This window comes from Triturus cristatus, chromosome 1_2 (genome assembly GCF_964204655.1).
Source record: "Triturus cristatus chromosome 1_2, aTriCri1.1, whole genome shotgun sequence".
Classification (NCBI taxonomy): domain Eukaryota; kingdom Metazoa; phylum Chordata; class Amphibia; order Caudata; family Salamandridae; genus Triturus; species Triturus cristatus.
The window spans coordinates 251,086,075-251,158,163 of NC_140580.1; positions in this window are offsets into that span (position 1 = coordinate 251,086,075).

The window sequence follows — 72,089 nt, forward strand, 5'->3', positions numbered from 1 at the left end:
CTTCCCTCCGCCTCCTCCATCTCGCTCTTGAATGATTCGGTCAGATGCGCCCACTCCAGTGAGATAGGCCACTTACGCAGCCCCCGACTCTCCTCACGATACAGCGCCTCGCGTTCCGCTACCGCCCAACGTAACACTTCTTCTCCCCAGGTCTCAACACGTGGCGGGGTGCGGGATTTCCACCGTTGTGTGATCAGGCGCTTTGCCAGCATTAATGCCAGGTTAGCGAAGCGGCGTAGCAGCTTCGCCTTCAAGGGGAGCGGTTAAAGCCCCAGTAAGCAAGCTTCTGCCGTGTCCCAGGAGGGACGTTCAGCAACCGTGCTCAAGGCGTGCGCTATCCCACCCCAATACCCCCGCAACCTCTGGCAAACCCACAGCATGTGTACCAGGTCCGCATCCGGCGCCACGCAGCGGGGGCAGGTTGCATCTGCCGTATTGTACATCTTACCCAGCTTATGAGGAGTAAGGTAGGCCCTGTGAAGGACAAAGAGTTGTATAGTTTTTAACCGACAGTTACGGGATACTTTTTTAGGGTATTCCAAGACCTGCGCCCACTCTTTATCACTAAATGTCCGTGATAAATCCGTCTCCCACCGCGTCCGCAGAGCAGTCACAGAAACCTGAGTGTGCTCCCGGAGGCCCCGATAAAGCCATTTAACCAAAAATCGTCCGTGGCCCATCATGTGGAGGGAACGCAGAAGGTGAAATGTGGAGGGTTCCGCCGGCAGCGCCCGCCAGTGTGTTCGAATATATCGCGCGATCGCAGCGTGGAGCAGAAACTGGGCGTCGGGCACCCTATTAACTCTCACAAACTCGTCGTGAGGCATCAGGTTGCCCTCTTGGAAAAAAGCCCCTATAGTCTCCACCCCCTGCCGCGACCATGCCCGTATTTGCCCGGCACGCAACACCCCCCGTCTCGTGGGGAGGCCACACAGTGGCATGTTTGGGGAGTATAGATTTTGGATTTTAGCGTATTTACATGCCTTTGTCCAGTAATGGAGCGCTGTTTTTAGCAGAGCTGGCGGGTCCAATGGTTTAGGAGCGCCAGGGCATAACAACGAATGCAAGGCACCTCGTGCCAATTGGGTCGGGGTAAAGCCAATTTCAAACAGGTTTTTCCCAGCCAGCCAATAGGCCAACCACTGCAGCTGGCCAGCGATGCAGTATGCCCGAAAATCGGGTGCACCCATCCCGCCGGCCCCACTCGGCAACCGCAACTTCTCCAAGGCCAGCCGACGCCTCCCCATACCCCAGATCAGCGAGATCAGCAGCGTGTCTAGTTCCCGAAAGATCCAAGCGGGATACGCCACCGGGACATTGACGAAGTAATAGAGAAGACGAGGCAACATCACCATCTTGGATATCGTTACCCATCCTGCTACCGTGAGGGGCAGGGTGGTCCAGAATGTAATTTGGGAGCGTACGGAAGAGATGGTGCACACCAGATTGCCCGCAATGACATCCGGCACTGTACGATATATGTTAACCCCCAAGTACCTAAAGGTGACCGGCGCCACCCTGAAGGACAGGGGCCCAAAACGGAGCATCGGAGCCACGAGCTTGCCACTGAAAGAGTAGGCTACGGACTTAGAGGCATTGAGGCGTAACCCGGAGATCTCTCCGAAGCGGAGAAAGAGCTCCGCCACCTCTCCCATGTCGGCGCAGAGATCCCGGAAGTACAATAGCATATCGTCCGCGTAGAGCGAGACCAAGTGCAAGACACCCTTCAACAAGATGCCGTGGGGCCCCATGACCCGCCGGAGGGTCTGGGCAAGCGGTTCAAGCGCCAAGACAAACAATATGGGCGATAAGGGGCACCCCTGGCGTGTACCCCGGAAGACGGGGTAGGCAGCAGAGACCAACGAGCCAGTCTTCGCCCTGGCCGTGGGATCGGTGTAAAGCAGCTGGATCTAGGCACACAGTTCCGGGGGGGCACCCATCTTCTTCAAGACTTCCAACATATAAGACCAGCTGAGCGTATCAAAAGCCTGTGATATGTCCAGAGATAAACACCCTGCGTTCTCCGGCCGGGGGCCCGAGGCATGCAAGATAGCATGAAAACACCTGAGATTCAGTGACGTACTCCGGCGAGGGACGAAGCCACATTGATCCGTGTGGATCAGTCGCGAAAGGAGTGGGAGTAAGCGATTAGCAAGGAGTTTACTAAGAATTTTATATTCCGTGTTGAGGAGCGACAAGGGCCTATAGGATGCCATATCCAAGGGATCCTTCTCCGGCTTGAGGAGGGATGTGACAATCGCCTCACGAGTAGTAGGGGGCAACCGTCCCTCCGCGAGCGATGTCAGATAGAGCTGGTGTAATTTTGGGACCAATAGGGAAGAAAAAGTGGAGTAAAATTCGGCGGGCAACCCATCCGAGCCCGGGGTCTTGCCCAGGGCAAGCGATTTGAGAGCCACTCTAATCTCGGCCGGAGTGATCGGTGCTTTTAAGTCTCGGATCTCAGCCTCTGAGAACACTTGCAAGCCCGCCTGTGACAGAAACTCAGTTACCACCTCTGTATCTGCTGGTGGGTGCGCTCCATAGAGTGTCTCATAGTGAGTCCGGAACGCAGAGTTGATCCCCAATTGAGTGTAGACTTGCCCCTTATCTCCGGTATTGATGGTCAGGATGGGAGTCGGGCAGGTCGGGGGGCAATCAGTCGAGCCAACAATGAGCCAGCCCTATCAGCCTCCGAGTGTGTGCGCTGCGTGTACGCCCCGTAGTCTATTAATCGAAGCCGTTCTAAAGTTTCCGCGTATTTCACTCTGGCTTCCTGTAGGGATGCCTCAGCCTGCGCATCCCGTTGGGCCTCGGCCTCCTGCCCCTGGAAGGCCGCCTCCAATTGGGTCAGATCCCGGACCACTTCTCTGCGCGCCCCCACCAGGGATCCCAAGGACACCCCCTATATTGACACCTTAAACGCTTCCCATTCCAGGGAACGTGTTGACGCGGTACCTTCATTAATAGTAAAATATGAGGTGATTGCCGTTTGCAAGGCGTCACGGAAGACCTGGTCCTCCAACTGGAGGGGCTGCATCCTCCATGTCGGTATTGGCGCTGGGGAACGGACCCAGCCAAGGCACAACTCAATGGGATTGTGATCCGATAAGGTTTTGCCCAAATACGTGCAATGGGAAACTGCCGAGGTCAGTGTCGGCGATCCCAAAAAGTAATCCAGGCGTGTATGCAACTGGTGTGGGAAAGAGTAAAAGGAATACTCCTTAGCTGTGGGGTGTTGCAGACTCCAAAGATCTAGTAGGTCCCAACCACGCGCCCATTGACCCAAGGCCCCAGCGCGAGCACGTGCGGCTGTACCCGCCAAGGGAGGATGTGATCGATCCTGCTCAACATCAAATACAGCATTCAAATCACCACCAAGCAACCACGGGCAATCACTCCAGTCCGACAAGGCCATGGATACCCGGGAGAGGAATTCCGCATGTTCCACATTTGGGGCATACAAGGAGCCCAGCACTACAGGCATTCCATCCAACAGGCCACGCAGCAACACATACCGACCCTGATCGTCAACCCTGCTTTCTACCAAGGCAAAGGGGACCCCAGCACGGATCCACACCGCAGCGCCTCTTGAAAAGGCGGAGTAGGAAGTGGCGTAGAATTGGCCTCGCCACCGTTTTTGCAGTTTCAGGGATTCAGTATGTAACAGGTGAGTTTCCTGTAAACATACTATCTGAGCCTTACGGCGGTGCAGCTGGGCAACTATTCTGTGGCGTTTTTGAAGGGAGCCCATACCCCGCACATTCCAGGATATCAAAACATAGGACTTAGGAACCGTCATTGTGGTGGGAGACACCCCCCCCTCCCTCATTCACCCCCCAACCCCCTCCCGCCGCCCCACCCCCGCACCCCATTTCCCCTTTGTGTAGACCGTGTGGCAACCCCGTAACCAAAACCATACCAAACCAATACTGGGTCCGACGCCCCAACCATGTCCGACCAAACTGGAAACAAAACATGACCACAGATTCTAAACCAGTGCTATCGCCTAATGGGGGAATTGGTGAAGGACACACTGGGGTAACTGTAATATGTCTCACTGGTGGAAGCGCCCAAGATAGGGCGGGCCGGGGGAACTATCTATATTTGCCCGGAACACACTGTATGATGCAATACCCCACTAAGGTGGGCGAAGTGGGGAACAACCTTTACAACGCAACTTTTACAACGCACTACACTTACAACGCATTTTTTACAACGCACAATCCATTACAACGCATGACATTACAACGCATGACACTACAACGCATTTTTAAAAACTACCTTTACAACGCATTCCATTACAACGCATACTACCATTACAACGCATACCATTACAACACATAATATAGTAATTTTTACCCCTATACTATCCAACACTTACCCTACTGTTGCACCCCCTGGAGTTAGAATAGTAATTTTTACCCCTATACTATCCAACACTTACTCTACTGTTGCACCCCCTGGAGTTAGAATAGTAATTTTTACCCCTATACTATCCAACACTTACCCTACTGTTGCACCCCCTGGAGTTAGAATAGTAATTTTTACCCCTATACTATCCAACACTTACCCTACTGTTGCACCCCCTGGAGTTAGAATAGTAATTTTTACCCCTATACTATCCAACACTTACTCTACTGTTGCACCCCCTGGAGTTAGAATAGTAATTTTTACCCCTATACTATCCAACACTTACCCTACTGTTGCACCCCCTGGAGTTAGAATAGTAATTTTTACCCCTATACTATCCAACACTTTCCCTACTGTTGCACCCCCTGGAGTTAGAATAGTAATTTTTACCCCTATACTATCCAACATTTACCCTACTGTTGCACCCCCTGGAGTTAGAATAGTAATTTTTAACCCTATACTATCCAACACTTACCCTACTGTTGCACCCCCTGGAGTTAGAATAGTAATTTTTACCCCTATACTATCTAATACTTACCTTAAATGCAATTTAATATTATGCATTGTAATGGTATGCGTTGTAAAGGTAGTATGCGTTGTAATGGAAATGCGTTGTAAAGGTAGTTTTTAAAAATGCGTTGTAGTGTCCTGCGTTGTAATGTCATGCGTTGTAATGGATTGTGCGTTGTAAAAAATGCGTTGTAAGTGCATGCGTTGTAAAAGTGTGCGTTGTAACGACATACATCCGGGCGAAGTGTATGGGAGATATCCACCATGAGCAGTAACTGGGTGCACATTCCCAAGCGCACCTCCGGAAAGCAAACGCCGTCACAGTACACAAATGTCCAGATCAACAGCCTGGCAGCCCCTCCAGAGGATCTTTGCTGAGGTGAGTAGAATCCGAGGGGAACAACGCTACACTGCCATCCGTGTCAGAGTCTGTGGAGTTTCCCGGGAGGGGCTAGTGCTGATCGCAGGTCGGGTGGAGTGAAAGGAGGAGGCCGAGCACAACGCAGCGCGTTGACCCGCCCGAATTTGCTGCGGCGGCGGCGCCCTGGAGGACGTACTCTGTGTCAACATAGTCTTTTTCTGTCATCGCGGGGGCCTCTGCGATCTCGGCGCTGAAGAATCCAACCGCCGAGCCGGAAGGACCTCCGGGAAGTTTCTGTCCATCCAGTCCCATGCGCTGTCTGGTGTGTCAAAGAAGAGAGACCGCTGTTGGTGGACCACTTTCAGCTTGGCCGGAAAAAGCAGCGCAAAGGGGAGGCCCACCGCGCGCACTCTCGCCTTCACCTCCATGAATGAGAAGCGCTTCCGCTGCACTGCCTGTGTGTAGTCCGGGAAGATGAGGACGGTGGCGTTGTCTACACGCAGCGGACCCCTGTCCCGGGCCGCGCGCAGGAGGTGGTCGCGATCCCTGTAATTAAGGATCCGTGCTAGCAGAGGGCGGGGGTTGGCCCCCGGCAGAGGCCGTCCCGCCGGGACCCGATGCGCCCTTTCCACAGTAAAGTGGGGGGAGAGACCCGCAGGGGCCACTGCTGTTTTCAACCAGGTCTCAATGTGGATCGTGGGGTTCGTGCCCTCCCTACCCTCCGGGTAGCCCACTATCCGGAGGTTATTGCAGCGCGCGCGCCATTCCGCATCGTCTGCACGCGCCTGCAGTGCGTCGATCTCTTGGCGCATTCGGGTGAGCTGTTCGGTGTGTGCCGCCACTTGTGGCACCAGGGGCTCCACTGTCTGGTCTGTGCGACGCACCTTGTCAGCCAGCTTCCGGTGGTCGTCTTTTAGGAGATTCAGGTCAACGGATATCGCTCCCAATTGGCCCTCCAGCGATGAGCGAGTGTCCCTAATCTCTTTGAGGATCATATCCAGTTTGTCTGGTGGGGCAGCTGGTGGATTGCCACCCGAAGATCGGCCTGGGTAAACGTCAGAACTGATCGGGGGACAGGACATGGTGCCCCCGCTGGGCTGGCAGACAGGCGTCTTGACCCTGACCCTTCCCATGACTGTGCTCAGGCAGAGGGCAGGCAACAATCCGGAGTGTCTCGATCTCGTCCGCTCTGGTGCCCGTACCAGGATCTGTGCCCTGCGGGAAGCTGCAGGGAGGGCAACAAAACAGACCCCCAAAGGCCTTTCGCCGTCGCCTCCGGGTCCGCGGCCAGTCACCCCCAGGCAGGCAAGGCGGCACGCGGGGTCCGTCCCCTGGCAGGCAGGGCGTCGCTATGAAGCAGGTATGGAGCCAGATGTAAGGCTAACAGTGTCGCCCCATGTCGGCAAGGATGTGAGGATTATCTGCGGGGTCGCACTCCCCTCCTCTTGACTTACGGTCCCTTGCCCGGTCCAACACCTCCACCAGTCCAAGCACAATCTGCTGCTCAGGGCCCCTCCGCTGTGTCCCCACTCCTCACCTTCCGCAGCAACACCTCAGCCGCTGCTAGGCCAGGCAACATGTCCCGGTGGGCGGGCACGCACAGGTCCCGGGGCAGGCCCCGCCGCCACTGGGCAGTCCCCTCCGGATGGCGCCTCTCGGGCTCGGGCTCGCGTCACCGCCGCAGGGGAGACCCCCACAGCCTCCTCCAGCTTCAGAGCCCCAGCGTCCCTCGCAGGGAGCTCTTAGCCGGCGCTCCAGCCCTCCGGGCACACAGGAGCACGACGCTGGCACCCCCAGGCCTCCGGGACACCTCACTCCCGATCCAGCACCGAAATCTAGCAGCCCATGCCCCCCACATGGCTCAGGATGTCACTGCCAGTCTGCTCCAGGGCGTACCACACAATATGAGTACAGCGGGGCCTCCACCCTCGGCAGGCCCGTCGGGCCGATCACCACCGCCTCTTCTGTCAGGACCACAGCGCGTGCGTAGGCAGACCAGACCCCCCCCGCTAATGTTGAAGGGGGCCCCGTGTCCAACTCTCGAAATCCGGCGGGCGGGCACCCCGCGACTCCGGCACCATCCACAATGCAGCAGGCCTCAGTCCGGGGGGTCGCGTGCCGGCCCAGTCCGCACGCCAGCTCCGCCCCTACCAGGTCACCGCCGCCGCAGTCCGTCGTCACCACGCCAGGCCCGGAATCGCGTGTCACCAGCACCAGGGTCACAGCCGGCGGCGGCGAGCTATTTTTCCCCACGCACAGGAGCACCGGACAGTACCGCGGCATGATTCAGGAGCCGGGCGCCGCCATAGCCCCCAGAGAGGTAGGGAATGACAGGATTTTTCGGCCCCCGGCCCGGAGCTCGCCTTTCAGACGTCCGCCATCTCCGGCTGCAAGCCTTCTCTGTTTTGCTTCCTTACTGCCTTCCTACTATATAATGCAATTTCCTTCGGTTTTTACAGTGCGTATGTAAAGCGCCCTGATACCTACGGGTCTTGCTACTGCTATATAAAACTTTTAAAACAAATAAATAAAATAAATAAGAGATAGGTCGGAGGTTATTTGGGTCGTTGGGATCTGTGTTGGGGTTTTTGGGGATGGGTGTGATTTGACCCAGTTGGAGGGAAGCGGGAACACACCCCGTGGTCAGGGATGAGTTTATAATGGTGGTCCAGAGTGGGGCAATGATATGTTTTAGGTCTTGGACAAGGTTAGAGGGCATAGGGTCTTTGGTGTGAGAGGATGGTTTAAGCTTAGAGATGATGTTATAGACTTCGTGTTCAGTGACAGGGTGAAAATGATGCCAGGAGGCATTGTTTTTTTGTTGCTGGGGAAGAAAAGGGTTGGATTCAGGTGGGAAGGTAATTGACCAGAGATGGGAAGGGACTTGGGGGGGATTTGATGGGGATGGAGATTCAGGAGAAATGTCGTAAGAAAGTAGTGGGTTGGAGGAGAGGGGATTTAAGAGGAAGGATTGATCTATTTTGGTGATTTTATCAGAGAAGAAATGTGCCATTTCTTCGCATTTCTCGTTTGTGGCCGTCAGCTTTTGGGGGGCAGAGGATGTTTGGTTTTTGACGATGCTGAATAGTTCGCTAGGTCTATTTTTGACCCTATCAAGCTGTGTGTGGAAGAAGGAGGCCTTTTCAATGAGGATGTGTTTTTTGTAGTTGGATCTAGAAGATCGGAGGAGGGCTAGATGGGAGGGAGACGGGTGTTGCCTCCAGGTTCTTTCAGACTGTCAAGAGAGCGTCTTTCGTTGTTGGGATCAGAGTTGAACCAGGATTTGGAAGGTATGTTTCTTTGGGTTTTTAGTTTCGGAGGGGCCACTAGGTCTAAGACCTCGGTAACTGATTTATTATAGTGCTCGGTGAGGGCGCTAGCATTTTGGGAGAGGGGAGCGAGCAGGAATTGGCCTTTGAGTTTAATTTCTAGTTTGCCAGGGGAGATAAGATGAAGGTTTCTGGTCAATTTCTTGTGGTTGATGCTTTTGGTGTTGAGGGGGGGTTCATAGTGTTGATCGAGAAGAGGATGAGGTGATAGTCAGAGCAGTCGATGGGGATGATGTTGGAAAGGAAGGCCAAATCATTATTAGTGACCCTTTGGTGTGAGTTGGAGTGTGACATATTTATTTAAGGCCACAAATCTCCGGAAGATTTGTGACGAGATTAACTGCAGGGCCATTGATATCATTCCAGTGGAGGTTGAAGTCTCCAAGGAAGAGATTTATTTTTAGAGTTGGAAAGTGAGGATTGGGTGAGGAGGTCGGAAAGTTCCTCTGCGAAAGGAAGGGATTCGCCAGGTGTATGGTAGATATTATGTAGGCGAATAGGTGGGGCGCCCTGAATTTTAAGTTCTGCTCCAAGGTATTCAAAGGTGGTGGGGTCAGAGTTCTTAGCAAGCGAGAGTTGAAGTTTGTTTTTGAAGATGATGGCTAGACCACCTCCAATTCTATCTAGTCTATCTTTTCTGAGTATGGAATAACTGGGGGGTGGGGGGGAGAGTAGGTCAAGGATAGATGTAGAGTAGACATTGAGCCAAGTTTCCGTAAGGAAGGCAATGTCAATGTCTTCGCTGAGCATGGTTTCAGCTATTTCAGTCGCATGCCATACAGCTGAGTGGCAGCTGACCAGCATGCATGTGAGGGTTTCGGGTGGTTTACGGGGGGGAGGGCATGGTTGGATAGCGGTAAGTTGTGTTGGTCTAGGGGAGACGGGGGAGGAAGGGATTCTGCTCGTCCCCAGGATCACGGGAATGGTAGAGTGGGGGTGGGAGGGTTAATTGGATATTTAGGGAGGTAGGAGTTACAAAGGCCGAGGAGGTCTGAAGGGGAGAGATGGCTCGAGGCACGGGGGGGTCTGTGGGAACAGTTGCAGCGGGGGGAGGTTCTCCACTGTTGAAGGTTGGAGGTGTTTTGTGTGTCAGGTCTTGGGGTGATCGCGCGGTTTAGGCGGATTTCAGAGGAGAGGGAGTTAAAGTCTTTCCTGAGTTGAGAGAGTTCAGACACAAGGTAAGATCTTTCCTGAGCTGGAAGAGTTCAGACGACAAGGTACGGAGATAGCTTTCGATGTTAGATAGGGTCTGTGTTAACTGAGTGATAGGGACTGTGGAAGAGAGGGTTGAAGGGAGAAGAGTAGGATCCGAGTTTTTTCGGGGAGAGAGGTCTGTGGAGTGTGTGGGTTGGGAGGCTGGGGGGGGAGGAGAGGCATTCTCAGGTTGGTGGATGAAGGGAGGTCCGTGTAGTCAGAAAGGGAGTGCGTAGAGTCATAGTCGGTGTTCTGAGATGGTAAGGGGTCTTGAGGGGAGAGAGGGGAAATTATATCTTGGCTAATAACATCCTGGCTAAGGGGTGGGAAGGCAGTTAGGAGAGGGTGAAATTGGTACAGGCAGTCGAATAATAGGAATATCGGGAGGAGGGTGCTGAAAGGAGGAAGTGAGGGAGGGGGGTGCCTAGTGGTGGATGGGGAGAAGTCATTAGAGAGAAAGGGTTTGGGAGACTGGGCATGCTGTTGAGGTGTGCGGATGGGTTAGGGTTGCTAGCGACGGGAGTAATTGGAGGATTGGGTTTGAGAGTCATCATACGCTGTATGAGTGCCTTTAGGGTGCGGGGTTGGTGACAAGGAAGGGGAGGGTGAGAGGGCATCAATCTGTTGGGAGGGTGAAGTGTTAGGAGGTGGGATGGATAAGGTACTGAAGTATTGTTCAAAGATGGTGAGGTGATTTTCTGAAGCTTGGATTAGGATGTTGCCGGATTTGAAAATGGAGACGTCTCTTTCGTGGAGGAAAGCAAGGGAAGGGGTGGTGGACAATTTAAATCCATACAGGATTTTACATGATTTAGTGATTAGGAGGTGGTGGAGGAAAATGCTTTTTCATTTTGAGGGACGTTTGGAGTAAAATATGTAGTTGGTTTTTATCATGGAGGAGAGGCTAAGGTAGTTATCGACAAATAGGGTTTCATGGTGACCAATAAGTAGTTTGTGTTTAAAGTTTTTCCTAGCGTTTTTGGAAAGATTAGGTGGACCATGAATTCGGGCCATGTCTAGTGATGGGTGAGTATAAACATTTTGGAGTGAGTGCCTGCAATATACAACTTTGAACCGAACATAGTTGTAATTAGTGAAAACATTCATGGACCTGACAAGATCAACAATGGGGAAATTGTATTTATTTCTTTGACACATGACAAAGTATTTCAACAAGAAATGTTGGGCATAGTAACAGTATCACATGGTACATTAGGCCGTTAGTGGGCTGAACAAAGAGACGTCATGGCACCGAATGGAAGGTAATTGTTTTAAAAAAAACACGACAATACATAAATTTATCATATGTACAGAATTTCAGTGGTAGATTGTGTTCAGATAACACTACCATAGCTGCAAGTTTTCAGTTTGCTTATTTGTGACATGTTGAGCCCGATTCACAAAGGAAAACTTACACTTCTATGTAAGTTTACTACTTTTCGGTATTCACAAAGGTAAACTTAGACCAAGGGGCATATTCTCAAGGACTCATCACCGATTTAGCTGCACTTTTCCGCCACAAAAGTGCAGATAGATTAATTGCCCTATTCACAAGCCTGCACTAACAGCCGACATCATCAGTTTACGTGCGATAGCTGCCTCTAAACACATCACCAAGGCTGACAGCGACAACTAACGCTAATCATATGCAGAGTAGGCGTTCCCATCCCAAAACTCACAATAACACTACTTCGCGATATTCTCAACGACCAACCAGATCGGCGATGCGGTCCAAAAACAGGTGATAAGGCACGTTAGCTGCAGGGACTTAAGATCTGCTTTTTTCTGGTCTTAAGTAGGACGAAATCCTGCAGTATAAAGGAAGCCCAGCCCAGAGCCACATCTGAAGACCAACAGATGCCATGGAGCTACTAATCATGCAGCTTGGAGACCCAAGAGGACCACAACACCCACCACCACCACCTCCACCCCCAGGACCCCCCACTCTCCCCGGACTACCACAGAGGCAGCACAGAACAAGACAGCGGACCTTCCAAAAACGCACCAGCCTCAGAGACTTAATGCCAGAGGATGTCATTGCCCACTACAGGCTCCAAAGGACAACCATCCTCCGCATCCTGACCCACATTGCCCACAGGCTGACAGTACCAACACAATCCCTCCGCAGACAAAGCTGCTGGCTGTGCTGCATTTGTTGGCCTCTGGTACCTTCCAACCAACAGCTGCCAGAGTCAGAGGAGTCTCACAGCCAGCCCTATCAAAGTTCCTCACACCTGTCTTGGATGCCATCATCAGCTTGATACCCCAGCACCTTCACTTCCCCCACACTGCGCAGGAACAGCTGGAGACCAAGCAAGGCTTCTACGCCATAGCTGGCTTCCCGCACGTGTTGGGGGTAATTGACTGCACACATGTCCTACTTGTGCCACCTGCCGACACTGCACACAATTACCGCAACAGAAAGCACATGCATTCCATCAATGTGCAGGCAATAGTGGACCACCGGGGACTGTTCACCAATGTCGTCGCTAATTTCCCAGGCAGTGTGCATTAATTCCTACATCTTCTGAAAATCCATCATCAACCAGCGCTTTCAGCAGGACACCTAAGGAAATGAACTGCTCGTTGGTAAGTACCAACGGAACACACCACACACCTCAACGCCACAATCATACAACTCACAACTGTGGGAATGCACACGTAACAAAATCACATACAACATGCCAAACAAAATGCCCACCTACCAGACACGACAACACAAGTAACAAGGGCCAGATATGTAGACAAACCATCCACAAAGGCACAGCCCCTCTGCCACACAATTGCAGAATGGGGGGAGAGATGGGAACCAAGAATGTGCGAAGGAGGCAAGTGACCCATGAATAGGAATGTACACAATGCCAAGTGTGGCGGTGATGTGCTGGACAATCTTGAGTATGCAGGGCACAGACATGTCCATGTGGACATATACTGCGGGTGTTTGTAGTGTTGTGGACAGTGGATGCAACCATGTTACCTCAGGCAATGGGGAAGACCCTGAACATATAGCTATGTCGACCCCCTTGTAAGCGTAGTGGGCTGGGCTGGGCTGGGCTGAGCCGGCGTATGCCAGTCCAGCGTAGGAGTGTGAATAAATAGCCCGGGGCTCTGGGCGTGGTTCACTTCTGGGGTGGCCACCAAATTAACTACTGCGTGTGTCTCTGTGTCGGCCATATCCTGACCATAGGCCTACACACACATGGCCGACCATCTTCAATGGCCAAATTTACAGCAGCGGCGAGGTGGCTACGTCACACGCCACTCGGCGCACATCTCATCATCGCCTGCAGGGGTGTGTCTGCTAGGGCAGCACCCCCCACCCCCCACCAGTTTGGACAGGGTGAGTAATGTGGTTTAGAATTGGAGAAAGTCTAGTTGCTAATTTTAGCATAAATTTTACAATCCTGGTTAATAAGTTAAATGATGTAATATTTAGAGAGTAATGTAGGATCTTTCTCTGGTTTAGGAAGAACAATAATTTTTGCTTTTTTAAACGACCCTTCTATGGGAGGTTTAGGTGTGAATTCTTGAAACATTGCTATTAGGAGAGGAGATAGTTGGTTCAGAAGGTTTTAATACAATTTTACAGCAATGCCATCAGGACCTGGTGGTTTTTTTTGCTATGTAGAAATCTCTAAGAGGTACATTTCCAATAAGCAAAATAAAGAAACTGATTTCCCAAAATTAGCACCATCTTGTGTAGGAGCATAAATATTAAAGTAATGAATGGGGTATTTTTCACTTCACGTGTGAACATACACATATCAACCAACTTAATCATGTTTGCAATTCAATATCGTAACTTATAACTTCTGCAAGAAAAGTACAGACACACAGTTTTACATCCCTGCGCATGTGATAAGACTATAGTGCAAACCCGCGATTTTGTCATATATGCAAAAATAGTATTATCAATGTGAGTTTCTTGAAAAAAAAAATATATCTAGTTCAAATGTATGTAAATAGTCTAAAATTGTCCTTCTCTTTATTTGGTGACAAAGGCCTTTAACATTTAAAAAGGCAGTTTTTTAAAGTATAATTATTTGCCATAGAGAAAAGAAGAAGGTGGAAAGAAGAAAAATAAAGTAAAAGACTGGAACTGAAAAAGGAAATTAATATAAGATCTATCCCATATGTAATACTACACAAAACAAGCAAGACAAACACAACAGAAATATCCCTAAAGGAAGAAGACATTAATTGAAACATTGAAACATCGACGATACAGTTCAAGTAGTTATAGAGCGCATTGGTACCTGCTGAAGAAAGAAAAAATGATTACAAAAGCGATATGGCTGAATTTCATGTTTAAGGAGAGAAGCTTGAGAATCCATTGCAACTGGAGCATGAAGATCCAAGTAAGCAACCAGATCTGTAGGTGAAGTAAAAGACTTAAAAATGTTATTTTCTGTATTCTCAGCTTTGAAGTTTCATACAACCCATACTTAAAGCCTGCGTCACGAAGCAAAATACACGTCACAAAATTGTTTAAGTACTGCTACGCTTTTTAAAAAAAAAAAAGTCTTGACATATACATAAATATATTTTATTGCCATCAACCATTAATGTTGGAATTTTCCAGACCACTTAAGGTATCATGAAAAGGTGGTGATGACGCAACATATTAAATATGACTTGTCACGGTTTAGACTGTTTAGATTTACAATTTGAGGGTATGGGATGAGCTTTATCTATTTCAAACTTATCAGAATTTTTTTATTTCAATAAGGATGGCAATGAACTTTTCAGGAAGGCTCTGTAGTTCTGATCTTCAAGACTCTCCGGCAGGTTAAAGATGCACAAATATAATTGCATTTTTTTTCTGATACCAAAAGTAAGCGTTTCATAGACACAATGGGGTCCATTAGGATGTAGGGCGGTGGGACCACCGCGGCGCTGGCGGTGCGGAAAAATGAATTTTTCCGCCCGCCAGCAGCAGACATCACGCCCGCCATATTAGTATGGTCAAACATAGGCCAATTTCTGACCTCCGCAGTGTGACACGCACCGCCATCAAAGTGCACCCGCCACCGCGGCGGTGGGAGCCAATGGAGACCCTCTGCCGTGCGGAATGACGTCCGCCCCGCTCCACAAATTAGGATGACTGAAGCAAGCAGACGCACCGCAGCGGAGACACCGCCCAACCAGAGACGGCGGAAACTCGACAGCGGAGCACGAAAGCAGAGTCCCGGTCACGACCGCCATGGACCCAGCTCTACAGGTCTTTCCGGTGCTGTACCTGCTCCATCACCCGGAACTCATGGACCGCCGCGGACACCGCCGCAGGTACACAATAACACATCACACAACCCACGGCCTGACACAGGGTCCAAATCCACATCAGACACCAAGGGGGGACAGGGACACATCCACAAAGGCACCCACACATCACCCACCTGCCACAAAGTCACCCCGCTGCATCCTGGACACACAGCTACCGCCACCATGCAGAAATGTCCCGGTCACGTCACCGCAGCGGCGAACACAAGCAAATACATGCGCACAAAGCAGAAGGCAGGGCCAGTGCTAGGCATGGGCAGGGCACAAAGACCACTGGGACACTCCCACCACACACTAGCCCACCCCATTAAGGCACATGCCATGTGCCCCCCGTGCACCCCATGCACAACAACAAGCCAGGGCAATACATACCCTGCACCACACAACAAACAATCAAGGAGACACACAATGCAGGAGTGGCTGCACAGGAACACACAGCACAGTAGCACAGGGCCAGGGAAACACACACAACACCACACTCAGGGAAAAGCCAATGAGGACAAGCAACAAATGAACACACACAAGGAATCAACATCCAAAAGGACACACAGCCTGCACAGTCACACATAAATATCCCAGACTGACACACACACACATACACACCCCACATGCCAACAGCAATGGAGCACAACAAATAGGGAAACCAAAGTGGGCTGCACACAAATGGAAGGCCATGGAGACACACAACAAGCATTTGTACATCACATCAACACAAGGAACAGAGCACAACACCCTCACACCATCAAAGCACACATGGCTGGCACAGTCAGTGAAATCAAACCACAGACAGCTCAGTGCAACAACACAGGGAGACAGCAAGGCAAACCATGTATAGGCACAAGGATGAAAGGATGAAAGGAAGGCCCTGAAGTCAAACTGGGAACAGCCACACATCCATACAACTACTTCACAGGAGTACACCAGCAGCACTACACACAGGGACCATCTACACACCTCAGGACTGACAAACACCAGTAAGACTCTACACACATACCCCCCTCACACCAGCAGCACACAACACCAGTGCCAAACACACTGAAGGCTGGCAATACTTGACACAATACACACACAAACAACCACACACCCTGGGCCCAGCCACAAATATCACACACACACACACACACACACACAGTGTTGTAAATTAAAGCAGAATGTGATTAAGCATTTACTGAAAACATTAATGCTTCCCTTTTATCGTGTTTTCCTCATTATGTTGGCCGAAGTCCGGACTCCATTTTGTATTGACATGCTGCCATGTGTTCACCACGAGGAGAGTCCGACCTCTGTGTTAGTTGCTCTTGTAATCTGCCTAGCAACAGTTTATAAATAGCTCTCTCTTGTTCGTCTGGCGCATGCCCAGACTTGACCACATCTGTTATAATTAGCTTTGCTTGACCATGTGTTTTCGCGGGCCCAAGGAGTGTGTTAGCTCCGCCCATGTATTGATTCAGTATCGAGAATGACCCTAAATGGTAATGTTCTTCAACCTCATGTGGTATCCACCCACTTATGAGCCCCTCTGTTGTGTATAAAAGGGGACTGTGTACGAATGTTCTTTGTGCTACTCCTTGCAATACTGAAGAGTGTTGTGTGGATTGTAGGACCACCCTTAAGGGTTAATAAACGTTGTTTTTGTACTTTGCAGTTTCCGTGCCAACTTCCTTATAGATTTCGTTACAGAAGAGCGAACCCTTGTCTCTTGCGGGCCTAGCTGGGGCTTGTATTCATCAATTGGCGCCCGTCACGTGGGGCTCATCGGCGACTCGGATGCTCGAAGGACTGGTCGCGACGAAGGTGAGGAGTTTGGCCGGGGACGTGATCACTGCCAGCGGCGTCTTAGCCTTGGCATCCCGAGGTTTTTCTTCCTTCCCTTCCGAGCTGACCGTCTGGGTGGCGCCGGTCATCGACTGAGACCTCTTCTGTCGGTCCTGCCGTGAGAGCCGTTTGGGCGATTGTGGAGCTTGGCAGTTGGAACCTGGACTCTTGATTGGTAAGAACCGTTGTACGGTACTTGCTCCGAGTTTTGAAGCCTGGTCTGGCTATTTGAGTTTGATTGATGGTGACTAGTCATATTTTGAATTTGTCTTTGTGAAAATATATGCGTTGCAACACATATAGGCAGGTAATGTGGAGAAATTTCTCCGGAGCTGTGTAAACTTTGAACGGCGCAACGATTAAGTGCCATTTTTCTTGATAATACTGCATATTTTGCATTATTCCTAGCATGCCTGCTTTTAGCGCACTTCGTAAGTGGTGCTGCTGTTTTGGGAACCGGTTGAACCTCGAGGAATCTGCTCCAGCTCCCCCAGAGGGGACTCCTAATAGGGATATGTACGTGAAGCATGGTCTTTCTTCCATAATGTACAGCACGTTATGGAGGAAATATACGAGGAAGGATCCTGAGTTGCGATGGCCTTTGTATGGATCGTTTGATATACGTAAGATTGAGTATGTGGAGCAGTGTATGTGTAAGCGACGTGCTCGTCAGGATATGTTTGAGTGTGTGCGATTATGGGTGAAGGAAGTGCGTGAGCGAGAGAAACGTGAGAAAGCGCTGTTTGATAAGGAGCAGCGAAAGAATGATCATGTGCGAGCTCAGGAAGCGAAGCGTCGGGAGGACAAAGAGCAAACGGACAGACAAGAGAAAGAGCGTAGGCTACAAGTTTCGGGTCAATATGTTGTTCGTCAGCCACTTTATCCTGTCCTTAATAATCCTGATGACGATTTTCATTTACTAGATCGCTCTCCGCCCCCTTATGTTGGCGCATCTGCTCCGCGGCCGCAAGATTCTGGCCCGGCTCCGGGTAAGGTCGACACACGGTCCATGTTATCGACCGAGCATATGGCTGATCTTCGGAAACTTTCCCTCCGTGCACTTAAGGGCAAGATGTCTAAGGATGAGTTGTTCCATACTTGGGGGTCGTGGCAAGATAGAGAGAGGGTGTATTTTCTGTCTCATTTTTCAGAAGAAGTAATTGCTGCTTTCCGAAAATATTCTAGTGTCCTTGAGCCTGACGAAGTGTCTTCGGATGCCGGAGCATTACGTAATGGTGTTTTTTCTCCCCCTAAGGCTTCTGAGGCGGCTCGGCGGCTGTTCGCTTTGTGGGACGAGGTGCTGGCCCTTAGAGAGAAAGCACGTCAACAAACGGAGGAGGAGAAGCAGTCGGATTCGTCTGCAGCAGGGGGCCACCCATCCGCCTCCCAGTCAGATAAGGATGACATAGTGCATGTTAAACCAATGCGAGAGGCGGCGCCTTTGTATGTTCCTCCCAAGGGAGCAGGGACTAGCTCGGATATTAATTCTGTCGATGCTAGGGGATATTTTGTGTATAATTGGGTTTATACTCCATGGCATAGGGCCGATGTTATGGCATTAAAGAATGCGCTGCCTGACCCCCGCAAGAATCCAGCGGCCTTCTATGAAGAAGTCGAGGGGGCCTTGAATTCTTGCATTATGACCTTAGCGGATATAGACCTGTTCTTTGGCCTTATCCTACCGCCGGATACGTGGCGCTCTGTCCGAAAGGTAGATGATGCGGTTGCCTTCAAGGCCCGGTGGTCTGACCTTGAGGATGAGGATAGGGAACGGAAGCCCGCACAGAAACCACCCCAGAATATTTTAGATCTCCCTGCGGCTATTGTGGCTAAGTTGAAGACGATTATCCCCCCCAAAAAGATTGACTGGAATATGTTAGCTGCATGTAAACAGAAAGTTGACGAGTCAGTCGCGGACTTCTTTACGCGCTTTGAGGAGACGTTTCATGATTTTAGTGGCCAGTCGCTTACTGACGACACGGGCCGCCACCTTTTCGCGGACAAATATGTGGCTAATCTGCTGCCGGCAGTTGCGGCCCGGTTAAAAGCGAGTGAGAGTTCTTGGTCCTCCGCGACACCGACGGCCCTTCTGACCATCGCCCAGTATTATGAGCGTCAGGAGCACGAGGCGAAGGGCCAGGAGGAGAAGAAATCGAAAGATCTCAAAACCAAAGTGATGTTAGCACAAGTATATGGCCCGCCCCGCCGGGGTAATAATAATAGGGGAAGGGGCGGATCTTATGGTCCCCCTTCGGGCCGATCTGATTTGAATAGGAACCAGTGTGCGTATTGCAAGCAGTTGGGCCATTGGGCCAGGGATTGCCCAGCGTTGCGTGCTTCGCGTCAGGGGCACACTCCGGGTGGCCCGAGAGGTAGAGGGGGCTTCTCGAACTTTAGAGGGAATTCCAACGATAATGCCCGTTTCGATACTGCCGGACAGCACCGAGATAGCTCAAATGTTTTCGATCGCCAGCACCAGTATCATGTATCGGACATCGATCGATCGGGATATCATGATTCTCAGCATGCATAGGAATGCGTAGGATGGGGGTCTGAATCAGTTGAGGTGCCGGTCGATCAGACGGGTCCTTATGTATCGGCTGAGGTTTTAGGTTCTACTGATCAGTTCCTAGTGGATACAGGAGCGACACGTAGTGCATTGTCTAGGTACTTGGTTCCGGGGGCTCCCCCATCCGGCTCAATAGTTACATCGGTAGGGTTTGACGGTACACTCTCCCGAAGCCCTCTTTCACAGCCCCTTGCATTTAAAGTTGATTGTTTTTCTGCGCCCTGTCCGTTTCTGCTTGCTCCGTACACACCGGATAACATTATGGGCCTTGATATGTTAAAGTACTTTAGGGCTACAATCCGCTGTTCCCCTGAGGGTGTGAGGGTGATTTTAAATGACAACTACCCCCGGTCTGGGCGGATGTGTACGATATCAGAGGATGCGTTGTTGGCTACCCTCCCCCGAGCTTTATGGGCGACTTCGGACACAGATGTCGGACAAATGGTGATTCCTCCGGTCCACATTAGTGTCCAGGAGGGGGCGGTACTACCGCGCCTCCCACAGTATCGTATTTCCCAGGAGGGCGAGGAAGCTCTCATACAGATTGTGCAAGATTTGATCGCAGTAGGAGTAGTGGAAGAAGTTCCCTATAATATCTGTAACAGTCCGATTCTCCCTATTCTGAAAAAGGACACGGATGCAAAGGTCTATCGGTTCATAATTGATTTGAGGGAGGTAAACAAGATCGTGATACCTCAGTACCCGGTGGTTTCCGATATCACGACGTTGCTTACCTTGGTCCCGCCTACGGCGACCATGTTCTCAGTGATTGATTTGAAAAATGCCTTCTTTTCTATTCCCATTCACCCTGATAGCCGATTTCTTTTTGGGTTCACATTAAACAATAGATCTTATCGTTTTTGTAGAATTCCCCAAGGCTATACAGAAAGCCCTAGTATTTATAGTCAGGCTTTGAAGCGACAGTTGGATTCCTTTGTTTTACTCGAGGGGGTCGCCCTCATTCAATATGTCGATGACATCCTGTTGGCGGCTGACACCCTGGAATTGTGCGAGAAAAGCACGATAGCCTTACTTTCCTTTTTAGCATCCCACAATCACAAGGTCTCTAGGAAGAAATTGCAATTCTGTAGACCAAAGGTGACTTATTTGGGTCACCTTTTGTCTAAGGAGGGGCGTGCACTCACACCAGATCGTATCCAAGTAATTTTGGACACACCGAGGCCATCCACGCAGAAGGATGTGCGTGCATTTTTGGGTCTTGTTTCTTTTTGTAGACAGTGGATATTGGGGTTTTCACACATAGCTAAGCCATTACTAGCTCTCTTGACAAAAGACACGCCCATCCCGATTCCCTGGTCAGATGAGTGTGACGCTGCTTTTCAGCAATTGAGACAGGCCCTTTGTTCAGCACCAGTGTTAGGGACCCCTGATTATGCAAAACCCTTTTCGTTGTATGTGCATGAGAAAGATGGATGTGCATTATCAGTCTTAGTGCAGATGCACGGCGATAAGCAGCGCCCTTGTGCATACTTTTCGGCTGTACTTGATCCTGTCGCCCGAGCATTGCCAGGGTGTTTTCGCTCGGTTGCGGCGACAGCTGTGTCAATACGGCAGAGTGAAGGAATTGTGTTATCCCATAAACTGTTGGTGTTAGTTCCCCACGCTGTTGATGCCCTGCTTAATCAAACAAAGACGCAGCATTTGACCAGTGCCCGTTTAACGGGATATGAGTTGACGCTTTTAGCTCCTCACATTACGTTAAAAAGGTGCGTGACATTAAACCCGGCCACATTGTTGCCATATCCCGAGACCCAGCCTGAGGCACAGAAAGCGCATGATTGTATTCTTGTGACTGAGGAACAAACAAAGGGTTGTATTGATCTCCAGGATACGCCCTTTTCAGATGTAGATGGAGAGTTGTGGGTGGATGGATCATGCCTGAAGCTACCAGATGGTACGACTTCAGCAGCGTATGCAATTACCACGTTACAGACGATAGTGGAGACAGCACGCATACCACAGAAATCAGCTCAAGCCGCGGAACTGATAGCGTTAACACGAGCGTGTGAGCTCAGTACAGGATTGTGTGTGAATGTTTACACAGACAGTCGCTATGTCTTCGGAGTAGCGCACGATTTCGGCCTACTCTGGAAGGAGAGAGGGTTTCTAACGTCACATGGGGTACAGATAATGCATGGGGAGTTAGTCCACAATCTTTTAACTGCATTGACATACCCAAAGAAAATCGCCATTGTTAAGTGTAGCGCCCATAGGAAAGTAGTTGATAAGGTTGGAGAAGGGAATGCGTTAGCGGATCGAGTAGCACGGGAGACTGCGATGCAGCCCGGTACTACTGCCATGTATGTAGTGAAGTCACAGGTGGAGAGATGGCATGATGCGAAGGAGGAAGTGCGAGAAATACAAAAGACCGCTTCTGACAAAGAGCGGGAACAATGGGCTAGCGAAGGAGAACCGGATGACGAGGGTTGCTGGAGAAATAAGCAGATGGATAGATGGAAATTACCCACGGCTTTTGTACAACCTATGGTCCAGATGGCACATGGGCTAGCACATGTTGGAGCTTCCGCAATTGTGAAATTGCTTACCCAAGTCTGGGAGCATCCAGAGATTGCTAGCACGGCAAAGAGGGTGGTGCAGACCTGTATGATCTGTCTGAAGTATAACCCAGGGAAAGGCACGCGAACTCCAGCAGGAGGATTTGCGACACCCACTGCACCCTTTGAGGTTCTACAGATGGATTACATCCAGCTTGAGCGCTGTAACAATTTGAAGTATGTTCTAGTAGTGGTTTGCGCCTTCAGTAAATGGGTTGAGGCGTACCCTGCGAAAGACAATACTGCAATGACTACAGCGAAGCTATTGCTGAAAGAGTTTTTCCCCCGATACGGCGTCTGTAGACTTCTGTGGAGTGATAATGGCCCTCACTTTGTAGCGGATGTTATAAAGTATGTCTTGAAGGGCCTAGGCATCACCCAGAAGTTCCACGCCGTGTTCCACCCTCAGTCTGCAGGACTAGTCGAGAAATATAATGGTACACTGAAGCTTAAGATCGCCAAAATCCAAGCTTCAACATCTTTGACTTGGCCAGACGCCCTGCCACTGGCGTTATTGTCAATTAGGTCGGTGCCACACTCTCGAACCGGCCTTACACCCTATGAGATTGTATTTGGACGCCCAATGAATATTTGGGGTCCACCAAGGCCTAAGGCTGTGTATGATGTACCTTGTGTGATGATGAGTGATTATCTGGCACAGTTAACGGATAACTTGGTTTCTATTCATCAACAGGTCCGAGAGGCGCTCCCTGATCGGTCTACTGGCGAAGGACATGGTCTCCGGCTTGGAGATCATGTAATGATAAAGGTTTTCGACAGATCGAACAGTTTGGAGCCGAGATGGGTAGGACCTGAGCAAGTCCTTCTTGCAACGAGGACGGCAGTGCGAGTCTCGAACAGGAAGAATTGGATCCATTCCTTGCACTGTCGAAAGGTACCGCCCGGATTGGTGGAGTCTGCCGTGCTGACCGATCAACGAGACATCCTAGCAGCAGAGACAGGCCGTGCTGCAGAGCCAAACGACATTGAGGAGCTCTTTCCGGACCACGCGACTTCTGGAGGAAGGCGATATCATCTGCGACCAAGGAAGTGAGGTTTCCAGTGCCGGGACATACTGTCAGAACGGCCCTTGGGTTAGTGAAACGGAGAGCCGATGAGGCAAGGGGGGGGGATCAGCCCTGCATTAGTGTAGTGACACCCGTCTTGGCCCGCTGGTGAAGAAATCAACCGCTGCCCAAGGGGAAGAGTTCTGACAGACCTTTTTAGTTTCAGGAAGATATCAGGGTATTGTTTCCTTTGACATGGAGAAGAAGAAAATTCTTTGTGCGTTGGGGTTCATGCTAACAGTAGCTATCGTTGGTATAACCACATGGTTTGTGGAGGAGGCAACTCCTGCTCGAAAGACGCTTGTGTTGACGACTCCAGTGCCTGCGGAGCACTACTTTTATACATTGCCATATCAAGAGTTGAAGCATCGACAATCCTATTTGAATAACACTTTCATTCAGATGCTGCATCACACCCACGTTGCTACAAATGCTACGAACTGTTGGATATGTGGGATGATGCCAGCCCATCAGAAGAAAGGAGGTACGCCATTTATACCACTTCCTTTCTCTCACAATGGCTCTTGTAGAGCATGGTACACTTTGTTGTTTGCCACTCGGAAACCGACAGTGGGACGATTGCTTTTCAGACTTAATAAAGAATGCCATCAGGACAAGAATGGATATCCACAAGCGAATGGGACAATTTGGGAATGGGAAGAGTACCGACCGGACAATGAATCCATCCCCTATATCTTCACGAACACCAGAGACACTGTGGGGAAGGACAAATTCGTAATCCAAGTAGCACAAGCCCAAGCGGACCTGTGTGTCCAGAGTGTGGGTTTTATCCCTGTTGGTGTCAGTGATTGCATAACCGTGTTAAACATCGATGGGTTAAATAACAGTACCTTCCTAGCATCCCATAATACCTACTTTGTATGTGGAAATAAAGGTTATTACCGTTTGCCGGCTGGGTGGTCTGGGGTATGCTATGTATCATTCCTATTACCTCCTGTATTTTTAGCACCCGCGTCATATCATAAGGATCTAAAACTGTTGAATAATGTGACTGTAAATAGATATAAACGTACTCTATCAATTGATGAGGTGGATCAAACAGATACCAGCTTGCAACAGTATATTGATTTTAACTTAGGACTGTTCTTTTTTGTTGGAGCCGCTTTGAATAGTAGAAAGATCCGAAGATTAACGAGAGTGGTAGAAGCTGTGACTAATCAGACTGCTGCTGCTCTTGGGAATCTTACGGAAGAATTACAAATTACTAGGATTGTTGCATTGCAGAATCGTATGGTATTGGATGTAATGCTAGCTGATCGAGGAGGAGCCTGTAAAATTATTGGAAGTAGCTGCTGTGTGTTCATCCCTGATCATACACCGTCTGTTTATAGCGCCATCAACAAACTGCATAAAATAGCAGCCGAAATCCACACAGAAAACGGCACTTGGTCCTTTTCTGGATGGTTTTGGGCGTTGGTTACTGCCTGGGGTTGGAAGGTTCTAACTGGTCTCTGTATTATTGTAGCAATTCTGTTCCTTTTCTGTCTGTGTATTCAATGTGGACCATTGTGCTGTTCTGTATGCATTTCATTCTGCATTCCAGATAAGAAAGCTATTGCCGATGTTGCCCGCCAGAGGGGTCTAGCTAAAGAGGTTAAAGGAATGATGATAATTGACATATACGATGATTATTCTTGGAAACCAGATGTCTTCAGTAAATGCTGAAAGGGTCGTCTGTTGTAAATTAAAGCAGAATGTGATTAAGCATTTACTGAAAACATTAAAGCTTCCCTTTTATCGTGTTTTCCTCATTATGTTGGCCGAAGTCCGGACTCCATTTTGTATTGACATGCTGCCATGTGTTCACCACGAGGAGAGTCCGACCTCTGTGTTAGTTGCTCTTGTAATCTGCCTAGCAACAGTTTATAAATAGCTCTCTCTTGTTCGTCTGGCGCATGCCCAGACTTGACCACATCTGTTATAATTAGCTTTGCTTGACCATGTGTTTTCGCGGGCCCAAGGAGTGTGTTAGCTCCGCCCATGTATTGATTCAGTATCGAGAATGACCCTAAATGGTAATGTTCTTCAACCTCATGTGGTATCCACCCACTTATGAGCCCCTCTGTTGTGTATAAAAGGGGACTGTGTACGAATGTTCTTTGTGCTACTCCTTGCAATACTGAAGAGTGTTGTGTGGATTGTAGGACCACCCTTAAGGGTTAATAAACGTTGTTTTTGTACTTTGCAGTTTCCGTGCCAACTTCCTTATAGATTTCGTTACAGAAGAGCGAACCCTTGTCTCTTGCGGGCCTAGCTGGGGCTTGTATTCATCAACAGGTATGCCACCACAGATGTGGAAACAAATACAACAGACAAACACATAACCCAACAGAAACACACACAGAGCCACAACAACAACAGACATGCCCTGTGCAGCTAAACTGGGGAAAGGCAATGGGAGCACAGACACAACAGGAGTGCACAACCTCATCACTCAGGAAGAATGCACAGACAACATACCACAACACACACAGGAAGTGCACCATCACAGAACAACACAGCCACAGCAAACTAACAACAGATGCACAGGCAGAACAATCACATTGCAAACATAGCACGACATCAGGGGATGCACACCAGGCAATCACAAGGCAACATACACACACAGCACTGCATGCACAACAGGCTGTGTGTGCACACAAAGCATACCAGACACACACAGACATCAGTGACAGAATAGCAACCCACACAACACCATACAGCACAGCATAAAGACAACAGCACACCCAGGAGGTGAAGCAATAACACAAACAACACACATACATCCAGCACAACACCCAATAGATCCACAAGTCTGGGACACAAAGGTGGAAACAACTTGACCGGACAGCACACACAGCTGAACTGCATATCAGCAACCATGACTGACAAACAGCACCAGAACATCACACATGACCCATTAGGGAAATGCACTGAGTGACACATTGACCCTGGACAAAGAACTGCACCACAAAGCACAGTGGCACAAATGAAGTCATGGGGAGGCACACACACATACAAACCAAGGGGACAGCTCACACCAAAGTGAAGTGTACTGCATGTCAGTAGGGGACATGGCAGGAGTGTACCATACACAAAGAGAGGGTATGCAGAACCACAATGGGTAGGCAGCTGAAGCACAGATAGGGGATGGAATGACAACACACACAACATGCCACACTGGAGGCAAGAAGGCACCATGGGACAGCAAGGCATGAGAAAACACAACCACAGTGGCAGTGTGGAGCAGCAGGTCTGCACAGACCCCACAAACAGCCACCAGACTCATGGATGTGCAACAAAACACAACACTGAATTGCCAGTAACACCCTCTGCATACTCACAAGTGACAAAAACAACAAGTAGGAGTCAGACAGAACTGCAAGGACACACCAACACACTGCACAGTGCACAACATACAATTCACACATGGGCATACAACCACATCCACAGGGATGAACAATCAAAACAACAGGCACACAACTCCTGGGTGACACATGTGTGTAGTTGACATTGCAGAGGCATGCACACATCAACACTCCCCACAAACTCACCCCCTTCACACTGCACACTACCTGGCCATCCAAGAGCACAAATGGAAAGTAAGCCATGGGACTAGGATGACTGGCCATCACACACATGATGACCCTGGACAGCCTGCCTTCAATACTGTGTGCAGAAACCCACCCTGCGCTGGCAGTGCCCCCCAAACTGACATGTGTACAATAGAGCCAACATGAACTAATCAAGTAAATGACAACTGCTAACCATTTGAAATTGACACCATTGCCACCACAAGTATCTGGGCCATGAAGAACTAAAGACCCTGTTACCCCTGAAAAAAAGAGAGCCAGTGAGCCCAAACATTGACCATGTTGAAGTGCCACACAGACCATGTGGCACAGTAAACCATTTACACACAGCAAAATAACTTTATTCAGTAAGGACACTGACAAAATAGACAACTGGAGCAACTGTCTTTATTCACACATTGCACAGACAGGCACCATGAGAAGAGAAGAGTAAGGCACAAAATGCAGAGCATGTCCATGAGAAGCTGCACAGGCAAGGGCAAAACAGCAAGGCCAGTGGCCAGGGCAGAGTGCAGAGTATGTCCATGAGAAGCTGCACAGGCAAGGGCAAAACAGCAAGGCCAGGGGCCAGGGTAGAGTGCAGAGTATGTCCATGAGAAGCTGCACAGGCAAGGGCAAAACAGCAAGGCCAGTGGCCAGGGCAGAGTGCATAGTATGTCCATGAGAAGCTGCACAGGCAAGGGCAAAACAGCAGTGAACAACAAGGCCAGTGCAGAGTGCAGAGTATGTCCATGAGAAGCTGCACAGGCAAGGGCAAAACAGCAGTGAACAACAAGGCCAGTGGCCAGGGCAGAGTGCAGAGTATGTCCATGAGAAGCTGCACAGGCAAGGGTATAACAGCAAGGCCAGTGGCCAGGGCAGAGTGCAGAGCATGTCCATGAAAAGGTGCAGAGGGAATGTGTGCGACTGTACCTTTCCATGGTCAGCAACTCAGTCAGGGGCAGCAATGTGCAGTACAGGCCCACCTGTGTGAGACACAGGTGTGTGAGGGTGATTACCACACAGACTTGGCTGTCAGGCGGACTGGGAGCTGGCTGTGTCTCGAGCACTGTCGCGGCACTAGACGGGGGAGAGAGCGGAACAGCTGAGGTAGAGCTATCAGTGGCTTGGCAAGCTGGAGGGCTGTTTGGATCAGGTGGTGTAGTGGAACGTTGAGGTGGAGTCATGCAGACGGGAGTCACGGTGTGGCTTGGAGATTGTGGAGGGGTGCCCTTCCACTTCTTGGGGATCCTAAATGGCTTGCCTGACTGTGGATCAATGGGAAGTGGTGTGGGCACAACAGGCACACTCACCACCACTGCTGCAGCAGGTGCAGGCGCTGGCAGCCCTTCTGGTGATGTGCTGGACCTAGCGGAACGCTTTGCCTTGCTTCGCCTCTGCCCCCCCTTCCCCTGTTTACTAGGTGTTACCCCTACATTGCCCTCCGGCCCCTGCTTAACTGGGCTTGGAATGGGAGTCGAGGTGGTTGGTGATACTGCCTTTGAGCCCTTCCTAGGTGTACCCTTGGCATGCACCACCTCCTTGGTGGGCACAGACACTGTACGATTATCTGTGCGCAATGCTTTAGGGGCAGGAGAGTCCTTGGATGGGGATGCCACTGAGGCATGTGTGCCTGAGGTCTGTGCTTTGCTAATTGTCCACTGGTGTCGCCTGATGGCCTTTTCTCCCTGCGCTCTGGGGTGCCTCTGGTCTTCTGTGGGAATGGTGTATGGGCCCGGGACCGCTTGGGTTGCTGCTGCTGTGTGCTCCGTGTGCTGTATCGTGACTTTGATGTATGTGGTCCGTGGTCACTATCGTCAGAAATGGCTACTGCCCGGGGGGTGGACAAAGGGACTGGAGCTGGACTGTGAGAATGTGCCTGTTGCAGGGCAGACATCACTGTTGATGACAAAGCCTGGACTGTCCGGTGCAGGCCACCCATGTCGGATTGTATGCCCTCCAAAAAAGCAACCACCTGGGCCAATTGCTTGTCGTGGTCAATGAAGGCATTAAGGAGAGCTGTCTGGCCTACACACAGCAGGCGCAAAAGGTCCACAGACTCAGCACTGATGGCTGCAGGGGGGACAGGGGCAGGGGCAGCTGTGCCAGGGGTGAAGGACACTCTTCCCCTCTTACTGAGGTGGACATGGACAGCACCAGAGGAAGTGGCTGGGAGGGTGGGCAATGGCCGCTGTGTGGTGGAAGTCGATGCAGAGTCCCCGTTCCCTGTGCCCTCCAACATGGATGCATCCCTGCTGGCATCGGATGATGTGCTGCTTTGCGTCTCAGGCTGGGACTCCTCCAGCAGACTCCTGTCCCCCTCTGAGGCTCTGGTGACATCTGTGTCACTGGGCTCCTGGGCAGCTGTGGTGCTAGTTTCACCCCCACTGGTGTCCGTCTCCTGTCCCTCCATAACCACAGGTGATGATGCATGGGAGAGAGAGATGTAGGGTCAGGTCAGTGGCAAAAACAGAACAAACATATGCAAGCAATGCATGACAAAAGTAGAGCAAATCTACATGTTGCACACCACCCTGTGCAATCACATCGTGCCAACTCACTACATAGACTCAAGCATTGCGTGGAAACTAGAACTCAGGCATGAGAGTGAGCCATTTGATGACCACACAGCACAACACCCTGCTTGTGGCTTTGTTTAAACAGACACACAACTAGTTCTGAGCACACCTAGGGACATGATGGGGGCACACTACTTGTTGCCAATGACAGAACTGGATGGAACAGGAGGGGACAACACAGACCCAGACTACAACATGACAGTCCACAATGGACATCTGCCCATGCCACCCACCATGTCGTACCTTGGGGACAATAGAATGCTGCACATTGCTGTAAGATGTCTAGCCCTCCCCAATATGGGTGCATGCAATGGACGCATTGATGTACGCACAGTCAGATTGGGCACACTGCCGTTCCCTCCCATGGGATTCCCAAGACTACACCAATGCAGAAGAAACCTGAAGAGCACAACACAGAATGTAATGTGAACGCACAGCATCCGAATCACCTTTGTAAGTACAGGTAGTGCAAATGCATGCCACAGGCACCCAGGCCAGCAGCCACTTACATGCCACAGCATCACACTACCAACATCACAGAGGCCAGCGCTGGCACAGGCTCTGTACACGTGCAGCCACTCCCAGCCAAAGTCAGACTCCCCAAATGCTCACCACTGGCTTGCTGCTGATGCTCCTTCAAACGTGCATCCAGCTCAGGCTGTGTCACCGCCAAGATGCGCCCCATTAGTGGTATCATACTGCGCCATGCCAGATGCCCAGTGCGAGGAAGCAGCCCCAGGATCATCTTCGCCACATTCTTTGCCAGCCAGCTGGGAGACAAGAGGGAGAAATGATCAGGGACACAGTGTCATGTACCGACATCTATCAGTATATCAGAAAGATACAAAATCATCACATATTCAACGATAGGTCAATCAGAGACTATAGTAAAGCCCACATGGGACCCCTGCATGGGAAAAGCTGATGTTAAAGCATGCAGGTGTGAGGGGGAACACAGTCCCTGCACATCTCACACACATGCAGGATGCCAGCACTGAAACACCCATGTAGCCTGCCCACATCTCCAGTCCATTGTTGGCTTGAGCAAGACATACATCACATGTCAACCTGTGTTTGGGGGTGGAATCACTGTGTCCAAGACTGCGCAGCCATCAATGTCCCTGTCCTGTGAATCTTTGAATGTGTCATGGTGGTCACATGGATGGACATGATATCACAAATACAAAATGCCAATCACAAGGGCAGTTGTGTGCAAACCACAGTGCTGTGATGGACCATAGCTGGAGTGCAATGTGACAAGACTGATGTCCTACTCTGTAAGTTCAGTGAGTTGTCCTTGTCTTTGTAGGCGGGGACTGTGCAGGCGAGCTGGGCTCACACTGAGATGGACTACAGGGGCACACACAGCCATCCAGCCAAGCAATCACTGTCCTGACTACAGCATGAACAACCTTCTGTGTCACTGTTTGGCTGACAACACAACACAGGTCACTCATACAGAGATGTGCAGGAAGGGAAAGCTGTGGCATTGGGTACACACACCCTCCCACTGGAGACAACATGTCAGGCAGTGCATGACACTACCCCACACTCCCAGGCACATACTGCATCAGTCAAACTACATGTGTGGCCCCCCTGCCCTACCTCACCTCTGTTGAAGACTTACCACGACATTTGGGGCACCATATAGCCTTGGGTACTGTGCGAGCACCTCGTCCACCAGGACCTCCAGCTCCTCGCTCGTGAGGGGACTGGCACGGATCTTCTCTGTCCTTGCCATCACTGTGGACGTGAGACAACAGCATTTTGGTGGCGAGGGGTCTCAGGCAGCAGTCCCTGGAGGCAGCAGCAGGTGAAGGGTCTCAGGCAGCAGTCCCTGGAGGCAGCAGCAGGTGAGGGGTCTCAGGCAGCAGTGCAGCAGTCCCTGGAGGCAGCAGCAGGTGAGGGGTCTCAGGTAGCAGTCCTGGAGGCAGCAGCAGGGGAAGGATCCCAGGCAGCAGTCCCTGGAGGCAGCAGCAGGTGAGAGGTCTCAGGCAGCAGTCCCTGGAGGCAGCAGCAGGTGAGGGGTCTCAGGCAGCAGTCCCTGGAGGCAGCAGCAGGTGAGGGGTCTTAGGCAGCAGTCCCTGGAGGCAGCAGCAGGTGAGGGGTCTCAGGCAGCAGTCCCGGAGGCAGCAGCAGGTAGAGGGTCTCAGGCAGCAGTCCCGGAGGCGGCAGCAGCAGGTAATGTGAGGATCACTCCCACATATATAGCTCCCTGGGGTCGTTTTAAAGGTGCCAAGCTGCAGCAATTGGTGGTCCAGGTCTGCCTCTTTCAAATCCAGCCAATGTCCGCCTACGCGGTGGCGGAGCACGCCTACCGCGATCTTCAAAATTGCACCATGTCACCACAATCATGGCTCCCATTGGCTGATACAACGCTGGGGCCCGGGGTGCGCTACCGCGAAGGTGCATCCTTCAAATCCAGCCAATGTCCGCCTACGCGGTGGCGGAGTACGCCTACCGCAATCTTCAAAAATGCATCATGCCACCGCTATCGAGCTTCGCATTGGCTCTAGGGCGAGCTCCATGGAGGTGAAACACCGCAGGGGCCCGGTGTGCGCTACCGCGATTTTAGTGGCGGAGCATGTCAACCGCCATATGGGCATGTCTCCATGCCTATGACTACCGCACTTGTGTGAATGGGGGTGCTGGTGACACACCGCCGGGGCCAGGCGGTAGCTACCGTGATATGGGTGCCATGCATTTACACGAGGTACCGCCATTCAGGCGGCGGAGCATGCCAACCGCCATATGGGCATGTCTCCATGCCTATGACTACCGCACTTGTGTGAATGGGGGGGCTGGTGACACACCGCCAGGGCCAGGCGGTAGCTACCGCGATATGGGTGCCATTAATTGACACAAAGCACCGCCATTCAGGCGGCGGAGTATGCCAACCACCATATGGGCATGTCTCCATGCCTATGACTAGCGCACTTGTGTGAATGGGGGTACTGGTGACACACCGCCGGGGCCAGGCGGTAGCTACCGCGATATGGGTGCCTTTCATTGACATGAAGCACCGCCATTCAAGCGGCGGAGCAACTGCCATATGGGCATGTCTCTATGCCTATGACTACCGCACTTGTGTGAATGGGGGTGCTGGTGACACACCGCCGGGGCCAGGCGGTAGATACCGCGATATGGGTGCCATACAATGTCGATGGCCATCTGTCAAACATCACCAGTGCACAGTGCCAACATGTTCAATGGCACATCATTGTGCACACAATGCCAATGTTCAATTTACTCCACTGATGGCTATACATGCCATGTTTGTGTGTGTGTAACGTAGATTTGCCCCTACCCACTCACATGTCACTTAAGGATTTGATGTTGGTGTAGGCAGGACAGTGTAGTCCTGGACTGTACAATGTGTACACATGTCAATGTGTTGAAGTCCAGTGACAATCACAGCAATGCTCGTCTCAATGAATGATGATCTATTTAGCATTGCCTTTCATGTCTGCTCATGAACACATTCGTCATTCCAGCGCCGACTGTGGTCATTGTGTGGTGGATGTGTGCCAGCTTGTAATGACGCATTAGGGTGTGACCGGTACAGCAGCTAGGTATGAGACAGTGGTTTTGATTAGTTACACATATGCTGGATGCTAGACTCCCAGGCGTGCACATGTGTACTGTGGCCATATCCCTATGTGCATTCACATTGCCCAAGGTGGTGTTTGAGGTACTTGTCTTGTGTAAGTTGACATGTGTGCCCTTTGTGTAGCTGAAGGTGTCCCTCCATGTAAGCTGTTCTGTTAGTCACTATAGATGTCAGTCATTGTTGTCGTTGTGTCATCCAGAACGTGATATGATGGGCACATCTCATGATGTATTGCATTGACATGCGTCCACTATTATCTCCACAAGAAGGAGGCCAAATTTGACTCGTCACTTGACGGCGGTGCTGGAGGACATGGAGGATGTTGCGATCATACGGAAATGCCGCCTGGACAGAGCCACCCTGAAAACCCTTTGTGATCTGTTGGAGCCGCACCTGCAGCCACGCAGGACATATCCAACAGCTTTCACCCCTATTTATAAGGTGATGGCAGCCCTGCATTTTTTTGCCACTGGATCGTTCCAGGAGACTGTGGCCAGCGCTGGTGGGATGTCACAACCAATATTCAGCATAGTGCTGCGTGATGTACTGTCCGCCATGATGCTATACAAGGACAGATACATCCATTTCCCCAGGGGTGCTGAATTGCCAGCTGTGAAGGGAGACTTCTATCCCCTTGGACACATCCCCAATGTTGTTGGGGTCATTGATTGCACCCATGTCGGTCTTGTGCCACCACAGGCAAGTGAGCAAATTTACCGCAATCGCAAGCATTACCACTCCATCAATGTGCAGGTGGTCTGCCTGGCAGATATGACCATCTTGCAGGTGTGTGCCAAATTTCCCAGGCTCGGCCCACGACTCCTACATCCTGCAGAACAGCACAGTGCCCCAGCTGATGGCTAATCTTCTTCCAGAGCGTGCATGGATTGTGGGTAAGTATGCCTAGTCATGTGGCGGGCTGTGTGTGTGACCTGCTGCCCTGAGCCTCTGCGACGTGGCAATGTCTATTTGTGTTTGTCATACCTGGGTGACTCTGCATATCCCAACCGTCCCTGGTTGCTGAGCCCACTTCGGAATCCCAGGTCCCCGGCTGAAGTCCGCTACAGTGAGGCCCATGGGAGGACACGTCGTGTGGTGGAGCGTACTTTTGGCCTGCTCAAGTCACGTTTCCGGTGCCTGGACAAGACCGGAGGTGCACTGGCATACTCGCCCAGGAAGGTGTGTCAGATTGTTGTAGCATGCTGCATGCTCCACAACCTAGCCATTCGCAAGGAGATTCCCCTGCTCCTGGATGATGGTGAGGACCCAAGGCCCCAGCCTGCAAACCAAGCCGTGTCCAGTGATGAGGACAGTGCAGAGGAGGAAGGTGTTGACCTGCATGAACAGCTCATCACCCGCTACTTCACTTGACAGTGGGTGTCAATGTGCAACATACCCATTGTCTGATGATATTGCTGTTGTCGTGAAGGGGCATGTGAGAATTGTAGCATTAGCCAGTTGTAGACTCAGTGGTGGTTGGAAATGTTTCTATGACATGTCGTTTGGGATCAACAACAGGACGTGTATGTTGACACTTAGTGGACATTGAGACATGTGCATGTTGGGTTATCCTGGTGTTAGGGCTGTGTGATGTCTGTGATGCCACACCCAGACCAGTGACAGTTGTTCTGTTGTGTTGCCCTAGGTGCCTTCGACTTCTCCTTGCCTACATACAGCCCATGCTCCTGGTACATTGTGATCAAGTTGAAGACTGTACACCCTGCAATAAAGACGGAGCAGACACAACAACATGTGTGTGAGGATATTTTATTTACTATGGTGAGATGCGAGGCAGTGGGGGGAAGGACAGTCCAAAGAGTCAATGCAGTGGTGGAGAGGGTTGCCATCATGGCTGGCTCCGTGACTGGCGTCTGGCAGGTGCTTGGCCTCCAGATACTCCCAGGGTCTTCTTGGGACAGCCCTGTCGTTTGGCAGGGGGGCCCTGCTGCAGGGCCAGTGGGGTCTGAGGACTCACCCCCCTCTGTGGGCGCAGGGGAGGATGGTGAACTGTCATTGTGCAGCCCACCAGAGGGAGGTGGAGGTGTTGTCTGTGGCACATGCCTGTTCCTCAGAACCGCCACTTGCTGGCCCAGGAGGTCCACGATTTGTCCCATGCGGGTATCAATGGACCTCATCAGCAGGATGAGATCGTGCAACAGATCGTCCGACCTGCCCGTTTGTCCCTGGGCCTGTTCGTATGCACCCAGGACTCTGGTGATGTGTTCCAGGGAGTGGGTCCCAGCCTCCTGCTGTCCCTGGGTGACCCTGCCCCTCCCACTTGCCCTGCTGCCACGGACCTGTTGCCTCACCACTGTGGGCACCCGCATCCTCTCCCTGCCATCCTCCGTCGGTGGTGTGTGCTGGGCATCCTCTGGGACAGGGAGGGTGTTGCAGGCAGCACTGGTGGTGGTGGTGGCGGTGGTCGCACAGGCCGTGACAGCAGGGGTCTGCTGTGGAGTTGTTGCTGCCGCAGATGTGGTGGGGGGGACGATGGGGTCCTGGGACCTGTTGCTCCCTGGCACACCAGATGGGCCGGCCTCGAGCTCATCGTCCATGGAATCCTGGGAGTCGACATCTGAGAGTCCTTGTACTGGGGGTGTGGACTGGCTTTGCAGGTTGCTGGTGTCCTTGGCAGTGAGTTCTTGGTCACCTGTGGGTCAGATGTGAAATGGTCATTGCAGTGCACCCGGCAAGCTTTGTGTTAGCTGTGCGTCATTCACTTTGTGTACACTGCACAATTGACATATCATCATATTGTTGACTATGTGCACTACTGTGGTTCCTGACATGATGCTGTGATACAAGCATTACTTGTCCATGGTGTGAGGTGTCAGGGCATACCATGCAAACCGTGCACAATTGAGGTTTACATGAACTTGAAGCCATCTAGGGCCTGTCACAACATGTGTTTAATTGAGGAATCATAGTTTATTTGTCTGATCTAGCAGACGTCACATCTGGCCATGGATTGGCCATGGTCATCTCCTGCATCCCTTTGTCCTGTCATGTGCATATCTTGATTTGTGCCACCACACATGCTTTCATATTTTTCGAATGGTCCTTGTTGCACTTGCCCCATGGTGATGCACATGTAACTAGTTGCTGTGCATGATTGTGCCCTGACTTTCTTCTACTTGTGCATTGTTGTGTCACACTTTGGTGGTTGTGACAGTTTCCTTAGCTTACCTGTGAGCACACTGTGCTTTGTAATGGAGTAGGTATGCCCTTTGTGCAATGAGAGGGCTGGTGTTGTCATATGGCACCATTTAATTTGTGAAAAATGGGTGGGTGCACGTACTGGCTACATACCTATAAGTTTGTTTGGTATACTGCAATGGCTTCCAACTGCTCCTGGGTGGGGTGGGGGAGGGATCCATCCTGCTGAGGCCTGAGACAGAGGGAATGTTGGGAGTAGTAGTGCAGCCCTCCCAGCCACAAACACCCTCCCAGGGAATATGGCTACCTACCTGTAAGTTTGATGAGGGTTGTGTAATGGCTGACACATGCTTCTGGGTGTGGTGGTGGGAGGGCACCATCTTGCTAGGCTGTGGGACAGGGGGCATGGTGGGAGTAGTGGTGAAGGCACCCCACCCCCAGACACCCTCATTGTGAAGATGGCGACCTACCTGTAAGTTTGTTTGGTGTACGGCAATGGTTTCCAACTGCTGCTGGGTGGGGTCGGGGAGGGATCCATCCTGCTGATGTGTGGGACAGAGGAAATGTTGGGAGTAGTAGTGCAACCCTCCCAGCTACAAACACCCTCCCAGGGAAGATGGCTACCTACCTGTAAGTTTGATGAGGGTTGTGTAATGGCTGACACATGCTTCTGGGTGTGGTGGTGGGAGGGCACCATCTTGCTAGGCTGTGGGACAGGGGGCATGGTGGGAGTAGTGGTGAAGGCACCCCACCCCCAGACACCCTCATTGTGAAGATGGCTACCTACCTGTAAGTTTGTTTGGTGTACTGCAATGGCTTCCAACTGCTCCTGGGTGGGGTGGGGGAGGGATCCATCCTGCTGAGGGGTGAGACAGAGGGAATGTTGGGAGTAGTAGTGCAGCCCTCCCAGCCACAAACACCCTTACTGTGAAGATGGCTACCTACCTGTAAGTTTGATGAGGGTTGTGTAATGGCTGACACATGCTTATGGGTGGGGTGGTGGGAGGGCTCCATCTTGCTAGGCTGTGGGACAGGGGGCATGGTGGGAGTAGTGGTGCAGGCACCCCACCCCCAGACACCCTCATTGTGAAGATGGCTACCTACCTGTAAGTTTGTTTGGTGTACGGCAATGGTTTCCAACTGCTGCTGGGTGGGGTCGGGGAGGGATCCATCCTGCTGATGTGTGGGACAGAGGAAATGTTGGGAGTAGTAGTGCAACCCTCCCAGCCACAAACACCCTCCCAGGGAAGATGGCTACCTACCTGTAAGTTTGATGAGGGTTGTGTAATGGCTGACACTTGCTTCTGGGTGTGGTGGTGGGAGGGATCCATCTTGCTAGGCTGTGGGACAGGGGGCGTGGTGGGAGTAGTGGTGCAGGCCCCAGGCACCCTCATTGTGAAGATGGCTACCTATCTGTGAAGATGGCTACCTACCTGTGAGTTTGTTTGGTGTACTGCAATGGATTCCAACTGCTCCTGGGTGGGGTGGGGGAGGGATCCATCCTGCTGAGGTGTGGGCCAGAGGGAATGTTGGGAGTAGTAGTGCAGCACTCCCAGCCACGAACACCCTCATTGTAAAGATGGCTACATACCTGTAAGTTTGTTTGGTGTACTGCAATGGCTTCCAACTGCTCCTGGGTGGGGTGGGGGAGGGCTCCATCCTGCTGAGGTGTGGGACAGAGGGAATGTTGGGAGTAGTAGTGCAGCCCTCCCAGCCACAAACACCCTCCCAGGGAAGATGGCTACCTACCTGTAAGTTTTATGAGGGTTGTGTAATGGCTGACACATGCTTCTGGGTGGGGTGGTGGGAGATATCCATCCTGCTCAGGTGTGGGCTAGGGGGCCTGGCGGTTGTTGTAGTGCTGTCTGCCTGTACACATGCCCCCATGGTTATGTTGTTAGCTATGTTTGGGGTGAATGGGAGTGTATGAATGTTGGATCTGTGAGCCATGTTTTTGTGAGTGTGTGGTGCAGATGGATGGTATGTGTCCTAGGTGGTGTAGCTTTGTAGTTGTGCAAGGCAGTACATTGCAGAGTGGCAGTAGTCATTTGTTTGTACTTACCAGCCTCCACTCCCCCGGCTGCTCCTGTGAGACTCTCTGGATGCAGTATGGCAAGCACCTTCTCCTCCCATTGTGTGAATGGTTTTGGTAGAATGGGAGGGCCACCGCCAGTCCTCTGAGCCAGCTCACGGTTCTTGCTCCTCCTCTCCTTGACCACCCTCTTCAGATCATGCCACCGCTTCATGATCTCCTTTTTTGATCTTGGGGTGCTCCCTACTGCATTGACCATTTGGACTATCCTAGCCCACATTTGTGTCCTTGTGGCTAATGGTGTCTGTTGGACCAGGGTACCAAAAAGCTGTGGTTCCACTCTGACTATCTCATCTACCATGACCTTCAACTCCCTCTCAGTGAATTTGGGCATTTTCTGTGTGGCCATGGTGTGTGGTGTGCAAAGTGATTGTGGGTGCAGGAGGGTGAGTGGTGATTGTGCTGTGTATGGTGTGTGTTGTGCAGGGGGTTAGTTGTGCTGCTGTGGAGGTGGTGGTTCTGTGTGTGGTGTGGCTGGTGATGTTGTGTCCTTTGCCTTTCCTGTCAGCTGGGGTATGTGTCCCTTCTCACCTGGAGTTTTGCAAGGGATTGTGGTCAGGGAAGGGGCTGGTTTTATACTCAGCTATGTGGGTGTGTCCAATTGGGGTGTTGCTGACAGGTGTGTTGTCCTGGGTTTTGTATTTTTCGATTTGCCATGTGGTTGTGTTATTGGGGTGAGTTTTTTGTATTTGGGAGGCATGGCTAGTTTTCTATGTGCACTTTTTGGCCTTCTTGTGGGGTTTTGGCTTCGTCCGCCATATTTTTGACGGATCGTCCGCCGCGATGGCTGTGCTTCAGCTCTTCCGCTGGCTCTCCCATTCATCTCAGTGTGCAACCGCGGCGGTCGGAGACGGCGGTACTTACCATGGGACCGTTGGGGATATACTAATTTCCGCTGCGGTGTCTTCGCTATACTTGCGGCGGGTTGTTGTTTTTCCGCCGCGATTCCGACTGCCGGGGACGGATTTTGGCCATCTCTGCCCGCTACGGGGGTTTTTCTTGGCCTCATACCGCCGAGGTCGGATTTTTTTGGCAGTTAATCCTAATTTGGCGCCAGTTTTCCCACGGTGTCGGCGGGCGGTTGTTCTCCGCTTCCATGGCGGTCGGGGTGCTTTTCCGACCGCCATCCTAACGGGCCTCAATATGTTTAAATTGAGGTGCCAGCGGAGCAATTGAAGCAGTATTATCCACAAATTGTAATCTCATTATCAGATACTCTCATTGCCAGACCTGCTAAGTCTCTTTTAACATGCTTAATATATGAACAAATGGTGTCAGTGTTATTACGAATAGCTTGAACTTCTTCTGGAATTTTCGCCATTGACTCCTCTTGTGACTCAATTACTCTAGACTTATTGGGAGATGATGAAGTAGTTTGCTTCCTCTTAATAGAAGTATGTAATGCAACTTTAATTTCCAGATTAGACATAGTTAAACCTACTTGAGAAAGGTAACTATTAATCTGGAGTTTAAATATGGTATTATGTGGAAGAATACAGGTCCGAAAACAGTGGCAGGACATCCGGTGCTGGACCAGACGGATTGCCCGGGTCCAGCTGGGGCTCGACCCTCCTCGCCCCCACGGCGGGTGCCGACGCCTGACCTCCCACATGACCCGTGTCCTGTCGGTGGTCTTCCCTGACCTCGATAGGCAGTTACAGGAGAGACTGCAGCAACAAGGGGGTAGGTACATGGCTGTTTGTTGTGTTATGTGTCACCAGCTTTTGGAAGTGCTCTGTAGCCTGGATACATTCCCAGAGTTTATATGTGCAGTGCATTTTTTGTTCCCCAATGTCACCTGGTGCTCTTTTCCACCCCTTCCCCTCCTTGACATGTGTCCCCTGGTCTGTGTGTAATCACATTTGCACATGGTCATCTAGGGTGCCAGAAAATCAAAGTGCACATTGCTTTCCGCATCATGCGGGAGGGTGGTCTATGACATGTGTTGGTACCTTGCCTGTGCCATGACCTGTTCACTATGTTGGGGGTCCATATTTGTTGGCACTGATGATGAGTCTCAACATAGGAGTGTGAGGTTTCAACTGAACACCCTTGCAGCATGCATGACCAATGTTGTGGCCTCAGACATGATGTGCATGAGTGGGAGATATGCATAGTGCCATGACGGTTGCTCATGGTACAGTCAGCTCATTCCAGGAACACGGAGCAGTGTGCCCACTACAATCCCTGAGACACCCTGCCCTCCTAATCATGTGTGTCATCCAACACTGTGCACATTCTCTGTGGGTTCAGCATAGGTCTGCCTCTGTGGCATTGTTCCCTGGCCTAGTTTGTATATTTCCAATGTGTGCTACATGTGTCCACTGGACAGGGACACACCATTTGGCTTGTGCATACTCACACTGGGCAGTGCCTGTGTGGCAATTCACAACAATCTGTTGATGGTTGTTTGTCACAAATATGTGTTGGCAGCCCCACGAGGTGATGTTGTGTCAATTTAGCAATTGTTGCTGCACAGTTTTTGAAACCCTGATTAAGAGGTGTCACTTCTTGATATGTATCAATCACATTGACTCAGGTATTGGGGGGTTGTGCGGAAGAGGCCTACATGGGCACCCCAGATTTCTCCTTGCCAGGTCTGACCTGTGTGTGAGAATTGGCTGTACAAAGGATCACCGTGCAGTGCCCCTGTGATGGTGGCCAGTGCTTAATGTTCGTGCTTTGCAGCCTGTGTAATTTTTTTAACAACATGAATACTTTTTTTTTTTTTTTTGTATTCCTCATATACCAATATGAGCATTCTAGATGGAGAATCCCGCCCTCTCTCCTCTACCCATGAAGTTCCGGCTCAGTTGTTTAAGACCTGAGGAGAGATGGGAGGGAAAAAACCCTCTAGAAGCAACTGTTTTCTTGCTCCACTCCAATCCATTCAATCTTCATGACCCTTCGATGGTTTGGAGACAAAGAACCAACAGTGCCCAGGTGAAATCATTGGAATACTCTCATCTGTTCCGCCATGCCACAAGGGCCGCCCAGATCTTATCATAGCTAGTACTATCACAGGGCCTTTTCAGATTCACTTATGTATATGAGATGTTTCAGACACTCTGAGAAATTGGGGGCATTCTCATTTTTCCAGGCCCTACACATTTCTCGCCTTGCCAGGATGATAACATAGAAAATAAATTTGGACGCCATGTCGTTGAGATGGAGATCTATAGTTAATCCAAACAAAATCATCCCGGTAGTAAGCACTAATTGTGTGTCTAGTACCTCAGCCAGAAAATCTTGTATTTTAGACCAATAATTTTTTTACTTTGGACATTCTACAAACATGTGCGGATCGTCGGCGGCCAACAGATTGCATCTCGGGCAATGATGTGCTATACTTGTGATTTTAACTAGTTTTTTTGGTGATATATACACTCTGTACATAGTAAATAGGTGATTTCTTTTGAAAGGGGCAGACTTAACCACTGTATGGAGCATGGTAAAGGAGTCCACCCACAGTTCCTTTAAATTGGTAAAGTCTGGATCTATAACATCACCCCACAGCCTTTGAAGTTCAAATTCTGTCATTCCCTCTACCTCAGTCAAAGCCCAATACCAAAATGATAGCTCTTTTTTCCATCTGCCCTTTCTACTTACTAGATCAACCTTCGGATTAGAAACATTAGCATCCCATGATATGGTAGTCCACCATCCTGAAAGCTGGTAATACTTAAATCTAGTAAGAGTTCCCCCAGTCAGATTAGAAAGGGATTCCCAATCTAAAAGTGCTGAATCTCTTTGCAAGTCGCTCCAATGTGTTAATCCTGCTGATTTAAGGGGGCGAGAAAGCTGATCCTTAAGGCAATCTGGTGTCCCCGGGGAGTCCCATATAGGGGCCTTGGGGGCGTAGTAGGGAATTCCCAGCCTTTTCCTGATATACATCCAATTTTTCAGGGCCGTGCCTAAAACTTTTAATCTCACCCTTTTATAGTACTTAGAATCACCGTATTTAAACAGAACGTATTCCTGCCCTTGTGGAATACCATGGAGAAGTGCCTGGAACAGTAAACCTAAGGAGGATGCGTCCGTCTTATCTGCCAAGAGTCTAAAGTTTTTGAAATGGAAGGAGTGACAATATATAAATAAGTCCGGTAAAGCTAACCCTCCAGTTTTCAGATTTCTCCTCATCTTCTTCCAGGAGATTCTCGATGTCTTTGTATTCCATATAAACGAACCAATTTTCCCCTGAACTTTGGCTATGTCAGATGGACAGAACATTAGTGGAATGGAATTAAATAAGAAAGTGATCTTTTTTTTTTTTTTTTTTTTTTAAACCGTTTATTGCAGTTTGTAAAAGTTACAGGTATGGGCCTACAACCACCCGGCCGGCCGCTAGAATGACAAAAGCATATTGCATAGATACAGTAAAAGTCTCTCGGCAGTGCAGAGCAGTGAAACAGGAGTAATCAATGGTGCAGGCCACACAGCTCCAAGCCCACAGTACGGTTCCCTTTTCTTGAAACAAAACAACACCAAAAAACCACACCCGCAAGGCAACCCGCGATCCAAAGTGACAGCACGTGCTCCATAAGTGGGGGATCCAAACCAGCAACAGAACTCTGAGGAGGGGAATGGGAGTAGATCAGGGACTGGGGGACCGCGCGCCCGCGGCCGAGGGAAGAAAGTGATCTTGGGTAAAATAATCATCTTAATTAGATTTACTCTCCCAAAGATGTTCAACGGGAGGCCTGACCAGCGTTGCAGGAGGCTACATACATCCTTATAGACTCTATTTAAGTTTACTTTGGGTATCTCTGAGATATCCTGAGCCAGATGTATTCCAAGGTACCTCATGCGTAATTTTACCCCCGGAGCTGCCACCTCCTGATTCCATTGCATGATCTCGTTTTTTTCCTTATTGATCTTGTAGCCTGATATTTTCCCAAAGGACTCTGCCTGCTCGAATAACCTGGGAATAGCTTCTTCCGGATTAGAGGTGAACATTAAGAGATCATCAGCATATAAAGTGAATTTTAAAGTGAGATCTGCAATGTTGAAGGATTTAATGACAGGGTCTAATCTTAACTGGCAAACAAAAGGTTCAATGTATAGATTGAACAATAGTGGGGAAAGAGGACACCCCTGCCTTGTTCCACGCGAAATATAAACCCAGTCTGTGAGGAGACCATTTATCAGAATTTTTGCCCTAGGAGTGGAATAGAGTAATCTAATTGATGTTATAAAATTTTCTGGAATTCCAAAACCAGACAGTGCCGACCATAGATATGTCCAATTGACTTGGTCGAAAGCCTTAGCTGCATCGATGGCTACGATAGTCAAAGGAAGTTTTTTATCGATAGCAACATCTATGGCAGCAATAACCTGAAAAGTTAATTCATTTAACTGCCTGCCTGGAATAAAGCCTCTCTGGTCTCTGTGTACTATAGATTTTATAACTTTTGCCAATCTCGCCGCCAGAACTCCAGCAAAGATCTTATAGTCTGTGTTCAGCAGTGAGATTGGCCTATAAGACTCAATTATTACGGGGTCCTTATCCGGTTTCAAAATCAGGGTGACTGTGGCTTCTGACCAAGTTTGTGGAGTTGTCTCACCTAACATGTGTATCTTATTAAACAGGGTCGTGAGAGCAGAGGCAACTTTATCTAGGCCGATTTGGTAGATCTCTGCAGGGAGTCCATCTGGTCCAGCTGCCTTCCCTTTTGCCATTTTTATTATCTGGTTATGGACTTCACCTTCTTGTATTTCTGAGCTCAGGTAATCTCTATCTGCCTCTGATAACTGTGGTAATTCGAGCTGATTTAACCATTCTTCTGCACCTTGAATTGGAGGACTTGTTCCTTCTGCATAGAGATCCTGCATAAATCATTTTGCCTCCCCAGAGATCAGAACATTGTCGTGAGAAATGGCCCCTGTGTCACGTATAAATAAACCCTTGATCAGATTTCTGGCCCTATCAGACCTAACCTTCCAGGCAAGTAGTCGACCACATTTCTCCCCGTAGGAAAAGTTTTGCAGTTTACTTGCATCCCATCTATCTTTGACTATTTTATCAATATGGACCTGATAATCGACTCTCAAGGAGTCCAGCTCATTCTGTATGGTGGCTAGATTAGCCTGCTGATCTAACGAGGCCTTCTGCAACTGTTGCTCTTTCTGTTTTATTTTAGTGAGGCGGTCTTCTTCCTCTCTTCTTCTCGCTTTATTTCTCCTGATCATTAAAGTGGTTAAATGCCCTCTCAGACAGGCCTTACAGGCCTCCCATACCATTTGATCCGTCGCAGTACCACTATTTATCCTGAAGTACTCAGCTACCTCAACCTCTAGGTCCGCTTTCACTTCCTCTTTTAAGAGTATTGATCTATCCAGAGTCCACCTTCTTGATTGCTCTCCTTGCTGAAACTTGATCTTTAATTCCACTATAGAATGGTCCGAAATTGTGGCTGGGATATAGGATACGGTATCCACCCCAGGAAGTAGTGTTTGGTCTAAAAGAAAAAAGTCTATTCTGGAATGATGTCTATATCTGCGACTGTAAAAAGAATAATCCCTGCCACTGTCGTTTCTGACCCTCCAGATGTCAAGCAAGTTAAAATCTTTCATGATATTTTTGAGCTCAATTTGTGATTTACGTGGAGGGGTAATTTTGGCCCTGGAAGTACGGTCCAAAGTTTCATTAAAGATCAAGTTGAAGTCCCCTCCTATAATAATAGGTGTTTCATAGTTCAGGAGACTCGTTTTTAGACTAAATAAAGCGCCTGGAGCGTCAAAATTGGACCCGTAGTTAACTGTGCATGTAAATCGAGAGCTGTCTACCACTAGGGATGCGATCAGCCATCTACCTGAACAATCGGTCTCAAACTTCTCTACCCTAATCCTGCTGTTTGCCCGGACTATGATTGCCACTCCCCTGGTGTTTCCTCTCTGGTTAGAACAGAGAAGGTCCTGGATCCACCTTTGATTCCTGAATGCTCTCTTACATTCTTGTGACTCCAAATGAGTTTCTTCGAGGAGACAGATGTCGGCCTTTGATTTATTTAGAAATTCGCAAATTCTAAAGAGTTTCCTACTTTCCCTTAATCCATTGACATTCCAGCTTACTATTTTTATTTTGTTAACTGTACCTGTCATAAAGGAGGATTTTCTAAAATAGGAAGCTCGGAAATGCCCCAGATCTTATTTCTACAAAAGAGTTGCGTCTTATTTTTCTCAGCCTTTATGGTTACATGAGGAATGTTTTTTTTCTTTATTATCCCCACCCCCCCTGCACTCACCCCCCACCCTTGAGGAACCCTCCCTTACAAGCCTTGGCGATCATGTCGCCCCTTGGGAGCCCTTACCCCCGACTTGGGATCTACCTCTGTGTCACAAGTGAATATAAAGAAAGTGTAGTGCTAATTGAACAACCTTTCTTTTTGAAGAGACAATGGCCAGTAATGAAGTAGGGACAGAAAGGGCTCAAGATAACCAATATAAGAAGCCCCAAATAAAAAAAAAAATTCTAGCGTTGGGTCTCCTTCATACTGATTAAGAGAGCGTCAACCTCCTGGGGCGAAATAAAATTATATGTTCTATTTCTCCAAACCACCCTCAATGATGCAGGAAATTTCATTAACACCTGAGCCCCTTGACTTCCTAAATCTGCCATTCGAGACCCCAGCTCCCACTGCCTTTGTGCTGTAACTCTGCCTACATCAGAGCGTATGAGGTATTTAGTAGAATCTATCTGCAGAGAGGGATCTACAAGGGCCCTACCCAGTATCAGCTCTATTATAGCATAGGTATGGAAATTGACCAATATCTTTCTAGGAGCTTTTCTATCAGGGTGCTGTCTAAAAGTGTCCCTATGAGCCCGCTGTATTTCACTCTCTATATCTATATCCGGTTTGTCTTTTAGCACTCCCTCTCTCAGTAATCTACAGACCAGGGATTTTACGTCTCCATTTTCAGCCCCTTCAGGTATTTTTAAGAATTTTACATTATTCCTCCTAGCATGGATCTCTAATCTTTCCATGTCCATTTGAAGTGACCTGTTCTGTGCTTTTAGCTCCAATATATCTTTCGATTGAACCTGGGAAACTTGGGCACGGGCAGCAACTTCCCCTTCCAAAACCTGTTCGTGAACATATATCGTCTAGTTTATTTTCCAAACTGGTACACTTCTCATTGATCTCCTTCTGGTTTCCCTCCGAGATTTCAAATTTGGGCAGTAATTTCGAAAGAAGATCTTCACGTAGAGATTGCAGGAGTAACTCAAGCTGGGACTGGTTAGTTCCCTTTTCCATGTCTTGAGTCTCCAGAGAGACCGATGGAGATGGAGAATTATCAGAGATGGAACCGGCTTCTGGCGTTGAGCTATGCTCCAGTGATATCCATCATATTGAGCTCTCATCTTCCACTAACGTAGACTCAGGTTCCTCTGCACATAAGTCTGTTTCTGGCTCAGAAAGCAGTGGGGAATACCTATTGTCAAGTATAAGCGGAGCCTGAGAGGTTGTAGGAGGGAGGACCTGCTTGCCCGCCTTGGCCACCTTATTTACACTGGTAACAGAGGTAGGAGTGATATTGGGGGGATCTTTTGGGCAGTCATTTTTTCCATTATTTTGAAATAAGACTTCAATGAGGGAGTGGGCTTAGCTGTGTTTAAGCAGGTTTTAGATTGCTTCACCTCCCCAATCTTGCTTCTCTCTCTCCTCTCTCTCTTTTTCTGTCACGGAGTTAGGGGGGTGGGCCCCCCTACCTCACCGGAGAGAGGAAAGAACTGCTCCTTCTCAGGCTGAGAGCGGAGGAGGTATCTGTTCCTCGCTACTGGAGGAGCGTTTTCGGGCTTGAGATGTCTGTCTCCTACCTACCCTGCCTTCTCTCTCCCCAGTCTCTTCTATTTTTCTTCCCTGATGGGTTTCTTGTTCCGCGGGGCTTTCTTCGGAGAGGGTTATTTGGGATTTGGGACTGCTCTATCACAAAGTCCATCCCTCTGCCACTCTCGCTCCCCTCACATCCAAGCCTTACAGTAACCTCGAACCGCCCTAAGGGTGACCCTCCATGGCGCCCTCTAATTTTAAAGACGTTACCACCGCTGACACCTGCGGTGCCAGCTAGGCAACACACGTCTCTCCCCCAAGCTCCCGGCACCAACCTCGTATCTGTAGCCAGCATTCCAGACCGTCTTGTGGCGCAATGCGGAGGTCGAAAATTGACCCTTGCCACGGCTGTACGAATTCTGCGCCAGAGCCTTGCTCTTCGTCCACAGTGGACGCCAGCTCCTCGACCCGCTCCAAGCCCGTCCTCCTCCTCCTCCTTAACCGACGTCGGCATCAGCGTCTCTACGCCCATCAGCAGCTCTCCGATCTTCCCCGGGTCTCGCAGGCAGGGATTGACGAGAAGGAGAGTGGAATGAAAAAGGAAATATGGGGTAAATTTTCTTATACTTTTTTTTTTGCGGCACAGATTCACTGCATTCTCACCGCTTCATGACGATTGCGCGCCTTAAAGGCAAACTCCGACATCAGGGCATCACTCAGTCAGGAACGGAGCTCCCGCAGCCGGCATCAGCCCGCCGCCATGTTCCTCCGAGTTATGAAACCAACATGAATACTGCTCATAAATTATTGGCACATGTGTGTGGTTCAGATGCAACGCAGTTTGGTCTTTGTGTGCTGACATCTGTGTGGACATTCTGGCTTGCCATGAGGGTGTCTCCACAGTACAGCTATGTCTTTTTACAACACAATTGCAGGCCCATTAGCTTATGCATTGTCCTGGGTTTGCCACTCTACATGACAGGCAGTGGGTCATATGTGTAGCCAACTGTGTCATCAGGTAACGGATGGCCATGTGACAACTGACATCATTCAAGTTGTTAGTCAAAAATGTTTGTACCTTGGCACTCACAGCACTTGTCGACAGTTCTTCATGTTTTAAATGTGCTAATTATATGATTTGTGTTAAGAACACTAATGTGCCTGCATGAAAGATGTCTCCCAAGGAAGTGCACACCAAACGACATTTCCACTTTCATGGAACACGCTGGCACCTTTTCTAAGAAGCCACTGTTAGAATTAAATGGTGTTGCAGATTCTCCGTATACATGTTCCCACAGTGGTCTTGCTTTTGTGAAACTCCTTTGTTGTTGGTGATACAAACTAACGTGTGTCAAGACATCAAGACCTCCGTGGGCCCATGTATATGTACTTTCTGCAACACCATTTATTTCTAACAGTGGCTTCTTTGAAAAAGGTGCCAGCTTCTTCAATGACAGTGTAAATGTAGTTTTGTGTGTACTTCCTTGGGAGACATCTTTCATGCAGGCACATGAGTGTTCTTTTCACGAAATGGCGCATTGCCACATTCAATACATGTCGATTGTGTAAAGTATTGAGAGTCCCAAGGTAACAACATTTTTCCGTTTAGTGTTCCAAAGTACTTACAGGTCTCTGAGTGTAGTGACACCTTGAGTAGTGAGATGTGTTAGTTTACGTTGGGTGCACCACTACTGTTTCTTTCAGGGTAAACAAGAGGTGGCATGACTTCATTGTATTGCTGTGCTCACATGTTCACAGACACTAGCTTCTCTGTGTATTTCTCATTCAAGTTGTGGCCTGGTGTGTTCTTTTTTTCCTTGCGTCCAAGTGGCATAGTGGGTCTACCAACTGGGCAGTACAGGGCTTACATATGTGCGGAGTAATCTAGCTGTTACTCATGATGCATTGCCTGATATGCACTGTGACCTATTGTTTTGGTGCTCATGTGTCAGATGTATACAGGTGACTGATGCATTTCTGTTTCTTCTCCTTGCCAACAGCATCATCATCGGAAACCGAAGGAGACACCTGCACGGACCTGGAGGAGGGACCCAGCGACAGTGCCACCACTGCTGTAGAGTCAGAAGGAGGCAGTGGCACGGAGGGCGAGGGGAGTCAGTCCGAGGACCAGTCTGGAGGCGATACCAACTACGACGCCGACGGGTCCGACGCTGACCTCCTCGCGGAGGCAGAGGCTGCAACACCACCTGGCAGCATCCCCACATCTGTCCCCGCCTCCTCCGTTACCATCTCCGCCCTCCCAGTTGCTCCCGTCCCTTCTGTCCGTGCAGAGGCCCACCATGTCTCCTTCAGCCCAGGCACCGCACCCCCTGCCCCTGTTACCCCTGCTACCCTCAGTGAAGAGTCTGTGAACCTACTGCGGCAGGTGCAGGTCGGGCAGGCATCGGTGCTGAATGTCCTCCATGGCCACACTAAACTGCTTACACAGATGGTGTCGTTCATGGAGGGCATGTCAGCAACGATGTCTGACCAGCGCAGGATTCTGCGGTCCATGGACTCTTCCCTGACGGCAGCAGTTACTCTCCTGCAGCGCTCCGTCCCCCCCCCTACCCCGGACCCATCCACACTTCCCTCTCCCATACCTGTCCAACGCACACCCAGACAGTCACGATCACGCACCCCACCAGACACAGGCAGCACACCCCCAAGTAAGGCAAAGTGCACACCTCCTGGCACGCACACTCAGGGGGATGTAGGCACACCCACAGGGTCTGGGGACAGACGACATACACGCAGCCACAGTCGCAGTCCGCAGTCCTCACAACCCTGTCCCTCCAAAACCACTCCCCTTGGCTCCCCTGAGAAACGGTCACGCAAGGAGCACTTTCTGGGTGTGCTGGACCTCGCCCCCACTGAGCCACCACCCCACAAGTGGGCGAGGAAGTCCCCGGGCACGGGAGTTGTGTCCACCACCACATCAACCCCCTCCCCCAGGAGCGCTGCACCCCATCCCTCGCCCACCACACCCTCCCTTGACCTAGGGGAATCCTCAGGTGCAGGGGTTCGGATGGAGGTACTGGCAGCAGTGTGCAGCGCCGAGCTCACTTCCACCTTCGGCGCTGCCCCACCCCCTGTGGTGGAGATGTCCAACCCTGCACCCACCACACCTACCCTTCCCCCTCCTGTTCCTGCGGTGCCTGGTACTGCCACAGATGATGCCCCCCCCCCGGCCGACGAACCTGGAGGTTCATTTGTGCAGGCAAGCTAGGGGTAGACGCGGTCCCCTACGTCCCCCTTGGACTTTCCTTATGGACTGGCCATTGGCCTCTGTAAATAGGCTATTTTTGGTTAAAAATAAATTGTGCTGAATGAAGCCTTTATTTTTACTTTCAACACTATTGCATTTCAGGTACTTAATGTTGGTGCTGAGGCTCCTGGAGTTGGTGTTCTGGTAATGTGTTAGGGTTCTGAGAAATGTTTTTGTATGATGGTCATGAGGTGGACCATGGTATCTGTGTGCCATCACATTGTCTCTGCAAAGAATCATTGGTAGTGTGTGTTCATTTTGTTTTGAGACATTGTCCCAAGGAGTGTTCCTTCCTCTGTGGCACCTGACATCTTCCCTGCAAACAGTTGCACTATTGTTGTGCTGACCTGTGTCAACATTTCCTTTGTTGGTGACGGATCCCTTCAACAATGGCCATCCCTGCTCACTGATGTCTCCTGTTGAATCGTCTGTGCCATCCTTGCTAGTCACTGTACTTGTGTTTTGAGTATGTCGAAATGCCTTCAGGGACAAATTCACCATTTTCAGCACTATGCATGTGTGTAATCACAGCCTACCACACAAATGGTACTTGTTATGCAGGGTATTTGGGCACGTGACTCACAATTGTGGGCATTGTATCTAGGGGACTTCCACCCTATTCCTTCCATGAGAGACAACATCTTGGTGGCTGGACCAGCACCTGGACATTCCTATCAGTCCTGGGATGTGCGTGACAGTGTGTGTTCTCTTTGGCTATCTTCGTTTTGTAGGCAGTTACATGACTATACAGTCTTGTGGCATGATATCAGGGTGTGTATTGTGCTACATCCGCCATGGGTGGGTATGCATGTGTTACTTGTCCTCACACCCACATGTGGTGTGTCATGCAGTGGGTGAAAGACATCCATCCTCCTGGGAGTGGGACACTGCTGTCAGTGATGTGTTGTTATGGCACTGTCATCATAGTCCAAAGTTAAGGATGCGTACATACCACCATGTAGGTGTGGTCATCTGATAATGATGTACACCCCCCATATCTATGTCCACTGCTGGGAGTCCTCTGCACCCACCCCCATGTCTCTGTCCACTGCTGGGAGTCCTCTGCACCCACCCCCATGTCTCTGTCCACTGCTGGGAGTCTTATGCACCCACCCCCATGTCTCTGTCCACTGCTGGGAGTCCTCTGCACCCACCCCTCATATTGCATGCCACTGCTGGTAGTCATATGTACCAACCCCCATGTATCTGTCCACTGCTGGGAGTCCTCTGCACCCACCCCCATGTCCCTGTACACTGCTGGGAGTCATATGCACCCACCCCATATGTCTGGACACTGCAGCTATTCATCTACAGCCACCCCTATATGGCTGACCACTGCTGGGAGTCCTCTACAGCCACCCCTACATGTCTGGACACTGCTGGTATTGATCTGCAGCCCCCCCATATGGCTGGCCACTGCTGGGAATCCTCTGCACCCACCCACCCCCTTGGAGCAGTACACTGCTGGCCTGGACCTACACACACACCAATATGAAGGTAACATGCAGGGCCAGACCGTAACCCCACATTCGTGGCGTGTGTACACCTCGTATCCCAAATGTACTGGTGCCGTAGGGGTTGCACCGTACCCCCGCATTCATTGCATGTGTACGCATCGTATCACTATTGTTACTGGTGCCGTAGGGGTACATGTGAAACTCACCGCACCCACGCATTCATTGTGTGTGTATGGTCCGTATCACTATTGTACTGGTGCCGTAGGGGTACGTGTGAAACGCACCGTAGCCACGCATTCATTGCGTGTGTACGGTCCGTATCACTATTGTACTGGTGCTGTAGGGGTACGTGTGAAACGCACCGTACCCACGCATTCATTGCGTGTGTACAGTCCGTATCACTATTGTACTGGTGCCGTAGGGGTACGTGTGCAATGCACCGTACACGTCCACTTCCGTTGTTGCGGTACGCAGGGGTTGCTGGCCACGCCCCCCCAAGTGACCAGACCCTGGTGGTAATGTATGGGCTCCATATTATAGGTTTGGCTTTGGGTATGGTGTATGTTTCCTGCCCCTCACCTCCACGCTGGCCCCTGGGTGTTGTTCTCACCTTCTGCGGCGTGTGCGTCGGGTCCGGTGCACCAGGTCGTAGGCTAGGAGGACCGAGATGACACGTACAATGGGGTTCATGGCGTGTACGTCGCGTACCGGGTCTCCGTTGTGTAGCGGTTCGCGTAGGACTCTGCTTTTCCGGCTGTGTTTGGCTCCCGTAAAAAGAGAGCCGTACGGAGTGACGTAGGGACGAATTGTACTTGCTGGGCCGGAAACCGCTGCATGCATACGTCCGGACGTCACGTACAAGCTGTTCCGGATCAGAATCGTAGGTTTTTTAGACCCGTACGGGCTTTTGTACGAAACGTATGGAAATAGGCTTTCTGTACAAATCGTACTTCCTAGGTTGTACGGAAAGTTTACCGGGTACGAGTCGTACGGGGAAAACGCTCCGTACAACGATTCGTACAGCCTTTTTCCAGGATTGGAATCGGCCCCCTAATGTTTAAACTGACTAAAATAACACATTTATGTGATACTGATTTGTAGTAAGCCATCATATTTACTAATGTAGGCCGCAGAACAAATCTTTCAAGGTAAAGAAGAAGCTCAAGATTACTGAAATGTACACAACTTGATTAAAAATATGACCTTTTGAACGTTACTTAGAAATGTTGTCATAACCGCATAACTTTCTTGTTTAACAAAATTATTATTTTACTTTGCAAAATTTATTTTTGAGTGTTATGAACTACCTAATTACCTATGATTTCATAAAATAATTGAATGGAAACTTACATTTTAAACAATAATGAATTTCGTTTTAATAAAGGGGAATGCATTACCTAACAAAGATTATGGGCCTGATTTAGATCCTAAATGACGGGTTACTCCGTCACAATGGTGACGGATATCGCGTCCGTCGAAATATAAATCCTAAAGGATATAATGGGATTTATATTCCGGCGGCCAGGATATTTGTTAACGTTGTGATGGAGTAACCCATCCACCAAGATCTAAATCAGGCCCTATGTCTTTTAGTTAGTGTTTAATTGTTCTTGCAGTGACACAAGTAGAAATATAGAAGGTCACTGAAGAGAAGTTCATGGGAAAAATGCTTAATATTTCCAGAATTCAACCTGTCGAACTGTCTGTAGCTAATGACCTGATAAATGTTGAATCAAAATGCATTTCCATGGGAACGAAAGAGACAGACTAGTTTAGCGAAGATCTTTGTCCTCTGATTAAATGAATGAATGAATAATATAAAGCGCAAACTTTGCCCAAAGGCATCAAGGTGCTGCTACCCGTAGAAGACAGCAACATTGTTTTCAAGATGTGTTCTTGACTTTTATATTAGTGTGTGTTGCTAGGTAGAGTCACAGCTTTTTCTTTTGGATGCTGACCCAGACCCTTGATGGTGATAGCTACTGCTGCTGCTGTTTTTCCCTCCTTTACGTAACTATTTCTTCTGAATTGCAACTGTAACGTTTAATTTTTCGTTTTCATTTTAGTTCAAGGCTTTTGCTCTTTAGACTGGTGTTCCAGATTGCGATTTCGTTACTGGTGGTTATGCAGTTTGTGTAGTTGCATGTGTTTTTTTGTACTATTTACTCTAAATGAGTTTCATTTCCCTGCATTAATGTGTTTTTTGCAAATGGTGTAATAACAACAGTATGTTTGGCTTCTGTTTTTGGAGCGTCAAAATCTTTTTGCATTTGCGCTCGTTGTGTATTTTGTTGTCTTGTGAGTAATTGGTTTTGTTTTTTCTTTGCTGCACAGACATAATATCGAGTTTTTATTTCGACCTACAGAAATATCGAATTGGAAATATCGAAGGGACAGAATATCGACATCAAGAATATCGGATGACCAGAATATCGACCTGAAGGTAAGAAATATCGTTTTTGTTAATATCAAAGTCAGTAATATCGTTTGCAAAAATATTGTTATTAATAATATAGATGTTTATGTTAGTGTTATGTATTTTAGTATGTATTTTATATGTAGGTGTTCTATATTTTTTGTTAAGTATTGTATTTTGTTTAAATATATGTATTACATTTTTAGAGGTTAGTAATTGTTTTTTAAGTACATTTTGTGTTTTAGTACCGTAGCGGGTTGTGGGTTTATAGGGGAATAAAGTGCGAAGTAATTTAATAATAGTAAATTAAATAATAATTTTTTGAAATTATTAATTATTTTTAAATGAATTTTGCGTTTGAGTTCCGTAGTGGGTTGTGGGTTTATAGGGGAATAGGGTGGTAAGTAATTTAATTATAATAAAGTAATTATTAATTTTTATTTATTGGTATTGCTAATTAATTCATTGTTAATTAATTATTAATTTTTATTAATTGATTAATTGATAAATATATTAATTGTGGTAATTTATTTTAGGAGCAGGTTATGGGTTTATAGGGGAATAGGGTGTGAAGTAATTTAATTATAATGAAGTAATTATTAATTTTGAGCTATTGGTATTGATAATTAATGTATTGTTAATTATTAATTGGTAATTTATCTTTATTAATTGATAATTATATTAATTGTGTTAATTTATTTTAGGAGTGGGTTGTGGGTTTATAGGGGAGTAGGGTGGGAACTAATTTATTTAAAATAAAGTAATTATTTTTTTATTTAGTATTGATAATGAATTTATTGTCAATTAATTATTAATTGGTAATTAATTTTTATTAATTGATAATTATATTAATTGTGTTAATTTATTTTATGAGCGGGTTGTGGGTTTATAGGGGAATAGGGTGAGAAGTAATTTAATTTTATTAACGTAATTACTAATTTTTATTTATTGGTATTCATAATTAATTTATTGTTAATTAATTAATAATTGGTTATTTAATTTAAAATAATTATTTATTTGATAAGCATGTTAATTTTAACCCTCTGCTATCCAACCTTTTCCCTACAGTTACACTCTCTGGAGTGGGAATAGTAATTTTTACCCCTACGCTATCCAACACTTTCCCTACTGTTGCACTCTTTGGAGTGGGAATAGTAATTTTTACCCCTAAGCTATCCAACACTTTCCCTACTGTTGCATTCTCTGGAATGGGAATAGTAATTTTAACCCCTTCACTATCCAACACTTTCCCTACTGTTGCACTCTCTGGAGTATAGTAATTTTTACACTTACGCTATCCAACACTTTCCCTACTGTTGCACTCATTGGAGAGGGGTAGTAATTTTTACTCATACGCTATCCAACACTTTTCCTACTGTTGCACTATCTGGAGTGGGAATAGTAATTTTTACCCCTTTGCTAGCCAATACTATCCCTACTGTTGCACTCTCTGGCGTGGCAATAGTAATTTTAACCCCTCGCTATTCAACACTTTCCCTACTGTTGCACTCTCTGGAGTGGGAACAGGAATTTTAACCCCTTCGCTATCCAACACTCTCCCTTCTGTTGCACTCTCTGGAGTGGGAATAGTAATGTTTAGCCCTACGCTATCCAACACTTTCCCTACTGTTTCACTCATTGGAGTGGGGATATGAATTTTTACCCCTACGATATCCAACACTTTCCCTACTGTTGTACTCTCTGGAGTCGGAATAGTCATTTTTACCCCTACGCTATCCAAAACTTCCCCTGCTATTGCACTTTACTGGAGTAGGAATAGTAATTTTTACACCTTCGCTATCCAACGCTTTCCCTACTGTTGCACTCACTGGAGTGGGAATAGTCATTTTTACTACTATGCTATCCAACACTTTCCCTACTGTTGCACTCTCTGGAGCGTACATACGGGGCTGGGGTGGGGGTACGGCGCGTACATACGGGGCTGGGGGTATGGCGCGTACATACGGGGCTGGTGTGGGGGTACGGCGCGTACATACGGGGCTGGGGATACGGCACGTACATACGGGGCTGGGGGTACGGCATGTACATACGGGGGTGGGGGTACGGCGCGTACATATGGGGGTGGGGGGTACGGTCCGTACATATGCAATGTTGGGGTACGCACCGTACATGAGGACACGTACGATGTGGGTGATGGCGTGTCCGGCACGTACCAGGCCCCCTTTTCCTTGTGCATCGCGGCGTACTTAGCTTTTCCGGCACTTTTTGGCTCCCGTAAAAATATAGACGTACGGAGTGCTGTGGGTACGAATCGTACTTGCTGGTCCGTAAAACGCTGCCTGACTCCGTGCGGACGTCGCGGACGCGCTGTCCAAGATCGGAATTGTATGTATTTTTTAGCTGTACGGTGTTTTTTACGATTCGTACGGAAATGGTATTTCTGTACGAATCGTACTTGCTGGTTTGTACGGTGGAATTCCCGGGTACGAGTAGTACGGAGAAAACGCTCCATACGACCATTTGTACCCGGGTTTTACAGGATCGGAATCGGCACCAGAATGTATTAGTTATAATTTTAAACATTTTAAAATAATTGTATCTATGTTTCTTTTAATTATATGTATTATTTACTTTATTTTACATTACTTTTTAAACATAAAAGAACAATATTTTTAACCATGATATTTTTTACAACAATATTTTTTTACTTACCATTATGGTGCCGATTCCGATCCTGTAAAACCTGGGTACAAATGGTCGTACGGAGTGTTTTCTCCGTACGACTCGTACCCGGGAATTCCACCGTACAAACCAGCACGAATTGTACTTCACCGTTTGTACGGTACTTGTACGATTCGTACGTAAAAAAATACAGATACGAGTCGTACGGAAAAAAAAAATACAGGATCGGAATCGGCCCCTATGTAGATAAGACTTCGATATTCTTGACATCGATATTTTTGTGTCGATATTTTTGTAATATTCTGTCTGTTGATATTCTGTCAGTGATCCCTGTTCTTTCTAGTGGGGTTTGCTTTTTGCTGTGTCTCTGCAGAGTAGGTGCTGGTGAGTGTAGCTATCTTTGGCATGTGAGTCATATTGTTTTTGAGTATATAGATATTTGTGCTAAAGCCACCCTTTGTTTATTACTTATTTTGCACAGTGTTTGTTGTTGTTGACTTGTTTGGGAAGTCTCATTTCTTTGTAGGGACTATTGCTAGCTGCAGGATTACTGCTCAGCAGGTTGTTGGTATGCTTTTTGAGTCTTCCTCTGACCATGGTTCAGAGAGAGACTCTGCATCTGAGGCACACAAGGCAGTGGAAGATTCTGGCAGTGAGTTTTCTGTCCACGAGGAATCATCAGATGATGAAGCTACTCTTAGTGCAGATGAAATGCCTGTCTTAGAGGAGGACATTGATGTGCTGATAGTGCAGCAAGACATTAAGGATAATGGGGTAACCCAGTAACCCTCAGAACCTGGGTGAGTATACTAAGGAAAACAATGGTTCTGTCGGGGATCATCTGGGTTGCAGCCTGCAAGGCATCCCATTGGAAGTGCTGACCTCTGGGTTGCCCCAGGCATGGTGCAGCAGACATTGCCAGACATTACTGGTGTTCCAGGGTGTAGAGTGGATACTGAAAACTTTTTGCCTATACATTTTTTTCAGTTATTAATGGACAATGTATTTTGGGCAGAGATTGTTGAGCAGACTAATTTGTATGCTGAACAGTTTTTGCGGGACAACAGTGCCAGCCTTAGGCCCCACTCTAGAGCTACACGGTGGACTCCCAAAAATCTGGAAGAGATGAAGAAGTTCTTGGGTGTAACTTTTTGCTTGCTAAGGAAGCCATTAATGTCTTCTTATTGGTCTATATTTCTGCCAGTCATGAGTCATGATAGGTATTTGCTTCTGCTTCGGATGCTGCATTTTGTCGATCATGGTTTAGCGTTGCCACCAGATCACCCTGAACGTCTTTTTAAGATTCGGCCTGTCATTGATCACTGTGTAGATCGATTTTCTGAGATCTATGTTTCAGGGAAAAAAATAGCAGTGGATGAGTCTTTGGTCTTGTTCAAGGGCCGCTTGGTTTTTAGGCAATACTTTCCTAGCAAGAGGGCATGCTATGGAATTAGAATGTATATGCTGTGTGACAGTAGAACTGGATATGTCTCTAATTTCAGGGTGTACACCGGTAGGGATTTCAGGATTGACCCCCCTGGTTGTCCGTCCACTTTTGGAGTGACTGAGAAAATTGTGTGGGAACTTGGTAGAGGACTTTTTAATAGGGTCTGATGAGGCAGGCAAGTTGGGTGGGACAGCAGAAGAGGAAAGGTCAGGAGGTTAAAACCTCTATGACCTGGACTCTGAGGCCAGGAGGATCAAGATGATTCTAACCTGGACAATCCAATTCTTCCTGAAGGTGAGGGAGAAGGCCTTAGTGGCCCTCTCTTTACCCCACCTGGAAGGGTTAACAGTTTACCAAGAAGATCAAGATCTCCTTCTCAGGAATATAATCATTCTGGTACTTCTGTAGGGACCTCTATTTCTCATAGGACTTCTTCTCATAAAAGAGAGTCCTCTTATGAGAAGAAGTGCCAACTGCTTGAGTTTGAGAGAGCTAAGCTCAGAATCAAGAGAGAGCAATTGGCCTGAGATAGGGAATCCCTGGAGCTTCAGAAAGCTTCTAAAAAGTTGGGGCTAGAGCCCCATGGTAACAGCAACAGTGTCCCTAGAGGTAGAGAACCTACTCATGACCATAGGAACCTGAACAAGATTGTCCCTCCCTATGAGAGTGGGAATGACATCCACAAATGGATAACTGCACTGGAGAGGGCATGTAAAGAACAGATGGTCCTCAGTAGCAGTGGGCAGCAATCTTGTGGCTCTCCTTTGCAAAAAAAGGTAGAGACAAGCTCCTCACTGTTAGAGAAGAGGATGCTGATAATTATACAGTCTTGAAGTGTGTTCTGATTGATGGGTTTGGCTTAACCACTGAACAATACAGGTTAAAGTTCAGAGATACCCAAAAGGCACATACTCAAGACTGGGTTGACATTGTAGATTGTGCTGCTAAGGCTCTGGAAGGTTGGATACATGGCAGCAAGGTGCATGACTTTTTAGGATTGTACATTTTTATTATGAGGGAGCAGATCCTTAATAATTGTCAAAACCAGCTTTTATACCAGTTACTGGTGGACTCTGATCTGACCTCTCCCCAAGAATTGGGAAAGAAAGCAGACAAATGGGTCAGAACCAGAGTAAAGCCAAAGAATCAGGGTGGTGACCAGAAGAAAGGTGGGGCTAAATCAACATATAAATCCACTACAGGGTCCCAAAAATCCTCTTTTGGGTGTGGGTCCCAAACTCCTTCCTCCCCTGAAAAGAAACTTATTGCCATGTCTGTAAAAAGCCAGGCCACTGGAAAAATGATCCCATTTGCCCAAGTGTTGGCAATAAGGAAAATGTTCCTCCTAGCAATACTACCACTCCTCCTGGTACTACAAGTAGTAATCCCCCAGTTGGTAGTAGCGCACCCAAAACGTTAGGTGGGTTCTCATGCGGAACTGAGGTGGACCATAATTTAGAAAGGTACCCCTCACAGGCCTCCTCAGTCTGTGATGGTGGCATGGGATTTGCCACTTTTACTGTCAGTCCCAATTCCTTGGGCAAGTACAGACAGGAGCCACTAATCAATGGTCAGAAGGCGTTGGCATTCAGGGACACAGGGGCTAGTGTCAATCTGAACAAAAGGCCCCCCCTGAAAATGATTAGAGGTCCAAGAGTAGGGGGGAAAAATGAACTAGAGAAAGTCTGGGAAAACTCTTTCAGGACCTATATTGTTTTAACAGAGACTTAAACAAGTTCTCACCTGCCAACATTGAGTAAACAATTAAACAAAACGAAGATATTATTTAGTAACCATTTTTATTTTTTTCTACTTTTTTCAATTTAAGTGAGATCTATTTAAAAAACATTATCCATTATTTTGTAGACACTACACATACATATTCATTTCGTGATATACAGAACAAAGAACATTTACATTTGAATGTACATAACCCCGTAACTAATATAGCACAAAACAATTCATACTCTCAAACATACATCAGTCATACTCATACTCTTAAAATAGTGACAAGCATTTAGAGGTTTGGCAAGGTCCCCTAAAAAAGAATTTGAAGGGAAAAGACAACAGTAGGCACAGTTTTTTCTAATCGTGCTGGGTCTCTTGGGACCTTTCCCCTAGATGGGTAGGATAGGCCTACGCGCGTTTCGGTGAGGAAACACCTTCTTCAGGGCCACCAACTGAAGGGGCTTAAAGCCCTAAAATGAGACGGGGTTATCTGTAGAGGATTAGATATATTAATTTTAGAATGAGGCAGGAAACATTTTTAAACATTACGTTACGACTTCATACCACTTAAGTAGATCCACAGTTAATACATCTGGGATCATCCAAGCATGTTATAAACCCAACATGTTGCCACAATGTATGAAAGTAGCTCAAATCATTAAGAGTGATTACAAAAGTGTAAGCCTTCACCAGAAAGTGAACAAAAATAATAATAAGACCTACAAGTGTAAGACAAATTGTACATAGACCAGGCTACCTGAGTAATAAGATAAACAATTGGAGTGCCAGTCCCGATAGTGGTTTTATAGGCAATCTTGTCTGTTCAGTAAATTTCAGGGCATTCTGCGTCTGAATAGAAAAGTTTACAATTGTTTGGAATACTGTGTATTGAGAGACACAATAAGTTATGTTTTCTACATGTGGGGCATAAGGGAATGCTTACCCTTACGCATTTACGAGAGTATTGAAATTCCCAGTCCAGAGGCGGATGGCGACTCTCTCAGTCAAGTATTTTCGTTCCGCGCTATCCGCTGTGTAGTTACAACCTGGATGGTTCTGCTTGCAGTGCCCTCTAGGGAAATGGCAACAAAGTATCACAGTGTGTCATACCTAACTGACAGAGCATCTAATGGGTCGTCATGTGTCTGTGATAGTGAGAAGGATTAGACATCATTTACGTACAGGGCATAATGGAATGCTTACCCTTTGTTTTTTGAATAGTAGTGATTTCACTACTTCAAATGCGTGTAAGTTCTTCTTTGGGCAAGGATTAGGTTCCGCGCAGTGCACTGTAACCACCAATCCGGTTAGAGCTCAATGCTGCTAGGGTGTCTCTGGGGAAGTGACAGCAAAGTTTCAATATATGTGCCTATAATAGCCACCATTTTGTTATGTCTAGCATCACACTATCTAGGCGCAACCTTTACGGACTTTTACGTTGGGATACTACTAATTTTTGATGTGGGGTTGTATAGCTCGTCGTAAAAGACAGCAGAAAAGCTTTTAATCCTTTATGGGCACAACGATGTCTTTTGCAGGCTTGTTAGTCCATGCTTAAAGTATGTGCTAAAAATGTATCTTGACAGATGGCAGATTATGGAAGGGCTGTGTTCCTTTTGGAGCACTCCGATGTTCTTACAAACATACTGGACATAGCTCGGAATACATGCTGAAAATATACTAACGAGTACGATGCGCCTTGCTTTGGTACCAAGTGTACCCCAACGCTTAGTACGGGACGATGCGGCCAGTTAGCAGGGCTTACCTGATTGTAGCAGAGTGTCGGTCTAACTCGGACATCACCATGGGAAAGTTCGTCGAGACTCGTAATTTTAGCGCGGATTTTAAATCTTATTCTAATTGATGGTTGGCCTAAAAGATGGTCACAAGGAATCCCACGTGATCGCGTAGGAAGGACTTGCAGTCCAATGCTTTGTGCGAGTTACTGCGGGCGCCATATTGTAATGTGAAGCTAACCTTACAGTACAGTGCCATGATTGAAAATAGCCGTCTAGGGAGTAACTCTTAATTAATACATCGGTAGGAGTCCCAGGGAGTTAAGGATATGCTGCCATCAGTAAAAATATACTTATGCTCAGCGCGCCATAATACGAGTGTTCAAAAACGAGCCACTCTGTAAGTGATTGAGTTCGGGAGGTAGTACGTAACAAATCTTTTCAGCTACTGGACTATACATAATGGGGAATTGTGTGCTCACGAACCTTCGATTCAAAAGGTCGTTGGAGATTTAGTCATGGTGGAGCCAGTGCCATCAGTAAAAATATATTTATACTCAGCGCGCCATAATACGAGTGTTCAAAAACGAACCACTCCGTAAGTAATTGAATTCGGGAGGCAGTAAGTGCCAAATCTTTTCAGCTACTGGACTATACATAATGGGGAATTGTGTGCCCACGAACCTTCGATTCAAAAGGTCGTTTAAGATTTGGTCATGATGGGTCAAATGGGCAGTATCAGACACTCAATAGAGTGGATATAAGGTTTTAATCACTAATATTAGTGTGCCCAACATGTAACCCTCAAATAAATTGAGGGAATTATGTGACCAGCCACACAATTTCCTCATTTAAACCTTTGCGCACTGTGTCAAAGTAGAAAATCCAAAAGGATTCTCGCTCCTTTCTTATGTTATCTGTGTCTCGTCCTGCTTTTGAAATAGCTTTCTCCAGTATCAGCCAACGAAGTTCTTTCTCGGTGTGGTGCAGATCCAAAAAATGACTGACCATTGGGGCTTGTCTTTTTCCCGTTCTGATCGCAGATTTATGTTCGCACAGTCTAGTTCTAAACTCTCTGCTTGTCTCTCCTATGTAACCTAGTCCACAGGGGCAAAGTATTAAATAGACAAGATTACTGCTTCAGCAATTCGTGTGGCTTTTCAATTTGGCTGTTTTAGAGCCATAGTTGCAAATTTGGGTGGTAATCGCTGAAGGACACGCATGGCAGTTGCCACATTTGTGGTTCCCTAAGATAGGGGGGAGTCCATCAATGGTCATCTGATGTTCTTTACGTGGACGTGGTCTGCTATGAACCAGCTTGTCTCTTAGATTGGAATTTCTTCTAAATGCTACGATAGGGGGAGCTAGAGCACTATCTTCTTCGCAGACATTGAGGATTTTCCAATTCCTGTGTAGTACCTTCTGAATTTTATTGTTCAAACTAGAGTGGTTAACTACACAGACGATCTTGTCGAGTGAGGGTTTTTGTCTCCCAGAGATCAAAGCGTCTCTGTTATAGTATTTGGCGCGTTTCATGGAGTGTCTCACTAGTCGTCTAGGATAACCTCTGTGGAGAAGTCTTTTCTGGAGTTCTTCTGCATGGAAGATGAACTCACTCATGTTGGTGCAGTTACGTCTAATCCTTAAAAACTCTCCAAAGGGAATGGAGTCCTTCTGACAACTTGGATGAAAACTGCTATGTTGTAGAATGGTGTTTTTCGCAGTCGGTTTTCTGAAGAGGCTAACTTCGATCTTACCTTTGCCATCACTGATCCAAATATCTAGGAACTCCACTTTCTCTGTAGAGTATTTGGCCGTAAATTTTAGATTCACATCACTGTGGTTAAGCCACTCAATAAATTCTAAAAGATCCTGTTCATTCCCTGACCAGATGAAAAAAATATCATCTATAAATCTGTGCCATGCCTGTATGTTCTCATAAAAAGGGGCTATTTCGTTAAAGATGTGTTTTAATTCGAATTCGCCCATGTATGTATTCGCTACACTAGGAGCACATGAAGCTCCCATACTGGTGCCTTTGATCTGATGGAAAAGATCATCTCCAAATTTAAAAAAGTTGTTATGTAGTACTATATCAAGGCACTCCAGAATGAATTCATTTGGTCTATCACCCGGGGTTCTGGCCAGAAGTGCTGCCACCGCTTCTAAGGCCAGATCTTGGGGAATGTTTGTATATAGTGATTCAATATCTAGAGTGACCAGATATTGTGTCTTATGGTTGAAGGGTAAGTGCTCTACGGTTGTTATCATGTGTCCCGTGTCTTTGATGTAAGAGGCATACAGTTTAGTGAGTGGGCAGAGGAATGAGTCCACATATTTCGAAAGTGGTTCTCTGCAGGAGTTGATAGAGGAGACAATGGGTCTCATTGGCGGATTCTTAGCATTTTTATGCGTTTTGGGGACTCCATATAGAGCGGGAACAACTGTATGTGTCTGGATTAGAAAGTCCAGCTCTTTTTGACAAATAAAGCCATCTCTGAAGGCTTTAACAGTGCAGTTCTCAATGAGGGTTTTCAAGTCTGACAGAACTGATCTTTGCACCTTACGGTAGTGATCTGAAATCGATAACATAGATTCCATTTTTTCAGTGTAATTGTCACTATCCATAACAACTGAACCTCCTGCTTTATCGCAGGGTTTGATAGTGATGGAGCAGTTATTTTGTAAGTTGTTAAGGGCTGTCTTTTCAGAAGATGTCAAATTAGAGTGAGTAGAAGGAATATACTTGAGAATTCTTTCGATTTCTTTGAGGACTGTTTTTTCAAAAATTGCCACCTCAGGTCCTACCATGTCTAATGATGGAGTGAATTTCGATGGTGGTTTACAGCCTGAATAGTTCAGTTCTTGTTCTGATGGATTTACGTCCATCATATATTTTTTCAGTCTGATTTTCCGGAAGAAGGAAAAGAGATCTTTGTGAAGCTTGAAAATATCGGGTTGGGTACTAGGCACATAGGATAGCCCTTTACTCAAGATGTTGATCTCTTCTGAGGAGAGTAAATGTCTAGACAGATTAAAGATCGGAATATTGTCATCTTGATGATCTTTTTTATCTATGACTTCCAATACTGGTGGTTCCGTGTCCTCATGTATTGTTGCGGATGTACTGGCTCCGTTTGAGGATAGTGATTCCTTTCTTGTCTCTGGAATCTTACTCGTCCTCTGCCTCTCCCTGACCGTAAAAAAGGCGACTGGCCTTGTTGGTGTTGGTTACGGAATTGTCCTGCAAATTGTCTATAATTAGGCTCGCTAGTATTAAGACTCTCAAGATCTGAGTCTGACGAATTAGTGTCAGAGAAAGTCACAACCTTTGGTCTTCTGTTATTCTGTGGGTTGTATGCTCCATAGTCAGAGATCTCACCTTGATAAAACGAGCTATGCAGGTAGGGGTAGGCTTTTTCTTGAGTAAACCAGCGAAGATCTTTCTTCAACTTGTCTGTTTTTTTCTTTATAAGATATTCTTCAAACTTCAAAAGTTCATGATTAATCTTATCTAATTTATCTTTAGCTTCTTCTATGCTGTTGTTCTTTTTCAATTTTTCCTCAAGTTCTAAAATTTCCTGATTGAGAATCTGAATCATTTCCTTGACCGTCTCTATGATGAGAATCATCCAGTCCCTGGAGCAGCGATTGGCAATGTGTGACCACCGCTCCAGGAACTGGCGTACCTCAACGAAAAGAGCTGGAACATTTCTCACTCTTAGCCCTGATGGGATAGCTCCTGCTTTTAAGTATTCCAACATAAAATGGGCATGCGATTCCATTCTCTTAGCTTTTTTTCGCAGATTTTGTAATTTCATCCATTCACTGTTATCATCTATTTTTTCCCTAGCACCTTCATTAGTACCTGATATTTGTCCAATGAGGGTGGAGAAAAGTTCATCAGAGAAACCAAATGTTTTAAAGCCCTCCATTATGTGATATAAGAAACACCCGTGAGATTAAATCTGGAAGACAAAAAGGGAAAGGATTACAAGGAAAAGGTCAGAACAGACAAATAATGATAAGAAAACTATTAGTGATTAGGTTTACATAAGGGTATGACGTCAAAGAAACCAATAGATGGTGGAGATACCTTCGGTAAAGACCGAGGAAAGAAATAAATCTGAACAAAAGGCCCCCCCTGAAAATGATTAGAGGTCCAAGAGTAGGGGGGAAAAATGAACTAGAGAAAGTCTGGGAAAACTCTTTCAGGACCTATATTGTTTTAACAGAGACTTAAACAAGTTCTCACCTGCCAACATTGAGTAAACAATTAAACAAAACGAAGATATTATTTAGTAACCATTTTTATTTTTTTCTACTTTTTTCAATTTAAGTGAGATCTATTTAAAAAACATTATCCATTATTTTGTAGACACTACACATACATATTCATTTCGTGATATACAGAACAAAGAACATTTACATTTGAATGTACATAACCCCGTAACTAATATAGCACAAAACAATTCATACTCTCAAACATACATCAGTCATACTCATACTCTTAAAATAGTGACAAGCATTTAGAGGTTTGGCAAGGTCCCCTAAAAAAGAATTTGAAGGGAAAAGACAACAGTAGGCACAGTTTTTTCTAATCGTGCTGGGTCTCTTGGGACCTTTCCTCTAGATGGGTAGGATAGGCCTACGCGCGTTTCGGTGAGGAAACACCTTCTTCAGGGCCACCAACTGAAGGGGCTTAAAGCCCTAAAATGAGACGGGGTTATCTGTAGAGGATTAGATATATTAATTTTAGAATGAGGCAGGAAACATTTTTAAACATTACGTTACGACTTCATACCACTTAAGTAGATCCACAGTTAATACATCTGGGATCATCCAAGCATGTTATAAACCCAACATGTTGCCACAATGTATGAAAGTAGCTCAAATCATTAAGAGTGATTACAAAAGTGTAAGCCTTCACCAGAAAGTGAACAAAAATAATAATAAGACCTACAAGTGTAAGACAAATTGTACATAGACCAGGCTACCTGAGTAATAAGATAAACAATTGGAGTGCCAGTCCCGATAGTGGTTTTATAGGCAATCTTGTCTGTTCAGTAAATTTCAGGGCATTCTGCGTCTGAATAGAAAAATTTACAATTGTTTGGAATACTGTGTATTGAGAGACACAATAAGTTATGTTTTCTACATGTGGGGCATAAGGGAATGCTTACCCTTACGCATTTACGAGAGTATTGAAATTCCCAGTCCAGAGGCGGATGGCGACTCTCTCAGTCAAGTATTTTCGTTCCGCGCTATCCGCTGTGTAGTTACAACCTGGATGGTTCTGCTTGCAGTGCCCTCTAGGGAAATGGCAACAAAGTATCACAGTGTGTCATACCTAACTGACAGAGAATCTAATGGGTCGTCATGTGTCTGTGATAGTGAGAAGGATTAGACATCATTTACGTACAGGGCATAATGGAATGCTTACCCTTTGTTTTTTGAATAGTAGTGATTTCACTACTTCAAATGCGTGTAAGTTCTTCTTTGGGCAAGGATTAGGTTCCGCGCAGTGCACTGTAACCACCAATCCGGTTAGAGCTCAATGCTGCTAGGGTGTCTCTGGGGAAGTGACAGCAAAGTTTCAATATATGTGCCTATAATAGCCACCATTTTGTTATGTCTAGCATCACACTATCTAGGCGCAACCTTTACGGACTTTTACGTTGGGATACTACTAATTTTTGATGTGGGGTTGTATAGCTCGTCGTAAAAGACAGCAGAAAAGCTTTTAATCCTTTATGGGCACAACGATGTCTTTTGCAGGCTTGTTAGTCCATGCTTAAAGTATGTGCTAAAAATGTATCTTGACAGATGGCAGATTATGGGAGGGCTGTGTTCCTTTTGGAGCACTCCGATGTTCTTACAAACATACTGGACATAGCTCGGAATACATGCTGAAAATATACTAACGAGTACGATGCGCCTTGCTTTGGTACCAAGTGTACCCCAACGCTTAGTACGGGACGATGCGGCCAGTTAGCAGGGCTTACCTGATTGTAGCAGAGTGTCGGTCTAACTCGGACATCACCATGGGAAAGTTCGTCGAGACTCGTAATTTTAGCGCGGATTTTAAATCTTATTCTAATTGTTGGTTGGCCTAAAAGATGGTCACAAGGAATCCCACGTGATCGCGTAGGAAGGACTTGCAGTCCAATGCTTTGTGCGAGTTACTGCGGGCGCCATATTGTAATGTGAGGCTAACCTTACAGTACAGTGCCATGATTGAAAATAGCCGTCTAGGGAGTAACTCTTAATTAATACATCGGTAGGAGTCCCAGGGAGTTAAGGATATGCTGCCATCAGTAAAAATATACTTATGCTCAGCGCGCCATAATACGAGTGTTCAAAAACGAGCCACTCTGTAAGTGATTGAGTTCGGGAGGTAGTACGTAACAAATCTTTTCAGCTACTGGACTATACATAATGGGGAATTGTGTGCTCACGAACCTTCGATTCAAAAGGTCGTTGGAGATTTAGTCATGGTGGAGCCAGTGCCATCAGTAAAAATATATTTATACTCAGCGCGCCATAATACGAGTGTTCAAAAACGAACCACTCCGTAAGTAATTGAATTCGGGAGGCAGTAAGTGCCAAATCTTTTCAGCTACTGGACTATACATAATGGGGAATTGTGTGCCCACGAACCTTCGATTCAAAAGGTCGTTTAAGATTTGGTCATGATGGGTCAAATGGGCAGTATCAGACACTCAATAGAGTGGATATAAGGTTTTAATCACTAATATTAGTGTGCCCAACATGTAACCCTCAAATAAATTGAGGGAATTATGTGACCAGCCACACAATTTCCTCATTTAAACCTTTGCGCACTGTGTCAAAGTAGAAAATCCAAAAGGATTCTCGCTCCTTTCTTATTTTATCTGTGTCTCGTCCTGCTTTTGAAATAACTTTCTCCAGTATCAGCCAACGAAGTTCTTTCTCGGTGTGGTGCAGATCCAAAAAATGACTGACCATTGGGGCTTGTCTTTTTCCCGTTCTGATCGCAGATTTATGTTCGGACAGTCTAGTTCTAAACTCTCTGCTTGTCTCTCCTATGTAACCTAGTCCACAGGGGCAAAGTATTAAATAGACAAGATTACTGCTTCTGCAATTCGTGTGGCTTTTCAATTTGGCTGTTTTAGAGCCATAGTTGCAAATTTGGGTGGTAATCGCTGAAGGACACGCATGGCAGTTGCCACATTTGTGGTTCCCTAAGATAGGGGGGAGTCCATCAATGGTCATCTGATGTTCTTTACGTGGACGTGGTCTGCTATGAACCAGCTTGTCTCTTAGATTGGAATTTCTTCTAAATGCTACGATAGGGGGAGCTAGAGCACTATCTTCTTCGCAGACATTGAGGATTTTCCAATTCCTGTGTAGTACCTTCTGAATTTTATTGTTCAAACTAGAGTGGTTAACTACACAGACGATCTTGTCGAGTGAGGGTTTTTGTCTCCCAGAGATCAAAGCGTCTCTGTTATAGTATTTGGCGCGTTTCATGGAGTGTCTCACTAGTCGTCTAGGATAACCTCTGTGGAGAAGTCTTTTCTGGAGTTCTTCTGCATGGAAGATGAACTCACTCATGTTGGTGCAGTTACGTCTAATCCTTAAAAACTCTCCAAAGGGAATGGAGTCCTTCTGACAACTTGGATGAAAACTGCTATGTTGTAGAATGGTGTTTTTCGCAGTCGGTTTTCTGAAGAGGCTAACTTCGATCTTACCTTTGCCATCACTGATCCAAATATCTAGGAACTCCACTTTCTCTGTAGAGTATTTGGCCGTAAATTTTAGATTCACATCACTGTGGTTAAGCCACTCAATAAATTCTAAAAGATCCTGTTCATTCCCTGACCAGATGAAAAAAATATCATCTATAAATCTGTGCCATGCCTGTATGTTCTCATAAAAAGGGGCTATTTCGTTAAAGATGTGTTTTAATTCGAATTCGCCCATGTATGTATTCGCTACACTAGGAGCACATGAAGCTCCCATACTGGTGCCTTTGATCTGATGGAAAAGATCATCTCCAAATTTAAAAAAGTTGTTATGTAGTACTATATCAAGGCACTCCAGAATGAATTCATTTGGTCTATCACCCGGGGTTCTGGCCAGAAGTGCTGCCACCGCTTCTAAGGCCAGATCTTGGGGAATGTTTGTATATAGTGATTCAATATCTAGAGTGACCAGATATTGTGTCTTATGGTTGAAGGGTAAGTGCTCTACGGTTGTTATCATGTGTCCCGTGTCTTTGATGTAAGAGGCATACAGTTTAGTGAGTGGGCAGAGGAATGAGTCCACATATTTCGAAAGTGGTTCTGTGCAGGAGTTGATAGAGGAGACAATGGGTCTCATTGGCGGATTCTTAGCATTTTTATGCGTTTTGGGGACTCCATATAGAGCGGGAACAACTGTATGTGTCTGGATTAGAAAGTCCAGCTCTTTTTGACAAATAAAGCCATCTCTGAAGGCTTTAACAGTGCAGTTCTCAATGAGGGTTTTCAAGTCTGACAGAACTGATCTTTGCACCTTACGGTAGTGATCTGAAATCGATAACATAGATTCCATTTTTTCAGTGTAATTGTCACTATCCATAACAACTGAACCTCCTGCTTTATCGCAGGGTTTGATAGTGATGGAGCAGTTATTTTGTAAGTTGTTAAGGGCTGTCTTTTCAGAAGATGTCAAATTAGAGTGAGTAGAAGGAATATACTTGAGAATTCTTTCGATTTCTTTGAGGACTGTTTTTTCAAAAATTGCCACCTCAGGTCCTACCATGTCTAATGATGGAGTGAATTTCGATGGTGGTTTACAGCCTGAATAGTTCAGTTCTTGTTCTGATGGATTTACGTCCATCATATATTTTTTCAGTCTGATTTTCCGGAAGAAGGAAAAGAGATCTTTGTGAAGCTTGAAAATATCGGGTTGGGTACTAGGCACATAGGATAGCCCTTTACTCAAGATGTTGATCTCTTCTGAGGAGAGTAAATGTCTAGACAGATTAAAGATCGGAATATTGTCATCTTGATGATCTTTTTTATCTATGACTTCCAATACTGGTGGTTCCGTGTCCTCATGTATTGTTGCGGATGTACTGGCTCCGTTTGAGGATAGTGATTCCTTTCTTGTCTCTGGAATCTTACTCGTCCTCTGCCTCTCCCTGACCGTAAAAAAGGCGACTGGCCTTTTTGGTGTTGGTTACGGAATTGTCCTGCAAATTGTCTATAATTAGGCTCGCTAGTATTAAGACTCTCAAGATCTGAGTCTGACGAATTAGTGTCAGAGAAAGTCACAACCTTTGGTCTTCTGTTATTCTGTGGGTTGTATGCTCCATAGTCAGAGATCTCACCTTGATAAAACGAGCTATGCAGGTAGGGGTAGGCTTTTTCTTGAGTAAACCAGCGAAGATCTTTCTTCAACTTGTCTGTTTTTTTCTTTATAAGATATTCTTCAAACTTCAAAAGTTCATGATTAATCTTATCTAATTTATCTTTAGCTTCTTCTATGCTGTTGTTCTTTTTCAATTTTTCCTCAAGTTCTAAAATTTCCTGATTGAGAATCTGAATCATTTCCTTGACCGTCTCTATGATGAGAATCATCCAGTCCCTGGAGCAGCGATTGGCAATGTGTTACCACCGCTCCAGGAACTGGCGTACCTCAACGAAAAGAGCTGGAACATTTCTCACTCTTAGCCCTGATGGGATAGCTCCTGCTTTTAAGTATTCCAACATAAAATGGGCATGCGATTCCATTCTCTTAGCTTTTTTTCGCAGATTTTGTAATTTCATCCATTCACTGTTATCATCTATTTTTTCCCTAGCACCTTCATTAGTACCTGATATTTGTCCAATGAGGGTGGAGAAAAGTTCATCAGAGAAACCAAATGTTTTAAAGCCCTCCATTATGTGATATAAGAAACACCCGTGAGATTAAATCTGGAAGACAAAAAGGGAAAGGATTACAAGGAAAAGGTCAGAACAGACAAATAATGATAAGAAAACTATTAGTGATTAGGTTTACATAAGGGTATGACGTCAAAGAAACCAATAGATGGTGGAGATACCTTCGGTAAAGACCGAGGAAAGAAATAAATCTGAACAAAAGGCCCCCCCTGAAAATGATTAGAGGTCCAAGAGTAGGGGGGAAAAATGAACTAGAGAAAGTCTGGGAAAACTCTTTCAGGACCTATATTGTTTTAACAGAGACTTAAACAAGTTCTCACCTGCCAACATTGAGTAAACAATTAAACAAAACGAAGATATTATTTAGTAACCATTTTTATTTTTTTCTACTTTTTTCAATTTAAGTGAGATCTATTTAAAAAACATTATCCATTATTTTGTAGACACTACACATACATATTCATTTCGTGATATACAGAACAAAGAACATTTACATTTGAATGTACATAACCCCGTAACTAATATAGCACAAAACAATTCATACTCTCAAACATACATCAGTCATACTCATACTCTTAAAATAGTGACAAGC